Raw genomic sequence first — 72,089 nt, 5'->3', positions numbered from 1 at the left:
TCAATCATGCTCCTCAACACCTGGTAAATCTACCCTGAAAAAGGACACCATCAAAGACACCAGCTGAAGTTAAACTTACAGAATGAACTCCAGAAATTTAACTCTTTCACTCTTTTTTGCCTAACTTCAGATTATTTTACTCCACAAATTTGCTGTGCACCATTCAGGCTGCTTGGTGAAAGTTTGCGTTCTTTGAACACTTATTTGGATTATATTTAAGAAAAAGGACAAAATGATACTGGTACATCCACACTGTAGTCATAAATAGGATTAAATCTAAGATGAAAATACAAGCATTTGAGTGAACAACTAGTTTTTGTGGTGACCTGGTAAAAATGACCAACATGGACACATTCATTCATTCTTCAGTTATTGATTATTACCTGACAAATGCGTCCATTTTTCTTGTCAAATGTGGTGCAGATCGTAGTGGCTGAATTGAAACTTTACTGCCATTTGTGTTTGCATTCTTCGGTGAACTGCAGCTTCTCCGTGGCTTCCTTCGGAACATCAGAGGAAACGGCAGTGGCTCCAGTTTTACCCCAGCCACTCACAGAGCACTTAGTGTTGGCTGGGATCTTTCCATTTTTCCTCGGTAATGCAACTGTTTTAACAAACTTATTCAGTTTGGCGTTGATTTTTAGCTGCACAAGAAACAAAACAATAACAGTAATCTTATCCACAAAACATTAAATCATGTATCTATGTGCTCTTAACCCATAAAGACCCATAAAGTGATACTTCTTTGGCCATTCCCAGATGAATTTTTAACCTTTGGTGGACATAATGATGACAGAAGGACACGTATAGGGATAAGTGGTGTGGATTCTAATGTGAGACAGAACCATCTGAAGACTCTTCAAAACAGTGATACAATAAACACATGACAAACATCTGATGCATATTAATAAATATTCTTTCTTTAGTAAATCTTGCACATTGCGCTCTTTATGTCACACCCAAGTCCCTATTACAAATGGACGTTTATTCTCTGTAAAATCTTTATATTTAGAATTTCTGTACATTTATCAGAACAATGTTTACGACTACACTGAAGTATCACTGAAAGAAACTAAATAAAAAAGACAAAAATAAGACTCCTAAATATATCCCTAAAGTCACAGTTTGCAAAGCGCGATAACTGACTCCACCGTGGTTCTACCCATGAACCAACAGACGGCCGGAGGCGTGGTCCAACGGTTCCATGTGAGACACAAATAACATGGAAACGTGTTGTGTACAAGTGCAAAAGAGAAAAAAAAAAAAGACTGAAAAGTACAAATCACATTTACTGTTAGGAGAAATGATTCGAGACAGCGACTGTACTTAAGATTTGTCTTTTTTCTTTTCTTTTTCGTGTTTCCAGACGATGGCGTCGCTGTGCCTAGTTGACGCTGGCGGTAGAGAACCACTCGCTGCCGCGGACAGGCGCCCTCCGCTGGCCGCAGGTGGGTATGGTGGTCTCGGTGGCGTGGCAGTAGTTGGTGAACTTCTCCTTCAGGTGCTGTCGGTACTGGTGGTGGTTGTTGTAGAAGGACCAGTTCCGGTCTATAAGGGCTTGGATCTCATCCTGGGTCAAACAGTTCTCCTCGTCTGACGTCGGACTTCAGAATCATCCTGAAGGAAACAGACGGGTTAGGACACGGGTGGCAAACATATGGCCCACGGGCCAAACCAGGCCGCCGGATGGTCCAATCCGGCCCACGGGTCCAAAAATGACACTGAAGAAATGAACAAGAGATGATGTTCAAACCAGTTTAGTTCAGGTTCCACATTCAAACTGTTCTTTGTTTAGTGTAAAAAAGTAACATTGCATGAAAAATTTTCCAAACTATCCATTAAAATAAAATCTGACTTACCTCAACTGTCTGAATATAATCAGTGTAATAGTTCCAATATTCAGTCTGTTATTAAATGTTGTGTGTATTTGTAGACCCGCTGTATCTGTACTAGGGATGTAACGATTACCGGTAAAATGATTAACCGCGGTAAAATTTCCGATGGTTAGTATTACTGTTTGAATTCTTATTAGTATGATAACCGTGTTCGAGTACTGCACTTACAAAACTCATGGTGTAGCATAGCTCATTCAGTCACCATCAAACGAGTATGAAGACACCGTACAAGACTGTAGTACCCACAGCTTTTAATGCCTTTAAACAGTTAAGCGGAGCCATGTATTAGTGACACAACTCTGATACGGCTCTCAGCACACAGGCTGCTCAGCTTCAACTCGGAGGTACGAGGTTATAAAAGGCTTATTATATATAATAATACATGTATGAATGCTGCGGCGAGTTTAAGGCACCGCGAAGTGCTCCATTCCTGCCCCTCAGTGGGACGGCGAGTATTCACCTGCGAGTGCAGCGGAGCGCATGCACACTTGCGAGTGCTGGCAATCGCTCCGCTGTGAGCGAGCCTCCGCAGGTGAATAAGATCTGCGATCACACTGTGATCAGGTCGGTCGCCTGTGCATGTGTCGGGGGCAGACAGGGACAAACTTTTATGAGAAAAGCAAGTAAAGAAAAAGAAACAAAGAAACAGTACAAGGAAAAGGACTCCAGAATGACTGCCTGTGATTTTAATCTCCAGATGCTGATGAATCTTATTTTGTTTGCTGAATGGGTCACCTGTTTAATTTAATTTAATCAAACAATATTTATAATTTCTTTCTGTTAAAAAACAATCTGTGGCCAGTTATTGTAAGATCTTGTCAAGATTTGTGAATTACACTGTTAAAATATTTTAGTTAAAAATACTCACTTAAAAATGATGCACTGATGGAAAAAATCTGTTAAAATGATTTGTTAAAATGAGCTAATTTGTAGTTGATTTAAAAGTTATATATATGTATATAAATATATGTATGTATGTATGTATATATGTATGTATGTGTATACATATATGTCAGGGATTAAAGCAAACATTTTTCATCTGACTGAAAATTTTCTTCTGGTCAAAATCATTGGACACTGTTAAAAATGATGCCATACAATACTACTAAAGTGTACAAATTTATATTGTCAAATTTGGCAATACTGTAAAAAACACTGAATGGGAGAGTGTACAGGTGTAGAAGATTAGTAACCTGGATAGAAAAAATGTCATGAGTGGTATTGGTGGGGGGTCTGGGGGTCCTCCCCCAGAAAATTTTTAAAGCTTCAGGTCAGTTTTGGTGCTCTCTGGTTAATTTTAAAGGGTATGAAAACCTTTGAAGCAAGTGAAAATAATAACTAGAAGAAAACCTTACTGCAAAAAATGAGTGAAAAACTATTTAACAATTTAGGAACTCCTAAAACATAACTCCAACTCCAACAGCACATGAATTTTGGGGAAAATGTCTGTGTAAATGTAACCCTAACCAACTAATCTTTTATTTTTTCTGCTTTTTGGCACTGAAACCAAAAGTTTCAAGCTTGGTCATTCTGGATGTATGGTTCTGTTTTTTTCCAGAGACACATGGCACATTAGTAGAACTTTCACTTTAGCAGTAGAGGTGGAGGTTGTTGCAGGGACAGTGGAGCTTGGAGCAGAGGAGGTGGAGGCTCTGCCTGGAGCAGAGGCCATACCCACCTCCATCTATTTTCACGCATCTCTCAGTACTTACCACTTCAGCACCTTCCTCTACAAACGTGTCCATGATGTCATATATTCTATCCAAAATAATCTGTACGTCGTCAAACCTGCGTCCACAACCCTGTGCCCCGCCCCCCCGCCGATATCATGTTCTCTTTTGATTGGAAGAAATTACGTCAACTGAAACAGAAATTATATTCCGTTACAGATACTCTCTGAGGGTATTTAAAACACAGTGGCTTTGCAAATACCAAGGGTATTACTCATTCATTCAGTTTTATCTTCGTACTGTACCACACAGATAGAAATAAGATGCTAAACGGGTCCAAATAAAGCACTTATGCAGTCGGGCGCGTAACCGTGTAAGGCCGCGGTGCGCACAGCCGCACGCACGGGAAGGGCACATACACACAAACACACACACACACACACACTAGTCATATACCGGCAAGAGGAGATAAGCTATGAACCCAAACATGAAGGTACCTGTAGATCAGTTCTGTCTTCTTCCCTTTTCGCTGTGGTTCTTTCATAATGAAAGCTACTTGTTAGCACTAAACTAAATTAGTCTGGAGGCTGAACTTCGGTAAAGCTGAACTTGTCCATGTGTTTCCTTCCAAAGATAAATAGTCATCAATCTCTCCTCCCGACATAAAAATAAAGAAGTCATCTTATTATCATCACTGTTAAACCTATCAGTATGGGGCCATTATTGTAGCAATATTATTTGCAAATGCCTGTGGAGAGTTGAGTGTCCGTATTTCAATCTGTCTGTGCGCAGTCGGATTTGCACATGTGTAAATGAATCTGTAAATGCGTGATGAGATTTGTGTGTCTGTACAACAATCTGCAAATGTGTAAAACAACTTGTGTGTGTGTAATCAGATTTGAAAAGTCAAAGTATTTTCACTACAAGACCCAGAAATACAGACAAATCATTGGTTACAAGTCAAGCGGCTTCTCGATTGGCTCTCTTTACACACGTGAATTTTGCTACACTTCTGCCGTGAGAGATCCACAAATGTGTAGTGGGATTTGTCTGTAAAACCAGGGTTTGTGTGCCTGGGCTCAGACTGCCTCATTCCGGCTGCGTTCGGCTTTGCTCGTTCTTGTACCTGACGTGAGTTGTGCTTGCAAGGTTCACCAACTCCCACTAAAAATCGAAGAAGATTCACCTGGGCAAGGAAAGATGGCTGCAAACGACGAGACGGGTCAGACGTTTGGGGCTACGAATAATCCATGGGTAAGCGATGTTTAGCTTTAAAAACAAACTCAATGTAACAGATTTATAATGGAATACAAATGTGAAGTTATCATGGATAGATTAATATTAGGTAATTAGTGTCGCTAATGCACAGAGCTATTTGCTACTAGCTGTTAACTCCCTCACTCTTGGTCTTTTAAAAGGAGAAGGCACAAAAATGTATGACTGTATGACATCCTTTGTGAATTTGGTGTAATTATTAAGTGACCTAATGTTACTCGTGACACTCATATAGGCCTACATACGTTGCAACTTCAAATACGGCAAATGCAGCGTTTTCCAACGCTGGTCCTGGGCCCATCATACTGCATGTTTAGAAGTTTCCCTCCTCCAACACAACTGATGCAAACGAATGGGTCGTTTCTGCAGAGCTTGATGATGAGCTGATCATTTGAATCAGGTGTGTTGGAAGAGGGAAACATCTAAAACATGCAGGATAGTGGCCCTAGAGGCAGGGTTGCTGACTCCTGGTGTTGCATCTATGCTGACTTGAGTAAATTAGGCTTTACTTCACTGGCTCCAGCCATATTTACCTTTGTAAACACCTGTGTGCATGCGCTGTTGTTCGACTGTGATTGTGGGTCAGTTCAGGTGCGTGATCTATACACAAGGCAGGCTGCATTTAAAATATACTGTAAACAGTCAATCAAAAATCAGACCTGAGCATTAAATTGGATTTGAGCATTGAGACCTGCAGTATGAATGTAGCCTGAAACATGCAGGACAGTGGGCCCAGGACCAGCTTTGGAAAACACTGGGCTAATAAATCTACATCCTTCATTAGCTGTACAGTTAGTTGGTGGATAAATTCATTATAATGAAGTAACAATTTTTCTCTGCATTAGAGAGTGACTTCAGTGGGCTCTCATTAACAGTGTACCATGCCTTATTATGTTTGGGAGTTGTCAAAATTGTTTACATAAAGGTGTACTGTAAAAGATTTGTATGTTAACCTAATGTCAGATCTTTATCTTTGACAGGTTTTTCTACGCTGGAACATTCTTGAGAGGCTACATTCTCGACTGCTACACATTTTTGTTAGAACCAGAGACACAAGACTTGGACCCAAATGCACAACCAACAGACAGGAATAAAGTTAATGAGTGTTTATTAAACACTGACAGGATAAACAGTTCACAAAAAGGTTTCTTTAACGAATCCTCGTAGATTAGACTGTGTCAATTCGTCACAGCGTCCGAATCCAGCAAGGGGATCTCTCTGCCCGGGTCGGGAGCACACGAGGGGAACCCGACTAGGAATAAGCAGAGAAATGTCAGGGGACAGACCAGGTCATACACAGGGGATCCAAAAAACAGGCAACGGTACATGGGGGAAAAAGCAAAAGCACTAACCGTGAGTCCAGGTAGTAAGTCGAAAAAACCAGTGAGGCAGAATCAGGCAGAGGTACGAGGAACAATCCGGGTCAGGAACGAACAGGCAGGCAGACGAACAGGTTCAGAGAATCACTGGTAGGTAATCACAACACAAGGAAGGAATACGAACTGGCGACTAACTGGGGGAAACACAGGGTTTAAATACACAAGAGGGCGGGAAGACAATTGGACACAGGTGGAGACAATCAGGGATGAGTCAGGTAATCAGGTAAAAGGTGAACACAAAAAGGAAGTAAAGCCACCAGACAAGACACATGAGGGAAACTTAACAAAATAAAACAGGAAGTGACACACAAGACAGACAAAACATACAAGAGTCCGGTACTGATATGACAATTTTAAACCATAGACCATTAGATCTGGACCGCATGGAATTTGTGTGCACTCAAGACCTTGTGTTCTGCAGTGCCATTTCAAGTAACATTGACATTCCAGTGTGTATAATGGACACACTATCTGAACTGTGTCGGTTGGTCAGGGATGAAAAGGAATATGACCAGAATCTACAATCAAATCCTCTGGTCCAAATTGGCACAGGTCATGCTGGACGTCCCAAGATTAATTTTAGTCCAGAGTGCCTTCAGCATCTTCTTGGAATACCCTTATCCGTCACAACTATTGCAAGCTTGTTGGGAGTGTCAAGACATACAATCCACAGAAGACTGTCAGAAAACAACATGTCAGTGACTTCACTGTATAGTCAAATGACAGATGATGAGTTGGATTCCATGGTTGCAGACATAAAGTTGACATTGCCACACTGTGGTTACCGAATGATGAAAGGGGCCCTTAAATCCAGGGTTTGCTTGGTTCAGTGGGACCGTGTAAGGGCTGCAATGCACCTAGTGGACACCATAGGTGTGCTGACAAGACTGGCTTCAATGGAATGTGTTGTAAGACGCACATATTCTGTGCCCTGTCCACGGTCTCTGGTCCATATTGACACCAATCACAAACTGATTAGGTAAGAAAGATCTTGTGTGTATACAGTTATAATACAATGTAGGCAAAAAAGTTGTACATTTTAACCTTGGTTAATTTATGTTTTTTTTTTTCTCTCTCTCTCTCACAGCAGATATAACATTGTTATTTTTGGCGGCATAGATGGGTATTCCAGGAAGGTGGGTATGTGTATAAATCAAATATGGTTATTGTTGTAAACCTATGAATTTTTTTTGTTGGATCATTTATGATATTCTGATTCTGTAATATTAAATATGTATAGCTGTATAGCTTCTTCAAAATTGATCCTTTTATACTATATAGTGTACTGTTCCTGATATGCAGTCTATATAACGAGAACATTTGTGTCCAAAATCACTTACATTATCTATCAATTATTCAGTAGCAACTACATAATTAATATGCACTTAACAGTTTATTTGGTAGTAAACTATTGGTTACTGAGGAATGGTTTCGGACAAGGCCGTAGGGTATGTGGGAATGACACTGATATCTCCTCACAATCCCACAATGAAGTATACCACATTTTATTTCATGTATAACATTATATAAAAGCACAAATGTACATTGTTAAATACACACTGGTCAATGATCGCAAATAATGATTAGTTAGCAGTCATAATGTAATTATATATATATATATATATATATATATATATATATATATATATATATATATATACATAAACACACATAATCAAAAACTCTTTACACACAGACCGATGCATTTCAAGTATTTATTTCTTTTAATTTTGACCATTAAAACTTACAGCTAATGAAAACTCAAAAATCCATCAAATCTCAGAAAAGCTGAATATTACTTAAGACCAATTTTTTTTTAAAAAAACAACATTTTTAATACAGAAAGGATGGAGTGGCATGGAGGCAATCAGTCTGTGGCTCTGCTGAGGTGTTATGAAAGCCCAGGTTGCTCTGATAGCGGCCTTCAGCTCTCCTGCGTTGTTGGGTCTGGTGTTTTGCATCTTCCTATTCACAATACCCCACAGATCCTCTATGGGGTTTAGGTCCGGTGAGTTTGCTGGCCAGTCAATCACAGGAAGACCATGATCTTTAAACCAGGAATTGGTGTTTTTGGCAATGTGGGCAGGTGCCATGTCCTGCTGGAAGATGAAATCAGCATCTCCATGAAGCTGGTCAGCAAAGGGAAGCATGAAGTGCCCAAAAACTTCCTGACAGACAGCTGTGCTGACCTTTGGCCTGAGAAAACGCAGTGGACCATCATCAGCAGATGACATGGCTCCCCAAACCACAACTGACTGGGAAACTTTACACTGGACCTCAAGCAAGTCTGGATGAAGGGAGGAGAGGCACAGAGTCCGAGTACCAATTCCTGGTTTAAGGACCATGGTGTTCCTGGGATTGATTGGCCAGCAAACTCACTGGACCTAAACCCCATGGAGGATCTGTGGGGTATTGTGAAGAGCAGGATGTGAGACACCAGACCCAACAACGCAGAACAGCTGAAGGCCGCTATCAGAGCAACCTGGGCTTCCATAACACTTCAGCAGAGCCACACAATCTTCACTTTTTGAGATGAATTACTGAAACAAACTGAATTTTTGATGATATTTTAATTCATTGAGCTGCACATGTATACTCAAATGGCTCATATTTCCAACACTACATGGCACAACACTGCTGCTAACCAGAAATCTCGTTTTATTGCTCACTACTGTGTCTTTAGATGAAGAAGTAGTGAATACAGACATAATTTTAGACACAGCTAGAGATGTATTTTAAGATGTATTTATTTTTAAATTATGTTTTTCAGATAATGTACCTCGGGGCTGCCAATAACAACCTGTCATCTATACGCTGGCCTTTTTCAAAGAGTCTGTGGAAAAATATGGCTTCCCACTGAGGTACGATGGATTTGCTAATGTAACCAGCTATTTAACAGGTGACTGGTCTGTGTCAGTCTGTCAGTATTAATTTATTTATTACTGAGGCTCACTTTTAGCCAGGGTAATTCAGATGGTAACCTATGTTGCACATGAACTAGGTTTAGTTCAGACAGTCATATCAAAATGTGTATTAAACTGACTACTGACCAATTAACTCACTATATAAATTGACCAAAAATGTATCTACAAAATTTATTACGAGCTATGCCTTGAACTTTCCATAACATGAAATAGCCTTTGTTACTCAAAAGTCCCTGACAATTGACTTGTGTCCATCGTTTATATTTTTCAGAGTAAGAGCTGATCATAGAGTGGAGAATGCCGATGTGGCACGCCTCATGTTCTCAGTACGTGGTACTGGAATCGGGAGTTTCATTGCTGGGAAGAGTGTAAACAACCAAAGGTAGAATCCTATGTTTTATTTTGTTTTTTAACTCTTAAGCACTGTTTAAATTTTGTGCACACATCATGTGTTAAGGACGTCCACTCGTTAAAGAAATTAAAAATATATATAACAGATTAATATTTTTCTCCACTTTTTTCAATTAATCTCTCAATCAACCCAAACTGCCCTGATCAAAACGATTGAAAATAAATATTGAAAACTGAAAAATTTTAACCCTTTAGATTCCAATTTTAAACACACAAACGCACAGAGTTTTAATGAAAAAAAAAAATCATAATTTATAAACATTTTCCATATAACAAAAATGAGGTGGTTGGATTGTGTTTTTTTTTTTATTGCAGCCTTGGATGTGTCAAAGATTACCAACAACATTGATTTTCCTGCATTTTTACTTTTTTTCAGTTTGAGATGCCACCTTTTTGCCCCCATTCACTTCATTATAATCACATTTTTTGATACCACTGCAGTTACGGTAGCTGTTGTGGTACCTAATCTTACAATCTCTGATATGAGGGTTTTATTCTTCTGATGGAAAATAAAAGCAAATTGTTTGGCACCCTGGTGGCAGTAGCATGAAAATACAAGCACTCAATCCAGTATGAGCAGAGACATTTGATCCTACTGCTGTTGTGGTACCTAATCATGCAATCTTTGATGTTAGGATTGTATTTGGACAAAAATACTCAAATTTGACAATTTTACTGTTTTCCACTTTTTTACCATTATTTTTTTATTTTAAGCCTATATATAACATACAGTTTTATTCTTAGTTTGTTGCCAAGACCAGTATATTACACCTAGGCTTATAATGGGAAAATAATGGTTAAAAAAAGGGGAAAAAAAGTCAAATTTGAGTATTCTTGTCCAAATAAAATCCTAACATCAAAGATTGCATGATTAGGTACCACAACAGCAGTAGGATCAAAAAGTCTCTGCTCATACTGGATTGAGTGCTTGTATTTTCATGCTACTGCCACCAGGGTGCCAAACAATTTGCTTTTATTTTCCATCAGAAGAATAAAACCCTCATATCAGAGATTGTAAGATTAGGTACCCCAACAGCTACCATAACTGCAGTGGTATCAAAAAATGTGATTATAATGAAGTGAATGGGGGCAAAAGTGGCATCTCAAACTGAAAGAAAACTAATAATGCAGGAAAATTAATGTTGGTAATCACTGACACATCTAAGGCTGCCATTTAAAAAACACACACAAACCAAGTACCTCATCTTTTTTATATGGAAAATATTTATAAATTATGTTTTTGTTTTTGCATTAAAATCCTATGATATTTGTTCAAACTGGCATGTAAAGGGGTAAAATTCCAAATAAATTTAATAGTTTTGATCAGAGCAGTGGTGGATTAAGAGATTCAATCAAAAAAGTGACAAAATATTAATCTGTAATATTTTTATAACCATTTTTATGTGAGTGGGCCAACTGGTCCTCTAACACATTATTTATGAGTATTTGTAGTACACAGAGTAGATTGTAGGCTATTGCGATGAATTGTTTGGAATAAAAAAAAATGCATTTCTCAACCAAATTTCATGCCATTTGCATCAACTTATAACAGCATGGTGGCACAGTGGTTAGCACTAATGCCCCACAGCAAGAAGATTCTGGGTTGAATTGCCACCAGGAACAAGATCTTTCTGTATAGAGTTTGCACGTTCTCCCCATGTTTCCATGGGTTTCCTCTGGGTACTCTGGTTTCCCCCACCATCAAAACATGCATGCTAGGAAACAGGTCACCCCTGTAAAAGAGACTACTCAATGGGACTAACCTGTCAAAATAAAAAATATATTTTGAAAAATTAAAAACATTTTCATGTGTTATTGTAGGATGAAAATGAGAAGTGGACCAAAATGTCCAAAACAGTGCCTACAAACTTTCCACTGCAAATTATATCCAAACACTTACAAGGAACAGGGCAGCAATAATAATAGTAAATTTTATTTATAGTGTACCTTTCATTTGAAACAAATCTGCTGTAGCTAAAGTGCTACAGGATTAAAAGGGAAATTGCAGATATTATTTAAAGCTTTTTGAAGAGGAAGGTCTTCAAGCCCAAACCGGGCTTTGACAGTCATTTACAAAACCATAGCAATCCTTTCAGGCACAAGTAACCAGTAGCAACATACAATACATTTTGCATTTATCTAACATTTAATTTAATATTGATGTGTGTGTTTCATTGTTCATGACCTATTAATACTGCTTGTGGCTTCTGCCTTTTTTTCAGGATTGAAAGACTTTGGAGAGATGTCTACATGGCAGTGACACATGTCTTCTACACTGTTCTCCACACTTTGGAAGATGAAGGTCATCTTGATCTGTCAAATGAGCTCCACTTGTTCAGCTGCCATTATGTCTTCATCCCAAGACTGCAGTTCTCCCTTTATGTGTTCTGTGATGAATGGGACAACCATCCACTGAAATCAGAGCAGAACTTATCACCTAACCAAATGTGGGAAATGGGGCAAATGCAGTGTCCTGTTTCAGACCCTGATGTCCCTAATGTATGCAAGATGCCTAACTTTTTTTGTGTCAATAGTCAGTCTTGTTACTCAGTCTGTTATTTTTAATTTTTTTTATTTATTTAAATTTTCAAAAAACTCATACTTTTTGTCACACCTGTTGTGAAACTGTCAACCCTTAGCGTAAATAAATAGTGACCTGTCATGTAAATGTTCATTAGAGTAGGACTCAGAGGATTGTGCAGCCTAATGTTAACATTTTTTTTTCCCCTACAGTAAGTAAGTAAGTAAATTTTATAGAGCACTTTTCCCAGACAGAGTCACAAAGTGCTTTATCAATTCAAATCAGAATCAAATTAAGTTTACAGAGACCCAACAGAATCCTTCAGGAGCAAACACTTGTGATTGGTGACAGTGGCGAGGAAAAACTTCCCTTTAACGGGCAGAAACCTCGAGCAGACCCAGACTCCTGAAGGATGGCCGTCTGCCTTGACCAGTTGGGGTTAAAGAGAGAGTAAAGGAGGAGAAAAGAGAGAGCGATAGAGATATAGAGAGACTGGGGGGGGGGGGGGGGGAGAGACACATGGAGTATGTTATGGTGAATACATAGAGTGTAATCAGTTTGTGGTGGCCCTGGGTCAGGTGGGAGACTAAAAAGCCTTTTTGAACAGGAGGGTTTTGAGGTGTTTCTTAAAGCTCTTTACAGAGTCCATGGACCGTAGGTGTAGAGGCAGGTCATTCCATAGATGTGGTGCCACAGCTTTAAAAGACCTGTCACCGCGTGTGCTAAAACAGGTCCGTGGAACCATCAGCAGGTGCTGTCCTGAAGACCTCAAGCTACGAGTCGAGCTGTAGGGCTGGATCAGGGAAGCAATGTATGCAGGGGCCTGGCCATGTAGAGCCCGGAAAGTTAGCACAAGAATTTTGAAATGAAGACGATATAGAACAGGGAGCCAGTGGAGAGATTTAAGGATGGGAGTGATGTGGGTTCTCCTGTTTGTGCGGGTCAGAAGCCTGGCAGCAGAGTTCTGGACAAACTGTAGACGGGCCAGCTCCTTCTTGTTTGAGCATGTACAGAAGCTGCTCTTACCAGACATTGAGTGGGAGTCCAGTGGAATTCATGCTGACCAGAGCCCAGGTGTCCTTGTTCCAGTTCTCGAGACACCTCTGACTGAGCTGGAGATGGAGCACCTCAAAAGAACAATAGATCCCATTGCCTCCTCTGCATGTTATGGAATGGACATTTACATGGCCACAGTTGAATGTGTCCAAAGAATCTTTTACAACAGATGAAGTTGCTTGATTTCTGTATAATATAGTTCAACAGTCAGCCCTAAGAGCTTAGTTCTGGCTGTTATAACATGTTTTCCTGATTTGACCTTTAAAATCACAGGCAAGCTTTGCATTTGCACAAAATAAAATGTTAGAGACACACAGTCCTTGTAGTCACTTTGAAGTTGTTCTTTACAATTTACCAATGGCAAGAAAATGTCCCACTTCAGATTATTTGTTAGAAATGTATAGAGAAAAATAAAGCTTTTCAAATGCAACTGTATTTTGAAATGTCAATGTAATTGTCTGCCAACTAGTATTTCAGTAAAATGTGACAACCATTATATTTCTGTGGTGATTGGATCAGAATGCATTCCTCATTGGATTCTGAGATCTATTATGAGTGGCTCATTTTCAAAAGTTGTATATAGCTCAAATATACAGTATAAAGCTGTTTTTTGTGATATAGGTCCAATATCTCATACTCCAGAATCTTGCCCAATGTGTAACTGACCACCTTCTGTCTCAATAACAAAAGGTTGCCATAGGTAGTAAGAATATTAGTAATGTCATGTTACAAATCTAAACAAAGCATATGCTTGTTTATTGAAATGTTTATACAGAACATCTTAATTACCATTTGCAGACCTCCACCTATTTAAAGAAAAAAAACAGGGATGTGGCAAACTGGTATTAAACATGACCAGGGTGGTCAGGACAGCCACAGATACAACAATGCCCAACAAAGGTTTTTCTATTAAATTTTAACAATACAAAAGAAATAACCTCAAAACAGAGCATGGCCCTGAGTAGTACCATAAATGGATGTTCCTTTAAATGCAAGCTGTAAATCTTGAAGTACAAACTTGACACTGTACAATTGAAAATGTTAAAGCTATCTGAAGTTTGCACTGGCCATACCTATGTCGGAGCTACGACAGGAACTTAACTGTTTTACAAGTACTGACCTCAGGAGGTAAACAAGAACAGAATGGGAAATAACTAACTGCTTTAATCCTGTTTCAAAAGAATCCAAACTTGTCAGGAGAACCATTTTGTAAAAACATTACAACCACTGAGGATTTTGACCCGACACCAGTCTATGTCCAAAATGTCTTTTGCCTTTAAACAAGACCAAACCCTGTTTCGCAGGTAGTAATGGCACCCAACAAGTCGGACTCAAAATCTTTGTAGTTTGTGTGATGGTCAGGCAACTTGATGGTCTCAAAGCATGTCAAGGCCCTGGGGAGGTGGCCACTTGCCACCTTCACAATCAACTCCTCTGGAGGGACCTCCCAACCCACCCAGAACTGCAGCAGATTTTTCAAGTGCTCTGAAGATGCTGAAGTAAAGACAGTACAGACCTGTGAGACATGTCTTCTGTACACAGGCATCACACTTGTACTTTCAGTATAGCTGAATAATGAAGTGTTGCTTAATGGAGAAACAAAACAGCAATGAAGAAATTAAGGTAGGTGTTAGTTTTTTTCCCAGTTGCTAACAAGCATTGAGCAATACTGAAGCTATTACTTAAAAACAATCATATGGTCTGTTTTCCCAACAAAAAAGAGCATTACAAAAATCTATTTTTACCTTTAAAATTTAAATTAATTTTTCACATTTTACTTGACTGTCCTTAAGTATAACAGTAATGCAATATGGTATGCTCAGCCTTACTGGACAGTACTGTGGGGGTTATATTCTTCCTTCTCTCCTGCATTTGGCCAAAATGTCTTCTATGTATGAGAACTTTAATGGACATACATATACATATAGTGAGATTTAGATCTGACAAAGAGCAAACAAAATTTAATTACAGTTTGACTGATACAGACTTCTGTTTCACTGACCATGTCAAGAGTTTTGACAATGCGACTTCAGTTTAGCCCAATACATGTTAGTAATCTAAACAAACAGTAAAAGGATAAGTATTTGTAGGCATTAGTAAAAATGCAAAGCTTACAAAACATACCATGTTCAATAAAGGTCCTGAAGTAAGTTGTGACTTGAGTGACGGCCTCAACAGAGACATCATTTTCATAGTCATCAGAATCTGGATTTGGTGTGGGCCATTTTATGTGGGTAAGAATCATCTGTAACGACAGAAACTGGTCTGAAGTCTTTCAATTCATACTTGGGAATAAAAATACAGGTCAAGTATTCAAAAACAGGACTTAAAATTGCTGTAAGAGGTTATTTACTAAAACAAATCTCACACCTGGGGTGTGATCTCAGCTTCCTTCTCACAAGGGAAAAGCAGCTTCACCACATCTGATCTATTGGACAGAAGTGGCCAAATGCCTGTCTCCTTCAGTCCCTTTCTTAACTGCTTCACTTGTTTTGCTGATCGCCCCAGAACCTGTTTAAAACAGTGTTATGACTGAATAAACTAAAACACAAATGATTTAAGCAAGATCAATTTATGTAAAACACATGAATCTTAAATCTTAGACTTTCATTTTTAACCACTCAATGCACAGAATTTTTACCGCATGCAGGAGCAGCTTGTCATGGAGCCACTTCATGTTGCTTGGAGTTGAAAGTGGAAGGTCCCACGCCATGCAATGGCTGACAACTTGGTCCCGTTATTCACCTATTAGTTCAGAATTTTCTGCCAACTTAACATAAGGTAGGAAAGACAAAGAAGGAAATATGGGGAGAAAGAAAAAAAGTATCACCACTGCTCGGCTCAAAAAAGTCACACACCTGGATTTAACTTAGCAAATGGGTAAAGAGCCTTCCATCAGACAGTTACCTCTAAACAATGTGCAGTTAAAATGAAGGTTTCCAAACTTACCAATTGAATTGTTTCACGAATATCCAAATCAGGACAGTCTTCAATCATGACCGTGGCAGTGTCTAGGGAACCTCCAAACAGAACTTGTGTGATGGCTGGGCTGAGACCAGGGAAACCAGGACCCCCATACAAAAAGCAATGCCCCATCATTCGCCCAGCCATCAAGAACAGCTCACTCTCCATCACAGCAGAGTTGGCAGGTACCAAGTGGTCTGTTTGACCCTCAAAAACCTGTCATTGCGCCGTTTCCTGGTTCAAGAATATATTCAAAGCAGCTTATAATTATGACACTACATCTGTTTTGTTAAAGTAGTCCAAATAAATTGTAATAAAAACTTTGTGAGGAGTAACACTGACCAAGATTAAGGTGGAATCCCTTCTTAGCTTCAGCATCAGTGTTGACATAACATGTCGGTTAACACCTAGTCCTACAGCAGCATCACCTATGGGAAAGATGGAGATTGCTTAGCACATTGAAGTATTAAACAATACTGTCATTTAAAAAAAAAAAAATGCACACACCTTCAAGTCTGCATCTCAGTGGTGATGCCCACTCTACATTGCTGCGCTTGTAGAAGCTCACATAGGACATGTCCTGTTCTTTACTCAAGTCCACTGCAAAACAATTCTCTTCAGAACCCCTGTTATTTTGTGTGTGTGTGTGTGTATATATATATATATATATATATATATATATATATATATATATATATATATATATATATATATATATATATATATATATATATATATATATATCTTAGCATTATGACAAATTTAAAAAATAGAGACCAAAATAAATGCAAATGTAGGTGCATGATGAATGAACAAATAAGGTGGGACACTATACTAAGGGAGACATTTTTTGAGGGAAAAAGGGTGAGGGGAAACAAAGGAAGTTGCATCCTACCTCCTCCTGATGTACCTGCTGATGTGCTCGCTGCTGTACTTGGAGGAAGTGGTGTTACAGCATTATCTTGGTCATCAGGGATGCTGTAGGGGGAAAAAAAAGGGCATTGACAGATGTTATCACAGCTGATCTTGCAACCGCTAAAAACACTTGCAATAAGTCATCTTTAAAGTGCTGCTCTGGGGGTCTAGGTTCTCTTTCTTGATACATGAAGTACCTTGATGCAATTTTTTGTGATTTTTGCACTATACAAACAAAATTTAATTGAATCTTTAGACAACTACCTCATTCCACAGAGACTTGCATGGATCTCCACAGTTTGTGTAGGATACAGCTGGCTACAGATGGGGCAGGAAACCATGGAGGGCAATGCAGCTGTAGGACACGTGTTTGTCATATCAGTCCCCGGACTTTTACTTGTTTTGTCTGTCTTGTGTGTCATTTCCTGTTTTATTTTGTTAAGTTTCCCTCATGTGTCTTGTCTGGTGTCTTTACTTCCTCTTTGTGTTCACCTTTTCCCTGATTACCTGACTCCTCCCTGATTGTCTCCACCTGTGTCCAATTGTCTTCCCGCCCTCTTGTGTATTTAAACCCTGTGTTTTCCCCTGTTCGTTGCCAGTTCGTTTTCTCCCTTTGGTGTGATTACTTACCAGCGTTTTTTGGATCCTGCCTGTTGTGACCTGTTTTGCCCACCGACCACCGTCTCTGCCTGTTCGTCTGCCTTCGACCTGGTTTGTCCATCACACCCGAGTATACGTCTGACCCCTGTCTGTTCTTCCACCTCGGTGCCTTATCCTGGTTTTGACCCCTGCCTGGACTTTCGGTACGTGAGCCTGCCTTACCCTATGTACGTTTGCCTGTCTGATTGTCTGCCCGTGTATGACCTGGTCTGCCCTCTGACTCTCCTTTGCTCTCTCCTAGTCGGGTTCCCCTCGTGTGCTCCTGACCTGGGCTGTAACGTGGTTCACTTAAGATCCGAAGCCAAGACGATTCCCCCAACTCAGTCCAGCTGAAGACATATTTATTACTATCCCGTGTGAACCTGTTACTCTGTCAGTTTCTAATAAATCCCTTTTAACTGTATTCCTGTCTGAGGGTCTTGCATCTGGGTCCAGTACTTGTACTATCTGTCCTAACAGTGTTCATCTTCACAGAATATATAGAAAATACAGGTTGTCAGAGGCAGTGTCAGCACAAGTATTTTTATTTGACTTTCCTCCCAAAAAATACTTTTCAAGTCAATCTGTTGTAAATTCTCCAGCTTTGGACTGAAAGAAAGTAGTATACATATTGGAGCCAAATTATGCCTCAGTGACAGATTACATACCGTGATATACTGACACTTAAAATGGGCAAGAGCAGACCTCCATGAATGACATTACTAATGACAATATTACCTAATAATGACGACAATAATGGCAAAAACAAATAGGAAAAATATTTATATGATGAAATGTTTAATCTAGTTTAAATTAAAGATAGGCTTACATCATCATTGGATGTAGATTTGACAATGGTGTCTGTTTCATCAGTTGAAGAGTTACAGATGGAGACACACTCAACATCCAAGTTGTCAACCTAGTCATACCAAAAAAATAAATAAAACAAACATTCTCTTAATTCTATGCAAATGGATGAGTGAAAGATTAAGAGACCAACTTACTTCACAGTTTGTTGTCTTTGCAACCGTCAACATGGAGGGCCAAAAGATGAACTGGCATCGTCTCCTGACAGTTTTCACAGGTGGCCTTTGGCATTTTTGAAAATTCTGAGGCATTTCTGGGAAGGGGGGTAACATATTATTCACCCTGTAATGGGGCGATGTATAACACATTTTTCCCACTATTTGATGCCCTTATAAGTTGTGGGGTGGTGTAGCCTTCCACCTGAGAGCTTATGACTGTCAGTTGCCTTTGACCATTTCCCCCTGAAACACAAAAATCTCAGTCAACAGTGAACACATGTGTATCAACCAAAAACTTAACAGCCCAAAACCTAATACCGGCCAGTAATGTAATAAAATGTTTGATCCAGTAACGCAATAACATTTTGCCAGTAATGTAATAAGTTGTTGCGTTTTGGGCTCATCATTCCGTTATTGCCCCCCCCCCCCCCCCCAAAAAAAAAAAAACTTTCCAAATGCAACAACTGGAACCAATAATAACCAGCCCAAAACGTAGTAGCTTTTTACATTACTGGCAAAATATTATTACGTTACTGGGTCAAACATTTTATTATGTTACTGGGTGTTATTACGTTTTTGGTTGCTAATGACGTGACTAGTGTGAAGCAAAAATAAATACTGACAGTGTCATGTTAGCACAAAAAGCTATTGGAGTTACTCAAAAATAAAACTAGAAGCACTTGGAGAGCGCAGACCTCCGCCAAGGCTGATCAGTGGCCCCCCCCGTGGGCCCCCCCACGCCAAGGAGGTTATGTTTTTGCCAGGGTCTGTCTGTCTGTCTGTCTGTCAGTGTGCAACATAACTCAAAAAGTTATGGACAGATTTGGATGAAATTTTCTGGTCTGCACCCACCCCCATTTCCAACAAACCCTGAAAATTTCATCCAAATCTGTCCATAACTTTTTGAGTTATGTTGCACACTAACGGACAGACAAACAGACAGACAAACAAACAAACCCTGGCAAAAACATAACCTCCTTGGTGGAGGTAAATATTAATACCCATGATTAGTCACAAACATTACACAACAGCAAAGCACAGAGTGACAATAAATTAATGTTAAAGTCTAAATAAAAGAACAAAAACAAGCTAGTGTTATTATATTGTGTATATCATTAGTGTTGTTATGTGTATTATTTCTGTGTGTGTTTACCTGCAGCCTTGTAAAACAGCCAGGAGCCCTTCAGGCTCAGGAGTTTTGGGTACTCTTTGTTAAGTATTTCAGATATCTAGAGAAACACAGTAGCATGGCAAACATTGATTACCAATATACTGTTGATTATGCCAAACTTGTTTCATCTCACACTGGCAAGAATGTTTTTGTATTGTAATCCTACACTTCTTACTTAACATTATTTACTACAGCCAAATGAGTGCCACCTGTACCTGTATGTCCATGTACAGTGCAATGAAAAAAGTATTTACCTCAAATTCTTATTTTTTTGCATATTTTACCCACTTTAATGTTTCAGAACGTCAAACCAATGTAAATATCAGACAACGATAACACAAGTAAACACAAAATGCAGTTTTTAAATGATGATTTAAGGTTTGAAGGAGAAAAAGCTATCCAAACCTACCTGGCCCTGTGTGAAAAAGTAAACACACTGAACACAACATGATGCATAACTAAACTACAAGACTCACACTTCAAACAAAATACAAAACTTACTGAAGGACTGGAAATAACTCAGGAAAGCAGACAGAAGACTGAACAGGGAACAACGCAAGGAACCAGATTTGAAAAGCTTTATGGCCTGGCAGAAAGTGACTGAATGAACCAGGGTTTTTATTGAGGGAGGTGATTAGTCGCAGGTGAGTGGATCCTTGCAGCTGCCTCCAGTCTCAGCAATCAAGGAGAGGACAGAGCTGGGGTGAAGGTGAGGGAGAGAGTGAGGCAAGCAGGGCTGCACAAAGAGGGGGAGAGAGAGAGAGGGAAAAGGAAAAGGAGAAAGAAAGAAAGAAAGAAAGAAAGAAAGAAAGAAAGAAAGAAAGAAAGAAGGGGTGAAACAGGGATCATGACAGGTGAACCTTCCCAGGAGTGGCCGGCCTACCAAAATTACCCCAAAAACACTGCAACGACTCATCCAGGAGGTCAAAAAGGAACCCAGGACAACATCTAAAGAACTGCAGGCCTCCCTTGCCTCAGTTAAGGTCAGTGTTCATGACTCAACAATAAGGAAGAGACTGGGCAAAAATGGCCTCCATGGCAGGGTTTCAAAGTGAGAACCACTACTGACCAAAAAGAGCATAAAGGCTTGTCTTACTTTTACAAACAAACATCTGAATGATCCCCAAGACTTTAGGAGAATATTCTATGGACTGATCAGACCAAAGTTGAACTTTCTGGAAGGCGTGTGTCTCGTTACATCTGGCATAAAAGTAACACAGCAATTCAGAAAAAGAACATCATCCCAACAGTCAAACATGGTGGCAGTAGTGTGATGGTCTGGGGCTGCTTTGCTGCTTCAGGACCTGGACGACTTGCTGTGACTGATGGAACCATGCATTCTTCTCTCTACTAGAAAATCCTGAAGGAGAATGTTCGGCCATCAGTTCATGACCTCAAGCTAAAGCGCACTTGGGCTCTGCAGCAGAACAACGATCCAAAACACACCAGCAAGTCGACTTCTGAATGGGTTAGAAAAACAAAATGGAGATTTTGGAGTGGCCTAGTCAAAGTCCGGACTTGAATCCGATTGAAATGCTATGGCATGACCTTAAAAAGGCCGTTCATGCTCGAAAACCATCCATTGTTGATGAGTTAAAACAATTTTTTAAAGAAGAGTGGGCTAAAATGTCTCCAGAGAGATGTGAAACACTCAGTGCTAGTTACAGAAAATGCTTGATTTCAGTTGTTGCTGCTGAGGGTGGCCCAACCAGTTATTAGGTTAAGGGGGCGATTAGTTTTTCACACAGGGCCAGGTAGCTTTGAATAGTTTTTTTTTTTTTTTCCTTAATAAAAAAAAGTCATCATTTAAAAACTGCATTTTGGGTTTACTTGTGTTATCTTTGTCTGATATTTACATTTGTTTGATGATCTTAAACATTAAAGTTGGAAAAAATGCAAAAAATATAGTTTGAGAAGGGGGCAAATACTTTTTCATAGCACTGTATATGACAACCAGGGTCTGGTATCCCTCTGCTAAAGTTAGTTTATTTTCTGAGTTACATGTGAAATTACAGTATTTAATCAAGAAATAAAAAAGGTCTACCATCAGCACATTGATCATGCAAACACTTAATAACTTTGTTCATAAATACTGTAAGTGAATGTGGCCTACTGTGTTCTTTCTCTACATGTATAAAAAAGTACTGTCTGTTATGGTATTCCAAATGGCATCTGGACTTATAACTAATAAATAGCACAGTGATGGCTGGGCATAAAACACTAAAGCACCTGACCTCATCATGAGCTGCGTCCTCTGGAAATGAAACCATTCTCATGCCAAGTCCTGCCTGGCAAAACTTTAGCTGCTCATCTCCTTTTGGAGTCACAGTTGCAGGAGAGGGAAGGACAGAAAGCTGAAAACACTGCCATTTGCGAGTGACTGTACGTGGTGCATTTGAAAACCTACACTTTCCCCTGAAAAGACCTGGAAAAGATCTATGACAAACAATAAAGAATAATTACAACTACTGTGTGTCATATGTATGTATGCTATTCAGTTCTACTCATTGATAAAACTCTGCAAAGTGGCTCCAATGCAATACACTGTATTAACATTGCGAACTTTGGAGGGAATAGCATATTTATTTAACTATTAATCTACCTTTGCATTTCTGATGATACTGATGTTTGCATACTGGTGGCTGTTCTGGTTGGGGGACTGAAGACAGCAGCTGTGCTGGGTGGAGGATTGAAGACAGTAGCTGCTCTTGGTGAGAGGTTACCAGGTGCTCCTTCCTGACTACTGCCTCCATCAAGATGTTGTTGGATGAGTGTGATCAGGTTTCTGGCCACAGACTCCACATTCTTCTCTGAGCCGGCACTCTGACCCTACAGAAATATCACACACAAGATTTTTAACCTGTATAACAAATGCAAAGCCCAAAGACAATTACAGATTGCTACTGATTATTTACAATCACCGTCCCACTGACTTTTCAACAGTCTTAAGGAAAATGTGCACTTGCACACAGTTACACCAATTCAGAACTCGTGATTACTGGCCTTTAGTGCAATTTTAACACTGTGAGTAACCATGTACAATAACGTTGGGAAATGTTAGGTAAACTAATCCCTTGTTGTTGTCACAAGTTCACTCTGTTTTGTTGCTGTTATCTTGCCCCAGCTTTATGACAAACGCTGTAGGCTCCCAGCTTATTTATCTTGAATAATAACCAAATGTTTTGCCTTCATGTTAAGTCGCAATGATGTTACGCTGTGACTTTCAGCGGCGCCCATCTCTGTGACCGAGGACTGCTAATCTGCGGCGTTCATCTAAGCTAGGTCTGGTTACCTAGCTAACCCGATGAACGGTTTGCCCAGCAAACGCAACTTGTTCACAGATCTCGATAATGTTGTATTTTTAGAAAGCTCAACAATATTACTGATAAAAAACAACTGCAGAAAAAAAAAAAAAAAAAAAACAGAAACAAATATACTTACAGCAAGCAGCCGGGATTCCATCGCCCGCAACTTTGCAGGTACACGTATGTCTATGGGTACAACCACCACTAAGCCCAGTAATGTCATGTACCCTTAAAATACCGCCAACTGGTGGTATGTAGGCTGTATTACTACTGATGTAAAGAACGAGCAAAGCCGAATGCAGCCGTAATGTGGGAGCCTGTGAGCCTGAGCCCAGGCACACAAACCCTGGTTTTACAGACAAATCCCGCTACGCAGAAGTGTAGCAAAATTCACGTGCGTAAAGAGAGCCAATCGAGAAGCCGCTTGACTTGTAACCAGGGCCAGATTAACACTTCATTGTACCCTGGGCAACAATATTCAAGGTCCCCATCATCACAACCCCAGGATCCCTATAATCTGGCAAAATACAGAGTAAGTTCCAGGAATATATGTAAATACACCCCATACTTCAATATCTAACTATCATCAAATGCATTTTGACGTACAAATGTGTAAATGCTCGTAGAACTACAAGTGCACCACTATAGCCTGTTATCAAGGCCACTCACTTGCATATGATGATATGAAAACAAAACACATTAGCATCAGTATAATCTAAAATTGATCCACTACATTAGACAGAGAGGGAAGTGTCCTCCATTTTCACAAAAAATAAATAAGAAACCATTTCCAAAGTATCCAGTATTTATTTAAGAACACTTTTTGCCGACACAAATGCATTGAATCGTCAAAAAAAGCCCACAGACAAAACACAAACATCTGATAGAATCAGATATGAATTTTAAACAGAAATCCCCTTGTCACCTCAGAATTCAACAAGAGTTAAAGTAAGTGCAATGTAAACATCTCGAAATGTGCTTTCTCTCAACAATAAACATATCTCAACATTTTCATGGAGCCACCACAAGGAAAAAATAAATATAATACAGTATAATCTGCTAAAATAAACATTTTGGTCCCAGTTTAACTTTTAAACAGAAAACACATCGCAATTCAAGGCATGTCAAGGCAAGGGTTAAACATTTTAATACTAAATACTACATATACTAAATACTATAAACATCTGGAAAACCGACAATTTCTCTCAAAGAAATACTTATCTGACCAATACAAAATTTGTATTCTAAATGATGGGGAAGTGCATGTTTAAGTTTCACATTCCTGATTTAATTTGGCACATCTTACACTTAGCTGCTTCTCCATGTTTGCAATGTTTTGATTCGCGTACGTCGCGTATGCCGCGTAGTTCTTGACGTCTCGCATCCCGCTCAGTGCACGCACGTTGATTTGCGTCACCGCTGATTCGCTTTTTGGACTGACCAATGAGGAGAGGGTCTCAGCTCATGGTCACAGACAGCAGGAGCAGGGTTTCTGTGCAGTGCAATGGCTTCGGCCAGCGGACAGTTTCATTTATAAGCAAAAGATAACCAGATATTTTCGTTATGCCCGAGCTACCCAGGGCCCTTCAGAGGTCGCGAGCCCCTGGGCAATTGCCCAGTTGCCCATATGGTTAATCCGGGCTTGCTTGTAACCAATGATTTGTCTGTATTTCTGGGTCTTGTAGTGAAAATACTTTGACTTTTCAAATCTGATTACACACACACAAGTTGTTTTACACATTTGCAGATTGTTGTACAGACACACAAATCTCGTCACGCATTTACAGATTCATTTACACATTTGCAAATCCGACTGCGCACAGACAGATTGAAATACGGACACTCAACTCTCCACACGCATTTGCAAATAATATTGCTACAATAATGGCCCCATATATCAGCCCCCTGTGCATGGCGTGCCTGTGTTAAACACCTGCAGACCGAAGCGCTGCAGATTCAGGACAGCAGACCCAGGACAGGATCGCAGTGCCGACTGGACTCCGCGAAACACGTGAGGAAGTTACTTCAATATGACTTTTTTCCCCCCTCAATTTTTCCATTTGACATAAATCCGTCATGGTGACAGAGAACTTTAATCCCTGATATATGTATATGTGCGTATGTATGTTGTGTGTGTGTGTGTGTGTGTGTGTGTGTGTGTGTGTGTGTGTGTAAATCTCTGTACGACAAGTTTGCTAAATCTAAGTTTATTTAGGCCACTATTGAGATGGTTACATTTATGTTAACTGAAACCTTATTGATTTATTTTAGGTTTTGATATTCAACAATACTTGCTTGCTTGATTGTAAGACTGATCATTTTTCTAATTTGTTTGTCTTTTTTTTCTTTTTTTTTTTTTTTAATTTTGCAAGGTTTTTCACCTGTGCCTTTGTGAAATAAAGAAAGCATTAAGTGCATTAAGTGAAATCCTGACTGTTTGTGGAGTCCCTTCACTTTCAAGTGTGGGAAAGCTTGTACCTCAACAACACTTGACAAATAATATGCTAGAAAAGGTATGCATAATAATCATGAACAAATGTATAATTAATATAAAACAGCTGCTACTATAATATAACTTTATATGATTTAACATTTATCCAACAAAATAAAACACGTACAAAACAATGTTAGTACACTTAATTTTCAAGCAAACAAAACGACATAACAATAAAATCAGCATTAGAAGTGCAGTACTGTTTAATATATGATTTCATGAATAAAAGAAAAGAACATGTGCAGACAAACCTTTAAACAGATAAGCGGAGGCATGGATTAGTGACACAACTCTGATACAGCTCCCTATACGAGCAAAATGGGGGGAAACAGAAACAAAAACAGCCATTAATACGATTACACTACCATATTTTTACTTGTTAGAAGTTTATCTTAGTATTTTTTACTCTCATATGGAGCTAGCTTGATTGTAAAAACTGCTAGCTTATCTTATAGGGCGATCAAGTTTAACGGTGACTCACCAACACACAGGCTGCTCAGCTCCAACTCAGAGAGAGAGAGAGAGAGAGAGAGAGAGCTGCGCACATGGAGGAGGAGGTGTGTCTCACTAATTACTACCCCCGAGCATCAAGTGAAAAGTGGAACCAAACAACCGATGGTTTGAAAATATATTACAGATAAATAAAACATGTCATACTGAGCTGCTTTGAGAGTGTTCAAAATAAAATAATAATAATAATAAAATCATCCTGCTACAATGGCACTGTTCATTTCCTGGTGAAGCAGCGGCACTCCAGTGTGTTCCCCTTTTCATAATGTTTGGCCTCTGAAAACATGGTGGAAGGCTCCTGCATGGGCAGAGCTCTAGAGATTAGGGGATAGCGGGCTCCCGCACGGAACAGTTCTGTCCCAGCTAGCATGCGCACGGACCTAGGTCCGCGCTAGTGTTATCCCCTCCTCAGCCCCCACTGATTCAGGTGGTGTAGTGAGAAGTTGGGGACGCCTAACTTGGTAACGCACGGTATTTGACGATTTCATCATTTTAAAATTGGCACAGATCGTCATGTCTGGAAGATTAATATTCCAAGTGGGACATTTTAATAAGTGGTTTAGGAAATGTGCATCTTTGTGTTATTTAACATAAATTCAGCTGTGGTAACCCAGACTGAGGTCTCTCCCTGTAAAATGGGAAATACAAATTTAAGTCCCGCCACCGGATTGTGATGGACCAAGATTCAAATGCATGAGTAATAAATATGGACTAGATGTTTTAAAATGGGTCTCTGAATGGATTGAACATAATGGCTTTCCTTCTGAAGGTGCCCTTGTCTTTACAAAAATTGCTGAAATTTAAAGAAAGTGTAAACAGAAAAGGCTTGAAAAAGGTGAACAATCTAAAAAAATAAATAAAAAAAGGCAGAACTGAGAGACTTTGAGGACCAGTTGAAGGTTTTGGGGAAGTGGATAGAAGAAGCAGAGATTAGGGACAGAAAACAATATTCGAAAACTAAATTTGAAAACTTTGTCTAACGCAGACAGATTGTTCTTTGTCACACACAGGGAATTGCACCTAGTATGTCAATCTTCTGCTCCACCTCCCTACACTTCCTCTTCCTCTTCCCCCTCCCCTCTCCACGCTTCTCTATACCCCAACCTCGCAGCTCTGAAGCTACACCTCCCAGATGATGACACCTGCCTGCGTCGACCACAGCAAATGGCACACCCACAGCCAGACCGGCAGCAGCAGGAAGTTGGTGTCCTTCCTCATGAACCTGCAGCAACTCCTCCTCCTCCTCCTCTGTATCAACCTCAAAAGTGTCATGCCAGAGCGACTACCAACATCAGCCACAAACTCAAAGCCAAAGAAAAAAAAGCAGCTGGGGTGAGATTGTGACTGATTATAATTTGAGTAAGACTGTTAAATCTGAATCCCCACCAGACTTTGAATATGAAGACATCAGCGGTGTCTCATGTCTCATGGTGGAAGTCACTGGTCTGGATGGCCCAGTTTTGGTTCATCGTCCATGATCACCAAAAGACATCAAGGCAGAGGTGGCCGAGGCCAAGGCAGGAGATGTGGACGAGACAGAAACAACAGAGAACAGCATTTTGATCACCAGCAGCAACAGCCCAGAGGGTACCAGCAACAACAGTTCCCAAACCAACTAAGCTGTGAGACACCTACACCTACACCCCTCTAACTCCCTCTTTCCCTCCCCCTCCCCCTCCCCTGGAGCAGAGGTCATATACATGCTTACTAACCCATATCCTGCACCTGCACATCAGCTGTCTATACTGACATCACACACCTACGCCAAGTACATACTCGCATGTTATAAACAGTTGCCAATGATATCTTTTGGTTGTTAATGGTAAACAACTTCCTTTCATGGTAGATTCAGGAGCTACAAATTCAGTTTTATCAGGAACAGCAGGTTTCACTCCAACCAAATTATCTGATAAACCCATTCTTTCTACAGTAGCCAGTGGTGAAAGAGTCAAAGAGTATTTCACCAAACCAAAGTTCTGATCACTGTCTGATATTATTATTGTTATTATTATTGTTATTATTATTATGCATTGCTATATTCCTGGTGCTGCCTTTGTCCTCTCCACCCTTATCACTCTGCTTATCAGGGTTTTCTTTGGTCATATATTTGATGTTTTCATGAAAGACTTATGATGTGATTGATGTTTAATTCTGTGAAGGTCCAACCATATGTTATTGTTACTATATCTGACTTTTTTTTTTTTTTACTATTTTATACTAACATTGTTATAGTAGATGATATTATTTGTGTTTTTCTTTCTCTCTTTTGTCTCTCCAAAGGTTTTCTTCTCCTTCTAACAGGTCAGCCTGTAAAGCTGTCTGTGCCTGCCTCCATGATGACGGTGTATGGCGTTCCCCTGATGGCCTCCCCTACCTTCCCCACCATTTCTTTCCCCATTTTGTAAAACTGACCCATGGGCATGACCATGTGTCAAAAGGAGGGACGGTTAAAGCACTAAAACCACACTGGTGCACTGTAGGGTTCACTAATTTTGCTGATCCTTTTTGTCAAAAAATGCTTGATTTGTGCTACTAACAATGTCCACAAAACTAACAAACAGGTACAAGCTGCACATCCACCACCAGATGGCCCATTGCATCTCTATACTATATACTATAATATGCCTAATACTTACAACTAAATAATTTGATTTCTGGCTTTATATTATTATGAACAAATATAATGTGATTTACATAAACACATAATGCAATAACACATATATGTAAATACATATTCATACATATATATACATATGCATACATACATATACATACATATGTTTACACACATACACATCTATACATACATATATATACATATACACATACCACATACTTGTCCATCCTTCTAACCCCCAGTGATACCCAACACCTCCCTCATCCCTGTACCTCTGAAACATTGTTTCAAGAGCCATTTCTTATAATACTGTTTAGCATATTCCAAATATCTTTAATGTTATTTTTGTTATCATCTAATATCCATTCTATTATATAATGATGGATTTCATTTAACTTTCTCCCTCAGACAGAAAAAAGTACTGCTTAGTAATAGATGACATGGTCCAAATGGGTAGAAGTGTTTCTGACAAAACATGCTGACAGTTCAACTGTGGAAAAAGCCCTCATCTCAGGAAATTATAGGGAATTCCCTCCAAACTCTCCAGCAACAGTGGCCCCCATTTTGTGTATAAAACATTGACAGAATTCAGCACCTCCCTGGGTATAGATGTACACACTGTGCTTATCATCCAGCCTTAGGAGGAGCTGTAGAATGAGAAAATGGCACCCTTAAATAAAATTTGGCTAAAATCTGTGTAGAAATAGGTCTCCCATGGACTAAGTGTCTCCCCATTGCTTTGATGTGCATGTGCATGTGCATGTGCATGTGCATGTGCATGCGCATGCGAAACCGTGACAGACATAGTCTCAGCCCCTTTGAGATTCTGTTTGCCACACCTCCTTGTTTGGGGTTCTCCCTCCAAAGTTCTAAACCTCTTCCCACTTCTCATTTCGAACATGAAATGCTCTCTTGTTATGCTGCTTTCTCTCCCAACCTCAAATACTGTAGATCTCCCAACAGGTAGCTGTGGCCCTCCCCATTCCAGCCACAGGTCCCCTGTGTACCCTCCAGCCCAGTGGCTGGATCCTCGTCAAGAATGTCTGACATAAATCTTGGAGATCCAAGATTTATTAAGATCGCAGAACGGCCTACATGGATCTATGCCGCACATTGAAAGAAGGTTCCCAGTCCAGATGATCCAATAGAACATGTTCCATCACAGATACCCTCTCCAACTGACGACTAGTGGTGTGCCAAGCCACCATCCGACGTTGTAGACCCCGGAATTGATGACACCTTGCATTACACACCCACACCCTCAAGGCTCACTAGCTGAAACCTAACGGTGATAACGACCCCAGTGACGTCTCACACACACTATCCTTTGCCTGGTCACTGGTGAGTGACTGAAGATTCCCTGCCCCACATGTACACTGATTCCTTGGACAATGCCTGACTGACAGGAAGGATGCTGGTTCCCCTGTAAGATATGGTGACACACAGAAAAACCCCAACCAACGTGACAATCTTGAGCAAAGCAAAGACAGTCATTGCTATATTCCTGGTGCTGCCTTTGTCCTCTCCACCCTTATCACTCTGCTTATCTGGGTTTTCTTTGGTCATATATTTGATGCTTTCATGAAAGACTTATGATGTGATTGATGTTTAATTCTGTGAAGGTCCAACCATATGTTATTGTTACTATATCTGACTTTTTTTTTTTTACTATTGTATACTAACATTGTTATAGTAGATGATATTATTTGTGTGTTTTTCTTTCCCGTGTTGTTGATCCTGACGGATCAAAAGGAGGGAATGTTAATACTGATTTTAATACTGACCATAAGTCTTCTATTAGTTTATAAGACACCCATGCTAGCTCATCAGTTTTCATTCTCTTTCTAACCATAGGCCTAGATATGAATGTTTACTCTCAGTCAGTTTCTCAATTCTGCATGTTTTGTAAGCTACTTTGTCTCTAGCAATACCACAAGATACAGCACAACCCAACTCCCTAAAACTTCCCAGGACAACTCCAAGGTCTTGCATTCTGTCCGTTTGTATCTTATTTTCTTTCTTCTGCTTAGCGACAGCATCATACATCATATTAACCAAACACATTTAAGCTTAGCGCAGGCTAAGTTAGACTGACTTCCTGGACAGGTCAGAACTGACTTCTGAGAGAGAGCGAAGCTTCGTTTGTCAGTTTCTCACCTGTGCATAATAAAGGAAGGCCTGATTGACAACCAGTCCATTCTCCACAAATTTCTTTGTTGTTTACGCCTCCGCAACACTTTCTACCAGTGAAAATGCACTGGAATGTCAGTCAAACCTGGGACTTCCCACCCCTGAACTCATACTAGAATTATGTTCGCCAGTTCCGCACTCTGATGTCAAATAACCCGTCAAACAACAATAGTGGCCCCCCATGGGTGTGGTGTTTATGCAAATTATTTATTCAAACAAGGTATGACTCTAATGTTATTTATCCACAAATGTTCTGCATAATCAGCAGTTGTTCTAGCATTTGCTAGTTTTCAGTCCGTTGAAGACAAGAATAAATTAATACCAAATACAAATCCAAATAAATAACTTAACATAAAAGGTAGAACAGCTTCTCTTGCCTTATGCACCATTTTTCCTCCTCTGTTTCCCTCAAATAAGCAAAGAATAAACACCTCTGGGATAGAAATTACTATAAATGAGCATAAGCCACGTACGGTCCACCATGCTGGTTTATTTACCTCTAGCTCCCACAATTCCTTGCGCTCAGGCAGTTTGACATGACATGCCTGGAACGTCACAAAGTCATGAGTCGTGGCTTGAAGTCATGACTTACAGGCTCAAAAACCTGCCTTGAATGCAGCATCACACCCAGTTATGGGTTTGCTGTCCACGATTGGACAAGAGTTCCACAGCTGTATACAAAACAAACCCCCCAAAAAAGTGTCCACCGCAAAGGACATTCCATAAAAATATGAAAAAATGCATCTGAAAAAACTGTTGCATCATGATGTTTGCAATATCGACAATTATTGAATTTAAAAAAGTCCAAACTTGTCCGTTCCTGGGTCTGAGGAGCTTAAATATCTTCTGATTAAAACCATATTTTTAAAACATTCAAAGTGCATTTGAACTTTAGCCTAATTTTGAGAGATAAAATCAATGTAATTTTTTATTCACAGTTGATGCATGAAAGGGTTAAACTCAGTAACTGAACTGAATGTCGACCCAGAACCACAAATTCAAGTTGAGCTGGTTTTTATCATGATACACTTCCTGTCTCTCTGTTCACACAAGCATCATGAGACGCGATAACAGCATCAGCCAGTCAGGTATCTGCAAGTTCACATCTCTGACTGTGGTCACCATAGCAACCAGGAACCACAGGAACCACTGTGGGATGGGTTCAAGTCTTTGCATCCTGTGATATGGATCAGAGAAGTGATGAGTGTGGGTCAAACAGCACATCCATTTGGGAGGGTTGTTGTTGTTTGTTGTTTTGTTCCTGATCATCAGCTCAGAGGTCCAAAGGGAGGTTGAATCCAGACACAAGTTCAGCAGGTGAAAGTCCTATCGACTGCACCGACTCCTGGGACTGAGGTCCAACTCATACGGCCCAGGACAACGTGTCCCACAATGCACTGCAGGTAAAGCCCAGGAAACCACAGAAGCAGCAGTGGCGGCAGCGCCCTGTGGACGAGGCTGAAGTCACGTATGCAGTGAAAACAGTGAGAAACAGAAGTGATGAGTGAGATGGAGCGGCTGATTGTCCATTTGTGCATCAGTGGGGGTTTTCCAGAGGTCAAAGGTTCCCATTCTTCCAAAGACACTGATGATGGGAACAGGATCTGTGTCTGCGTTGACACTTTAGACCAGGGGTCTCAAACTCATTTTCTTTCAAGTTCCACATTCAGCCAATTTGATCTAAAGTGGGTCAGATCAGTGAAATAATAGAATAATCTATAAATAATGACAATTCCAAATTTTTGTCTTTGCTTTAGTGCAAAAAAAACACATCATTAAATTATGAAAATACTTACTTTTATAAACTATGTGAATAACCTGAAAAAACTGAAATTTCTTAAGTAAAATAAGTGTAATTATAACAATATTATGCCTCAACTTATCATTTCTACATGTGCATCATGGATCGGATCTACAAAGACACTAAACACTTAGTAACAGGCAGCACATCGGTAATAAAACCGGTGTGCTCAGAGATCTGGGGCTACTGCCAAAACATCCAGGGCTTGAGCCCCGAGTGCCCAGGTCTAAGGACGCCCATGATCTTGGTGATTGTTTAAAGCAAAGGTGTGAAAAATGCGGCCCGGGGGCCAAAACCGGCCCACCAAAGCCTCCAGTCCGGCCCGTGGGATGAATTTGTGAAATGCAAAAATTACACTGAAGAAATTAACAATCAAGGATGTTACATTTATTTTAGGTCAATTATATCTAAAGTGGATCAGACCACTAAAATACTTTCATAATAACCTATAAATAATGAAAACTGTTTTTTCCCCTTTGTTTTAGCGTAAAAACAGTAAAATTACACAAAAATGTCTGAAGTCTGTGGAATTTTACCAATATTCTGCCTGTTATTAAATGTTTTGTATTTGTAGATCCACTGTGATCTGTAAGTTGTGATGCACGTGTATAGATGATAAACTAAGGCGTAATATTGTTAAAATTGCAATTATTTTTCTTAAGAACTTTCAGGTTGTTCGTATTTGTTCATGCTATGTTGAAGTACAGTTCATACATGTAAACATTTTCATTAAGGAGTTTTACTTTTTTCACTCAAAAACAGAGAAAACATTGGAAATGACATTATTTATCAGTTCTTATCCTATTATTTATTTTATTTTACTGGTCCGGCCCACTTCAGATCACATTAGGCTGCATGTGGAACTGAACTAACATGAGTTTGACCCCCTGGTTTAAAGTGCCTGCTCATTGCTCCTTTGGTTTCATTAGTTTCCCTGGTGTCGAACACAGGTTGGTTGTCATTCACAGACTCCACATTTAGTGAATTAGACTGTGATTGGACAACAGAAGAGTTCAAAGCTGCTGCTGCAGTTGGTGCTTCATCCTGTTGCTGTATTCCTTTGGAAATCACTTTAAATCAGGGGTCTCAAACTCAGTTTCTTTCAGGTTCTACATTCAGCCTGATTTGCTCTCCAGTGGGCCGGACCAGTGAAATAATAACAGAATAACCGATAAATAATGACAACCCAAATTTTTGTCTTTGTTTTAGTGCAAACCCCCCCATTAAATTATGAAAATACTTACTTTTATAAACTATTCAAACAAGTAAGATGTGAATAACCTGAAAAAATGTACATTTCTTAAGAAAAATACGTACAATTTTAACAATATTGCCTGAACTGAATACTGCCTCAACTTATCATTTCTACATGTGCATTATGGATCGTATCTGCAAAGACACTAAACACTTAGTAACAGGCAGAATATAGTTAAAATATTGCTTAATTTTTGTAAAGGTTTTTCACATTTTAGTGTTAAAGGATAATTTGTAAATGTAAATATTTTCATAATTTAATGTTATTTTTGCACTAAAACAACGACAAATATTTGAAGTTATCAGTATTTATAGGCATAATGTAATGTAATTTTTTTCACATCAAACCGAGAAGAAAATATGGAGTCATTCTTTTTTGTCGGTTATTCTGCTGTTATTATTTGACTGTAGATCATATTGGTCTGTATGTGGAACCTGAGCTAAAATGAGTTCCACAGCCTTGACTGTGGAATTTTTGCACTTTGCAATTTCATCCCACGGGCCGGATTGGAACATTTGGCCCCCGGGCCGCATGTTTGACACCCCTGCTTTAAAGTGTTAGTGACTGGTAGTGGTGTTAGAGCTGCGTCACATTCATCAGGACAAGTTTTGGGTTGAACTCTGAACACGTCTGATGTGATGAAATGTTTGAGGTCGACTGTGACACTGAGCAGCAGAAGCATCGATGAGGAGATAAGAACGAAGGATGAGACAGGAGTACTGACAAAGGACAGACAGTGAAGAGGACGACTCCGACAAGAGAAGACCATCTGACTGGACATGGACCACAGCGTCTACATCCTGGTGTTTGTGTCCATGAACATTCCAGGTAGGAACAGGATGGATGAGACTGAAGTCTGGGACACAAACAGAGTGTGTGTGTGTGCTTTGATGGACGACAAGCTTTGAATCCACCACACTGTGGACACACTGATGCATTCCAGCGTCTACACTGGACACAGTGGGACTGCTGTTGGTCACCCCGTCTGTTTCATGTGTTTTTCACATTAGACCAGGGGGGTCAAACTCATTTTAGTTCAGTTCCACATTCACCCCAATTTGATCTCCAGTGGGCCGGACCAGTAAAATAACAACAGTGAAAAAAGTAAAATGAGATTATGATCAGGTTTAAATCTACAAAGTTTCCTTAAAAATCTGAATAACATGAACAACTTGAATTATCTTGAGAAAAACAAGTGCAATTTTAACAATATTATGCCTCAGTTTATCAGTTTATCATTTACGCATGTGCATTGCGATCACACAAAACATTTAGTAACAGTCAGAATATTGGTAAAATTGCATTTACTTTCCTTCAGACATTTCTGTTTGTTCATATTTTTTCAGGTTATTCATGTTTTTTGTAAAAGTATAGTTTGGTAATGTAAACATTTTCATGTAATTTTACTTTGTTACAGCAAAAACACAGAGAGAATTTGGGGTCTCCATTATTTATAAGTTATTATGATAATATTTTACTAGTTCTGACCCACTTCAAATCTAATTGGACTGTATGAGTCTGTATGTGGAACCTGAATTAAAATGATTTTGACACTATTGATTGTTAATATCTTCAGTGTAATTTTTGCATTTCACAAATTCATCCTGAGGGCCAGATTGGAGCCTTTGGCAGGCCAGATTTGGCCCCTGGGCCACATGTTTGACACCTGTGCATTAGACAGAATGATGATGGGATGTTGTTTTGAGCGGTGATGAACCACAGCAGCTCATGTTTGGATGTGGGATGTTTAACGGTGACTGTGCTTTATTGACGCCTGTTCAGCATTTGTCAGTGTTTGATTGGATGTTTGGTTTGTGTTTGTCTTCCAGTTACTGCTGCAGTTCTAATACAGTTGTGCTTGTTGGATGTAGACTCAGTGAAAAGTACCAGTGTTTGGTACCTGATCGCTGGTTCAGACCTGTTACATGCACCGTATGTACACTCCGGCTCCGTTCTCTCTCATTAACTACTGTGTCTCTTCAGGCTCTGATTGACTGTTTAGTTAATTTCCCCCTTGTGTTGCTGGGTCCCCGGACTGTATCCGTTCTATCCATCAGTTGCCTTTTTATGTTTTCGTCTCCTTAACCCCTAGACGGACCCTAACACACCATAAAAGGAGCTGTTTTTGACTCATGAACCGGATATGTTCATGTGAAAAGAGGCTTCAATCAAAAGGAAATCACATCTAGATTCTGTTTCTGAGAAATGATGTAAATGTGTAAACACAGGCTCATCTCCATGGTTACAGACACGTCATGTGTGCGTTTGATATAAATAGTAGCATGTGCTGATGGTCATGTGACTCCTGATGATAAATGAGTGTCAAACTCAGATCAGTGTGAATCCAGTCAAATATTGTTGGTTTGATGAATCCTGTCTGTTCCAACAGTGACATCAGACCTGATTTAGAAGGAGGAGCTGCTGACTGTGTCCATTATTGACTTCTGTCATAGATACCATGGGATAAACCAGTGGAAATGTGTGTTGTGGTTTCATCAGCCTCAGGTTCTGTCTTTAACTTGTCTGTGTTGGATTTATGGATCAGGATCAAACACGTAGACATTGACACAATCTAAAATTCCCCCCTTGGCCCCTCCCCCTTGGCCCTTGCACTTGGCGGTACCCCCTAGACCAAGGGTGTCAAACATGTGGCCCAGGGGCCAAATCTGGCCCCTCCAAAGGGTCTAATCCGGCCCCTTGGATGAATTTGTGAAATGCAAAATTTACACTGGAGATATTAACAATCAATGGTGTAAAAAATTATTCTAATTCAGGTTCCACATACAGACCAATTAGATCTCAGTCGGGTCAGACCAGTAAAATAGTATCATAATCTATAAATAATAACAACTGCAGATTTATCTTTGTTTTAGTGTGAAAAAGTAAAATTACATGAAAATGTTTACATTTACAAAATATCCTTCTACAAAAAATGTGAATAACCTGAACAAATATGAACAACCTGAAATGTCTTAAGAGAAGTTAATGCAATTTTACCACTATTATACCTGTTCCTAAATGTTTTGTGTATGTGTGATAGTAATGTAAGTTGTAATGCAGATGTGTAAATGATAAACTGAGGCAGAATATTGTTAAAATTGCACTTGTTTTCCTTAAGACATTTCAAGTTGTTCATGTTATTCAGATATTTAAGTAAATGTTGTAGATGTAAACATTTTCATAATCTAATTTTACTTTTTTCACTGTTATTATTTTACTGGTCCGGCCCACTTGAGATCATATTGGGGTGAATGTGGCCCCTGAACTAAAATAAGTTTGACATCCCTGCCCTAGACCTTACTTTATTTCGGCAGTAAATCTGTCCATTTGTGTGTTTCTTTACTCACTGCTGCTCTTTTCTGCTTTGTTTACCTCCATCTGATTCCAACAGAACTAGGGCAGATTTCTCAGACCCCTCCGTTCATAGTGTAGTCCTGGAAAATGTCCATTTGAAGGGTCAAACAGCCCTCCCCCTTAGCCCCTCCCCTCTGACTCATTGAGAATTGGGATACCCCTACCCCTTCACCTGAACATGCAAAATACAGGGGTAGCTGTAAGGGGGAGGGGCCAAGGGGTGAAATGGAATTGGGCCTTTGTGTTTCCTCTCAGCACACACCAGTACATGAAGAGTCTCCACCAGGGCCGATCCTATCCTGTCATATTAGGGTGGGCTGGTTGAAAGAACAGGTGGGCGCCTTAGCTGGTTTGTCCAGATAACAGCGAAGCCCAATAGTGTCCTGAAGGCTGACACTGTGAACTGTACTCCAGACACCACTGAAAAGAAGTGGTTTGGGTTTATTTAAGAATAAGATTCACTTTATTGATCCTGAAAGAGAAATTCTACTGTCAGGAAGCTCATCTGTGTTCATTTACTCTTTAATATAAAATAAAAATGATTTTAAAAGTTCTTCGTGCATATTTCTTTTCATTGGATCAGCTTGAAAAATAAAAGAATGAAAACTAAATGCTAATGAAATGAATTATTCTCACTGTGGCCAGAATTTATCCAAACAGAAGGCAGTCTGCTGTAGTTCAAACTCAGACTGAAAAGTGGCACAAATAGAACAACCACACAAACAACTGAAACTGGGACAAAAGGACAAATAAAAGAACAAAATCACATTTGTTCATATTTCACAAACCAAAAAAGTCTGAATCAAATTCAATCTGAAAAGTGACAAATGAAAAAGAAAACAACATATTTTTCTTTTTTCATCTAAAACCCTGAACTTTGGACTCAAATGTCAGTAGAACTATATCCATATAAACCAACAGGACTAAACTATTAGAATAATTAAAAGAATTTAGTGACAGATCATTTGCACCTCACTCGGATTTTGTCCCTTCACTGGACGACGATTGTGAGACTGTGTGTGTGTTTTATGGTGTTGCTTTAGTCAGTGTGTGCGTACATAAGGTGATGCTGCTGCAGTGGGCCGGCTGCTCTACAGGAGCCCAGAGCCCAAGAGCACATCAAAAAGTCACAGATACAGTGAAACTCTCATAGAGAGAATTGTGGTATTAAACAGAAACCTAGACAGGTGCAGCAGAGACCGAGGAGGGTGTGCCCCCCCCCCAGCTCAGAAACAGACCACAGACAGTGAGCTGCTGTATGACCGAATGAAATACAGGAAATACAAAACAATAATGATAACCAATCACTGATGGAATAGGGTGAGCTGTAGGCTGTAGCCCCGCCCATGCCTACCGCCAGCCTTAGTCTAAACCAATTTTACTGCTTCACTTCCTGTTTGTCACAGCCACTGCTGATTCCAGCTCTTTCATTGGTTCCACAGTCTGTCCATCAACTGCTGTTACACAATCCACTGACAAAACCTGTTCAACTCAACTTTTGGATTCAAATGATTAATATATGACTTTAATAACTACACATCAGCTCTCGATCAATGGGTTTTTAATTCAACCATCAATTATAAACTGAACAATAATCAGTTTAATTCAGTCTGGGTCGATTTCAGTCGATTCATTCATGATTCCTCCAGTTTGACTGATACTGCTCAACCTAAATGTGTCAGTTTCATCTTGTCGTTGTTCATTTACTGCTGTTCAATCATGTCATATATTTGTATGTGAACCTTCATCTGTGTCTCATGTGCTGCTTTGGTATTTAGACGACGTTTGTCAAAGTCAAAGCACAAACACAGTTCAGACAGATTTAGATCCAGCCTGATCAGCCTCAGTTTCCTGTTTGGTTCCTAATGTGGACATGTTTGATTTCTAATCCCAATATTGTCCTATTTTCATTTCTGTCCTTTGTGTTTTTTCCTGCAGGGCTCCTGTCTGAAAACAACACCACTTCAACAGGTACGAAATGCAGAAAGGAGGGATGTGAAATGGGTTGAAGCTGAACATCCTGGTTCAGGTGGTTTTCATCTGAACAAACTGGAGCCAATGCAGAGGATTCAGGAATGATGGGTTTACAGAAGCTCCACTGAGCACACTCAGCTCCTGTTCCTGACATTTGGACAAGTGTGGCTTTAAAGATCCACAAGTGAAGGAAACACTGACAAACAGGAGCAGACTGAGCCATTCAATTCACTGACTGAATGAATGAATGAGGGATGAACTGAGTCCGTTTGGACACAGAAAATCTGTCAGTGGGACTGAAAACACTGTTCACACATGGAAACCATATGTGGTCAAAAATCCAGTCCATGTGGTCTAGATGGTGTGTTGTGGTCCTGGACTGGACCCTGACTGGTCTGTCTTATTTCTACAGAGTCTGTCCACTTCAGGTTGGTGGGAGGAGCCAGTCGTTGTCATGGTGACCTGGAGATGAAACAACAGGATGGAAACTGGAAACCAGTGAATGGGTTATACTGGTACAGGAAGTTAGGAAACAGAGTTTGTGCAGAACTGGACTGTGGATCTGCAGTTTCAGTGAGAAGCAGACATGGGTATTCAGGTAAAGATAGTTGGTGGATCAGATTAGACTGTGATGAACCTGAACTGAGTGACTGTTTTACATCTGAAACATTTCTCTCTTCATCCCTGGAGTTGAATTGTGCAGGTAAGAGCATTAACACTGAACCCTAACCCTTCCACTGTCACTATGGGCTCCAGACTCTGTGGACTCTCAGATCCTGGTCGGTCCAAGACTTCAACTCAGATTTAATGTGAACTCACACAAACTGATCAATACAATCAATCAATAACATCCACGTCCACAAACAAACAGCTGATTGAACATTATGTCACACAGAAGAATCCAAATCAAACATATATGAATGTGAGTCCACTACAGTCCAGTAAAATCCACTATATAGTCCAAACCCCCAGACCCTGGTCTACTCCAGTCCACTAGAGTCCCTTAGAGTCCACTTCAGACTCTGGTTTTATTCCAGTCTTCTTCCATCTGTGTCCACAGACTCTGTCAGACTGGTCCATGGGTCCAGTGTGTGTTCAGGCAGACTGGAGGTCTGGTCTAACCAGTCCAGGTCCTGGTCCTCAGTGTGTGAAGGACACTTGGACCTTCATGGTGCCCAGGTGGTCTGTAGGGAGCTGGGCTGTGGGGCTCCAGGGCTCCTCCAGGGGGCGCTCTATGGAGAAGCAGAGGCTCCTGTGGTGCAGACGTTCCAGTGTGAAGGCCATGAGTCTTCTCTGCTGGACTGTGGAAGCTCATGGTCAGAGAACTGCTCATCTGGAACAGCTGTGGACCTTACCTGCACAGGTGGAGCTTTGACTGACACCAGCTTCTATCAGTTCACTCACTTTGATCTCATTTATTTTTCATTTGTATTTGATCAGATCCTGATGATGTCAGACTGGTGGGAGGAGCCAGTCACTGTAATGGTGAAGTAGAGATCAAACATCATGGAGAATGGAGATACCTGGAATATAGGTATGTTTTTGACCCCTGGACCCTAAAGGCAGCAGATGTCATATGTCGTCGACTGGACTGTGGATCTGCTGTTTCTTGGAGAGAATCTGATTCATCCAGTCCTTTGTGGCTCATCAGCTCCTCCTGTCTTCTCTCTACATCTGCACTGATGGACTGTGTGACAAGAGATGGGGACCCTGGCTCCCCCCTGTTCCTCACCTGTTCAGGTAAGTCTACTGATGATGGTCCTGATTCCGTCAGAGTTCTTCCATGAGTCCATTCAGGTGTGTTTTATCTGAGGGTGTACTTACACCAGGAAAGTCAGATAGTTCACTTGCTTTGGGCCAGACCAAAATTTTTTTTTATTTCTTTTTTTTTCCATTTTAGTGCGGTTCGCTTTCACACTGTACATTTTTGTAAGTGGACCAGACAGACAGAAATGAGCAGTGTAGATTAAAGCACGAAGTCCAAAGTGAAAGGAGAGAATCATGGAAATTTTGCGTGCTGTTTTTGTTGTCGTCATAGCGATACGGTTTTTACAGATGCAGATGTTTGGACAAATGTTTGAACAGCAAGAGTGTTTGATGCAACGTCAGGTTTACAATATTGTAGAATTCATTTCTCAACGATGAAGACACAGGGCAAGATGGCTCCACATTCAACACTAAAGGGCCTTTTATTGGTGTGTTCTTTGTTCTGCTGTTTTCTTTGAGGACATTGTGGCTCTGGTTGAACTGGTCCATGAGTCCTATTTAGTTCCTGTGTCACTAATGACTGACAGGAGGTTTTGAAAGATTAAAGATTGCCTTAATCTTTGATTTTAACATGGTGTTTCCTCCAAAGTTCAATGGTTTAGTTCATGTTCAACCCACATTTTGTCCACATTTCTGGAAGAAAAGCATTTGTTAAAATGCAAATTGACCTATTGTCAGTTTCTTTTCAGAAAATACGTGTTTCCTGCTTCTGTAAAAGTCCACTTTCCATCATTCGTCATATTTCCAAATGTTACGTGGTCAGTCGGGCCCATAAATTCAGATTTTCTGGTGAGAACTGAAAACCTTCTGCAGATGAATGTGAGAACACATCTGCACGGACATGGTTCTGCACAGGGAACGTGGAAGAAGATTTGAACATGCAGCTATTATTATTGTTAGTAGTATTGTGAAAAATTGCATATTTGATCCTTCTAATCATCTCTTTGGGTAACCAACCATTATTTATCTCTTATAATTGTAGTATTTATCACTGTGACAAGATACTGTATAGAACCGTCCTGTTACATATTATACTCTGTTCTTAAAAATGAACAGATGTGTTGTTAACTCTTTAAAACCTGTCGTGTATTCATTGGCACACCCTGTGCACATGCAGTTTGGATGGATGGAACTCTTTCACTTTTAAAACGACTGGAAAATTCCAACGGTTTCTGAAACCTGAGATGTTGCACTTTACAGGTTTTATTGGGTCATTACGGTCATTTCACTCAGGCCTGAACTAGAAGCTGGAAAAGAAGCCGTTTTAGCAGAATTAGAACATGCAGTAAATTGGAAATGACCAGATTTTGAATGTTTTAAGTGTTCTGGAAATGTGGGCAGTAAGACTAACTCGAAAGACATTTTCAAATTTTTTTCTAGTTGAAAATAATTTTAAAAATCCAAGTGGACCATTTTAGGCTGAGGGTTGAAAGGGTTAAAGAGTCCAACCTCACGTCTGTCCGGGGGCTTTTGTGTCTTTAAACATGTCTCTGTGTTGTTGTGGGTCCACAGACTCTGTCAGACTGGTCCATGGTTCCAGTCTGTGTTCAGGCAGACTGGAGGTCCGGTCCAACCAGTCCTGGTCCTCAGTGTGTGAAGAGGATTTAGACCTTAAAGATACCCAGGTGGTCTGTAGGGAGCTGGGCTGTGGGGCTCCTGGGCTCCTCCAGGGTATGCTCTATGGAGAGGGGGAGGCTCCAGTCTGGACCAGTGAGCTCCAGTGTGTAGGAAATGAGTCTGCTGTCCTGGACTGTAGAAGGTCCAGCTCTGCTGGGAAGACCTGCTCACCTGAAACAGCTGCTGGACTCACCTGTACAGGTACCAAGGGGGCATGGCTTTCATATGACAGTGTGTTTGTTGGACTCATGTCTTTGTGTCTCTGCTCAGATCCAGGTGGTGTGAGGTTGGTGGGACAGCCGAGCCGCTGTGCTGGCACTTTGGAGATCCAACAGCAGGGAAATTGGAGACCAGTAGAAAACGAGTATGAACGCTGGGACCTGAAGTCTGGATCTGTTGTGTGTCAACATCTGGACTGTGGATCAGCTGTTTCATTCAACAGAACAGATGATTCTAAAAACAGACCTGTGTGGTGGGTCTCAGTTCCCTGTGTAAAGCTGACATCTGGACTGAGGGACTGTGTTGGACCAGATGATCCCTTGGGTCTCTCATCTGGTGTGCACGTCGTGTGTTCAGGTACAAACGGGCACAAACTGTGTCTGAACTGAATTCTCAGTGACCAGATGGTTCTGATTCTGGCGTTTAAAGTTACATCTAATAGATCTTTTCATTTCATCAGTTGATTATTTTCTCAGTTCATTGTTTTTTCTGTCAAATGTGTCAAATATTGACCTTTGACCTTTCTAACGTCCAGATCCCAAATGAACGTCTTCATTTGGACCAGATGAGGCTGAGAACAGAAACATATTTCCCATTAGTCTCATTTAGGACAAAAGGACCAAATGTTGACATGACTCTAAAACCACCACGTTTGTCATTTTTTTACCCATAATGCCTTTGAAGGTCACCTGTGCTCTAAACGACACATTCCTCCATGTTTTCATTGGTCAGTGTTCATCACATCCCAAACTCATGTGGATCAGATCCATCTGTGTCTCTGAGGAGGATGGATTCTCTGACTGGTTGTTTGTGCTCATGTGTGCTGGTTGGTCCAATCATGTCTCTGTGTGTGGACAGATCTGCTGCCTCAGCCCAACATCTCCCTGTCTGACGGGGTCTTTGAGGTCTACCAGCAGGGGTTCCGGGTGCTCATGGGCTCCGACTTCACCATCACATGCTCCATCCAACCACAGTACCCAGGAGGCTCCTTCCAGCTGATCTCCAACACCAAGAAGCCACTGAACCTCACCCTGCCAGCTGCCAATCACTCCGCCCACTTCCTGTTGTCTGCCATGGGCTACGCCCACCGAGGGGACTACACATGTGTTTATCATGTGGATGTTTATAACCACAGCTTCTCGTCGTCTCAGAGCCCCGCCCTCTATCTCACTGTTGGAGGTAATGTCAGGACAATCACACACAAAACACCCACAATGCATCAGTAACAGTCACATGACCATGTTCCACAACATTCCCAGTGAGCAGAGTGAACAGGTGTGAGCAGAACCACATTGGTTGAAGTGAGATCAGGTAAACCCGGTCCAGTTGAACCTGTCAGAGACTGGGCTGAACCAACAAACACTCCTTTAATCTGAGCTCAGTTCAAACCACAGTTGAGTTTAAACCCAGGTTTAAAACCAGTCCATCCAGTTGAATGTGAAGCCCAGTTAGTGTCCACAGTTCAAGGTGCATCTGTACATGTGTCTGTGTGGTCCACATGTCCAGGGTCTAGAGGGGTTCACTGGTATCACTCAGTCTATGAGCTGCAACAGATGGAGGTCTGGACCAACACAGTTGGACACATGCACTGGAGTCCAATCTGTCCAGTAGGACGAGTCCACTTCAACAACATCAACCAACACTTTGAAGTCAACTTCAGCTCAGAACTCAACTCTGGTATCTACAAACCAGTCCGACTAAAACCTGTGTGTCTGAGTCTGAAGGTCCACAATGTCCACAGATTAAAGTCCAACCCAAACTGGTCTGTATCTGACCAGTTGGAGACATTGGTCCTGTTTTGTCATTCTGTCTCGTGTGTCCACAGAGACACATTCTGTCTGAAAAACACAAACATCTGAACCAGGATTTTATTCGTACTAGTTCAGATCTGTCCATTGGATAATTACTGCACTGACCCATGGCTTTGAGCGGCAACAAGCAATTTAAGACCAACTGAGGCAACCAGCAACTTCTCATTTCTTAAACAACTGTGAGATAAAACATGTCCTGTGGTTGTGGAACAGATGAAACTGTTTCAGAGGCGTCCAATCATTGGCCTGAAACAAGAAGGAAAAGAAGGACAAGCTGAAATATATAAAACCGGGATAAACTGTCCATCATGCCTAGTGCCTCTAGTACAGGCCTGTGGGGTCAGTGTTCTGATGTGGACTTGGTTCAGTGGGTCAGGTCTTGGTTCCATATACTGGTTTCATTAGATGAGGTCATCACCATTGCCTTCCACCCCTGGTAGGGTATAGGCCACGTACAAGTGAACTCCACCTTTATCCTTGTGAACTCCTTCCATGATAACTTCATTGTGCGTATGTGGTTTTCTACACACTGGTTCCAGGTTTGGCGTGGTCTTCCCCTGCCTCCTGTTCCCTGTAGGTTCCACTCTAGTGCTTGTCTTGTGATGTCATTGCCCGGGTTTCTGAGGGTCTGTTCAGTCCTTGTCTATTTCCACAGTCCGATTTCTTCTTCAACTGGATTCTGTTCACTTCTGTCCCACAGTTCTTCATTTGACACCTTGTCTTGCCATTTCATCTTAAGGATTGTTCTCATGCATCCGTTGTTGTGAGTCTGGACTTTGTCCAGGACTGTCTTTGTGTCTTCCATGTTTCACAGCGACGTAACAGAACTGATTTCACATTTGAATTTAAAGCTGTATCTGTGTGTGTTGTGAGGTCTTTGTGTCTTTCCAAACTTGTGTCCAGTGGGTGAATGCTGTTCTTGCTTTACTGATTCTTGCTCTTATATGAGCTTCTGCTCTGCCTTGTTTGTCGATGATACTCCAAAGGTTCGAGTCTTCCAGGTATCTTTTATCCACTGTGACAGAATTACTTGATATTTTGTCCAACTGAAGAACTCTGGACTTTCCTGGATGTATGTGTGGGCTGTAGGTTCAGTTCATCTGTCTTTGTTTGCATCTGTACATGTGTATGAGACAGTCAGGCAAGACCGTCCACAAAGTCTAGGTCATCCAGTTGTTACCAGAGTGTCCATTGGAGACCATTTTGTCTTCCTTTGGTCGGTTCCTTCACGATCCAATCAACTGCCAGGATGAAAAGAATTCTTGTGGTCCTCCTGTCTGTACGTGGACAGGTTGTGACAGTTGTCCTTTCTGTGCAGTTGGTTCCCTGGTCCATGGTCTTCACAACATTGACTAGTTTCTCTGGTATTCCGTAGTGTCTCATGAGTTTCCAGAGTGTGTTTCCAGAGGACTGGTTTATGCTATCAAATGCGTTTTGACAGTGGTTGAAGTTGACTAATACAGGCAGGTTCCACTCTACAGACTGTTCAACGATGATCCACTGGGTGCTCTTTGATCAACACCTGACCTGTTCTGGTCAAATCCAGCCTGGTTGTCATAGAGCTTGTCCTCTGCCACTTGTTTGATCCTCTCTGATAAAGTTCTATTGAAAATCTTTCCAGGTGTGGACTAGAGTGTTCTGCCTCTGTAGTCGTTCCCTTTGCTTTGGTCTTCCTTCTTTGGTAACTTGTCCAGGTGTCCTTCCTTCCGTCCTTCCTTTGGTATTTCTTCGTTGTCTTCAAACACATGTTCCATGGGCATTGTTTTAAAGGTTGTTTCTATTGTGTTTCAGACTCGGTGACAAATCTGATCATCAGGGTTGTGGTCCTCATCCCGGCTCTGCTCATATTTGATATTTGCCTCTTCTTCTTCTATAAGGTACGTTCACATCTTTCCCCAGTGGATCCATTGGACTTCAGACTGAGTCACACACACAGGAGTCTGAACTGGACATGTGTGCTGCCATGTTTTTTCCAGGTCTCCGTGAAGCGGATCTGAATGAAGGCGGAGACAAACACAATGAGAGTTCTGGAAGAAACATCCCATTTGTAGAGTCCCAGTTGTTCAGTGTGAGTCCAGCTGATATTTGGATCGGCTCAACAGTTTCACAGCTGAACCAATAAACGCCTTCATTCTGTTCTGATGCTTCACCATCCATCAACGTCTCAGCTTCTATTCAGAGTTTATACGCATGTAAATACGACTTCATTCTGATCATATTCTGACTTGTTTTTGAAAATAGTTTTTGCTCAGAATAGTCCAAAGAGTTCTTCACTCTGTGTATGATGCTTTTATTAAAACAGCAGAACAACATTTATCCTGTAATATGACTTTTTATGTGTAAAATAAATAAATAAAGACTTTGATTCCCTGGGCATGATCCTAAATCTCCATCCATGGTTGACTGAAGAATTGAATTGTGGGTAAATCTGGAAGATCACCAAAGCCACATCCAGATGAGGTTCCATTTCATCAGGTCCAACATGAACCAGAGTTTTTGGTGCTTTGAGTGGACCACCGTTTTCTGTCCTACATTCATTGTTCAGTCTTAATGTTTATTGTGTTTTGTTTGTGCGTTACATATTTACTCTGCCGTCTGTGAAGAAGCTCCTGATTTTGACTTTAGATTGATGCTTCCTGTGTAAATTCCACCATTTCTCCAACTTTGGACTGAATGGAAACACCATTGTTTGTCCACCGACGGACCAACCTTCTGAGATTGGATCTGATCAATCTATCACCACTTGGAAATGGAAACGGAGAAAAGCTTCTGTTTGTGTTTTATTGGAGTTTTATTTGATCTGTGAGTCAATAAAAGTCTGTAATAAATGAATCTGATCATTTCAATAAAAACAGGATTTGATTGGACGGTTGTTGTTTGATTGACACAGTTTTGACATTGATTTGATTGATGGTCCTGATAACAGACATCTAAGTCTAAATAATACAGACTGAAAAGGTCAATGAAATCCAATTCCTTGGAGTAACTTGACAAAAGAAGTGAAGTTGGAAGACATAGAACCCACATTAAAGTTCAAATATCAGAATATTAGGAATTATTGGTAAAGTCATAGAATTACTGAACCCAAGTCCCTTCTATCTGTGTTTTTTCTATCTGTTGCATTTCTATCTGTTGTATCTCTATATGTTGCATGTCTGTTGTATTTCTGTGTGTTGTATTTCTATCTGCTGTATGTCTTTCTGTTGTATTTCTCTGCTGTTTTTGTATGTATTGAGTTCAGATGCAAAAACTGATAAACACCATTTCTGATGAAACTGACCTACGTGTACTGCAAGACAGCTGACGCTGCCTTTGTTTTGGATCTGAAATCAGACTGCTCGCAAAAGCTGATAACGACCCTGTATTTCCACCGTCAAAATGACGTGTCGTCGCAGAAACCAACGGAAAAATGCCGTCAGCGTAATTTCACGTACGCCGACAAATCCATTCAGCCAATCCGTGTGCGCAATGCCCACAACGTAATCAAACATGGTCCATTTACTTAGTTATAGTATTTCGGGTCGTGGAGCGAATATTCACCTACGTAAAGCTTAAAATCACGAAAAATAATGGATGAAGTTGATGAAATGGATGAGCCAGTAATGCGGTCGCCAACTGGACGCAAGAGGAAGCGTCGTCCAGAAGATTCTGCATGCTCTGTGGCGAAGAAAGGACGACACAGTGGACTCGGTAAAACTCCTAGCATAGCATGTGTACATAACAAGCATGATTTATGCATGGCATCAACACTAACAGAGGCTGAAGTGATTCACCTACATGAACGGCTGTATTCTAGCCAGGACAAGGTGAAGCAGGATGCTATACTGCTGTCGTATATGACGATCCAGAAAGTTAAGCGACGTAGGTGAAAGGTGCATGATCCAGCAAAGCAGAAGAACCGGGAAATTGATGTTAAGTACAGTGTGCTCAGGGAAAACAAAGACAAGGTTCCAGTGTGCAAGGCATCTTTCCTGAGTATTTTTTGTGAGTATTATTGTACTATTGTATTCTCTGAGTCCTGAGAAATGTTTGCATCAACTTTGTCATATTTTTGTCAGCAGTTAATAAGGTTATGGTTAGGGTTATGGTTAGGGTTCTGTTTGTTTGTCCCTCATAATGACCTCCCGATTGCCATACAACTTTTGCTCTCTGGGGTCTAAAAAGACCCCAGCTGGTTTGAGTGTTATTTATTAAATATGGTATAAACTTGAAACCAGGCTGTGTTACACCTGTGGGAATTCAGTCCAATCCAATCCATTACCACAACTTTTTCCTTTTTTTTTTTTTTTTTTTTTTTTTTTAATTTAGGGCCAATAGGCCTTGTTTACATAAAAATACACCATTAAAAAATAAAATTTAAAGAAAGTTTTTTTGTTTGTTTTTTTATTTAAATGTTTCATTTATTACAGAGTGGCATATGTTACATTCTAGTGAAGTTGCTGTTTTTGAATTTAAATTTTTTTAATGGCAGCAAATAATCACACTCTTTGTCCTCTAGGGTTGAAAAACACCCCAGCTGGTTTCAGTGGTATTTGAAACCTATGCTCTAATTTTCAGATAACTCTGTTACACCATTATTCAGTCAAACTACTTTAAATTTATTTTAATAAGAGTATAGTATGGAACAACCTAAATTATTTTCAGACCATTTGAAGAATAAAAACCTTATTTTCACTGCAAAAGATTTCAGTGGGTTCTAAAAACATCCCGGGACATTATGAGGGTTATAAGAAATCAGCATTTTATTCATGATCTCTTCTTTTGTAATTTCAGGTGTTGGTAAAGATCGTGTAGCTAATATTGCTAAGTACTGGTACCAGAAAGGAATAGCCCGTCCTGAGAACCGTGGAGGTGCACGGAAGGTAGTGGAAAATAATGAAAAGAGAGCAGCTGTGCAGAAGCATACTGAAACATTCAAATGCCGTGCAAGCCATTATGCATGTCGTGGTGCTCCTGGCCGGAAGTACCTCCCATCAGATCTGAGCGTCGCCAAGATGCACCAGTTGTTCTGCGAGCATAATGATGCTCAGATATCGTATGCCCTCTACTACAGTGTGTTTTCATACGACTTCAACCTGGGGTTTGGTCACCCAGCTAAAGACATCTGCAGTGCCTGCATGAAGTTCTCCCTGCAGCTTAAGGATCCAGAACTGTCAGATGAAGAGGAATGTACTGCTTCTGCAATGTACCTGCTTCATCGTTGCAGGCCACGCAAGTTCTATGACCTTCTCAACGCAGTTGGTGACACCTGTACTGTGTGTTTTGATATTATGGAGAACCTCGTACTCCCCAAGTCTCCAATTGGGCAAACTTACTACTCAAGGCAGCTTTACATGTATGTTTTTGGTGTTGTTCGTCACCGTGGGCGAGGCCAGCCACAAGGGAAGGAGGACATTCATCTGTTTGTGTGGCTGGAAAATCAGAACAGAAAGGACAGCAACATGGTGGCATCTGCCCTCCAGCATTATCTTGGTACTATCATGCAGGATGCACTTTCTCAGTTTGAAACACTGCGGTTGTTTTCTGATTCCTGCTATGGGCAAAACAAAAACATCAACGTTTTGACCATGCTGTTTTCATTAAGGAAGAAGAAATTTAGAAACCTGAAAATTGAGTATTACTTCCCCATACGTGGCCATAGCTTCCTCCCTGCTGACCGTGTTTTTGGAGGATTGGACGGGACATTCGCAAGCAAGAAACTATTCTGCTTCCGTCAGAGTACATTGATATTTTACAGAAGCATGGAAATGTTCATGTCTATGGAACTGATTGGACTTGCTATGATTTCAAGTCTGCCGTCACAGTCCACTGTTTATCTTCCCAATCATTCAAGATCAGTGATGCTAGGGTGCTTATGATTGATGGGGACAAACTTGGATTCAAGCCAGTCTACAGCCTTAATAATAATAATAATAATAATAATAATAATAATAATAATACATTTTATTTATAAGCGCCTTTCAAGACACCCAAGGACACTGTACAACAAGATAAAACAAACAATCCATAAAATACAAAGAAATAAACAGATTAAAACAAATAATTACTATATATAGAAATGAAGTAGTAGAATGGAGATTAGAGCTTATGGGGGGTAGGCTATTCTGAAAAGGTGAGTTTTGAGTCTGGATTTGAATGTGGGGAGAGAGTCACAGTTACGGATGGATGGTGGGAGGGAGTTCCAGAGCTGAGGAGCAGAGTGGCTGAAGGCTCGGCCTCCCATGGTGCTGAGACGGACAAGGGGCACGGTGAGATGGGTAGAGGAGGAGGACCTGAGGGAACGGACTGGAGTGGCGACATGGAGGAGGTCTGACAGGTACTGAGGGGCGAGATTGTGGATGGATTTAAATGTGTACAGGAGGAGTTTGAATTCAATTCTCTGTTTGATTGGGAGCCAGTGTAGTTCCTGGAGGATGGGGGTGATGTGGTGGTAGGAGGGGGTTTTGGTGATAATGCGGGCGGCAGAGTTGTGGACCAGTTGGAGCTTATGGAGGGACTTTTGGGGAGACCAAATAGGAGGGAGTTACAGTAGTCAAGGCAGGAGGTTACGAGACTGTGCACAAGAATAGAGGTGGTATGGGGGGTGAGGGAGGGGTGAAGACGGTTGATGTTGCGCAGGTGGAAATATGCAGACCGGGCGACGTTATTGATGTGGGATTTGAAAGACAGTAGGCCATCGAGGATGACACCCAGACTCTTAACCTGAGGTGAGGGGCAGACTGAGGAGCTGTCGATAATGAGGGAAAAGGTGTTGGTTTTGGAGAGAGTGGATTTTGTGCCAATGAGGAGCATTTCTGTTTTATCACTATTGAGTTTCAAGAAGTTGGAGGTGAACCAGAGTTTAATTTCAGAGAGGCAGGAGGTGAGGGAGGAGGGTGGGAGTGTGGAGCAAGGTTTGGTGGTGAGGTAGAGCTGGGTGTCATCCGCGAAACAGTGAAAATGGATATTAAATTTTCTGAAAATATTGCCAAGGGGGAGAAGGTAAATGATGAAAAGAAGGGGCCCCAGGACTGAGCCCTGGGGCACACCTGAGGTAACTGGGGTGGGATTTGACCTGAAGGATTTGAGCTGAACGAACTGAGTGCGGCCGGACAGATAAGAATGAAACCAGCGGAGGGGGGTATGGGTGACGCCAATAGATGAGAGTCTACTGAGGAGGATGGGGTGTGAGATGGTGTCGAAGGCTGCACTCAGATCAAGAAGAATAAGGATGGATAGTGAACCGGAGTCAGCTGCAAGGAGGAGATCATTAGTGATTTTTTGAAGGGCAGTTTCTGTACTTTGGTGTGGCCGGAAACCGGACTGGAAGGGCTCGTAGAGACTATTGGTGATTAAGTGTGTGTGGAGTTGAGCGGTGACTATTTTTTCGACAATTTTGGAAATGAAGGGCAGGTTGGATATGGGGCAGAGGTTATTGAAATTGTTGGGGTCTAGACCAGGTTTTTTGAGGATGGGGGTGACGGCTGCAGTTTTGAATTGTGGAGGAACAGTTCCAGTGATCAGGGAAGAGTGAGTGATGGCAGATATGAGGGGAAGGAACGAGGGAAGGCAGGATTTGATCAGAGGTGTGGGGAGAGGATCAAGGTGACAGGTGGAGGGCTTGGAGTTTTTGATAAGGCTGGTGATTACAGAGGTGTCAGGAAGTTGGAAACTGGAAAATGACTGTTGGAGTGTGAGTGGTTCAGGTGGAGAGGCAGGCGGTGAGTTTGGACAGAGGTGCTGGTGGATGTTGTGGATTTTGTCATTAAAGAATTGCAGTAGAGACTGGCAGGTGCCTGGTGAGTACATGTGGGGGGCAGGGAGTCAGGTGGCTGGAAAGTTTTATTGAGTAGGGTGAACAGTGTTTTGGTGTTTCCTTCTGCAGAGATGATTAGACCAGAGTAATAGTTAGATTTGGTTATAGTGATTAAGTCCTTATAGTGCTGTATATGTGTTTTGAGCATGTCCATGTGGATAGTGAGACCAGTTCTTTTGAAGAGTCGCTCAAGCTGTCAACCTTTGGCCTTCATTTGACGGAGTTCGGGGGTGTACCAGGGGGCAGTTGAGGAGAAGGAAACAGGCCGTGTTTTCAGTGGGGCAAGAGAATTGAGGATGTGGGTTAGATTGTTATTGTATAATGCAGCAAGTTCATCAGGAGTTGAGGGGGAGTCCGGGAGTAGAATGTTGTTAATGTTGGAGGAGAGTGTGTGTAGATTGATGTCCTTGATATTTCGAAATGAGATGAGACGTGATGGCTTGAGAGCGGTGAGGCAGAGTGTGATGTTGAAGGAGAGAAGGAAGTGGTCAGAGATATGAACTTCATCTGCTGAACAGTTGGAGGGGGTGAGACCTGAGCAGCAGACTAGATCCAGAGTATGTCGTTTTTTGTGTGTAGGAAAGTCAATGGATTGATAGAATCCAAAACTGTCCAAACAGGAGGAGAAGTCTTTGGAGAGGGGTAAGTTACTGTTGTCCATGTGGATATTGAAGTCCCCCAGCAGTATTATTTTGGGTGAGAGTGCAGATAAGTGGGTGAGTAAGGTGTTAAAATCATTTAAAAAGTCACTGTGATACTTGAGAGGGCGATAAACAGTTGCAACAATTGATGGAATGGGGCCAGGGAGCATAGACACAGTGCACAAAGGAGCTGAAGGCAGGTAAAAACACAGGGAGGACCTTCCACTTCTCGCGGTGAATTACCACGAGACCTCCGCCCCGACCGCTGCCACGGGGACGGCAGATGTAAACATAGCCGGGAGGAGTGGATTCGTTAAGTTGAGAGAAATCGTTGGCTTGTTGCCAAGTTTCAGTGAGACACAGGAAGTCAAACTTACGGTCGGTGAGGAGCTCCTGGATCAGAGGACCCTTACTCGTGAGTGAGCGGATGTTGAGGAGACCGAAGTTGACAGCGGTGTTGTTGTGCTTAGCGGGAGCGTTAGCTGACCTGGCTAGGCTGGCTAACGCTCGGTGGTCAACATTCCGGTCGGGGTTTCTGGGATGGCGGCGAGAAGCGGACCAGAAGGACCTGACCGGGTTTGAGCTGCCGTATTGATAATTCCTGCGGGACCCACGATGGATGTATTTCTTGCGTGGGAGAAGAGCGACGTCCGGGTGGTGGTGCAGCACTGGAGGAGGAGGGGTTAGCGGTTGACGGCGAAGCCAGAGGAGCTCAGCGGCGGTGTATTGACAGAGACCCAAGGCAGGATGATGAAATGTCCTCAGCAACAGCCAGACAATTGCAGAACAAACATAAAACTTGCAGGCCCACATAGCGGCAGCAACGACAGGTGATAGAGCCAGGTGAAGTGATCCAGCAGGTAGGCTATGGAGTTAGCCCTTGTACAAAGTGCAAGGCGCTAGTGCGAGGAGATATGTCTCCCACAGCCATACAATTGTCCAAAATGTTGCAATGTATTGCAAGCATAAAACAATTTAGAACGTTTTAAAAATACCTTAAAAATACCTTAAAAATGCCGGTGAGCAGCGGCAGCAAGTCGCGCCAGCGTCCACTCAACCGGAACCACACTGTTCTAAAAAGGGGCAAGAAATGGGGGACATTCAAGCCTGCTCTCAGTCCTATGGTCCACTGTGTGAAAGAGGCAAAGAAAAAAGATGTCCTGAAGCTGATCAGTGAACTTGGTGCTGGTGAAGCGGTCAGACAGTTTTATGAGGATGCCTTGGCTCATGTTGGGCAGCATCCTGTTGGGAGACAGGATTTAGATGAAAGCAGAGATGAAGAATAGACTGGCTGTGTGTAATGAACCTAGTGAACGAAATCTTCCCACCGACATGCTCTTTGATTGTAATCTAGTTACTTTTATAGTATCATTCATTTTTATACTACAATAAGGGAGGGGGCTGTCTGTGATGTCATACTGTTAAGTGTTTCAGAATCCCTGAAATTTCCACACATTTGCAAGCAATACAATAGTACCAACACTGATTTTGATGCACTGCTGATTGTAATGTGACTTTGGATACTTCTGATTCTGGACACTATTGTTTTGTGAAGTTACTTCAGTTACAGCTGACTTTGGACACTATAATTTTTGTGTCCTGAACTACAAAGGGTTTAAATTTCACTCCCCACCTCGTTTTTAGGTGCTTATTTTATTAATATTTCACAAGATAATTGCCAGTGGAATGATATTCTTGTCAATTATTTGCATTCCTCTTTCTTTGAAAGTTACATTTGGGTCTATCTGTTTTTGACAAAAAAAAAAAACGCCATGGATTTATCTGTTTTTGCGGAAAAACATGTTCAAAATGATCCAGAATTTAGATTTCTAATAAATGTATATTTTTAAGATTTTGTCCTTTTATCATTTCATATTTACTGGTTAAAATAAAACTCATGTCATGTTGATGGGTTTCAACTGTCATGCACATCAGAAAATCTGGATTTTCTCAGTTCAGCAAAAATGGATTCATCGGTTTTTGCATTTAAACTCTTCATTTCTTTCTACTGTTTTTCTTTCTGCTGTATTTCTGTGTCGTATTTCTCACATGTTCTGTCCAGATGACCATGGTGCTTGTAACCCATATCATATAATATGATATAATATAATATGATATGACATAATATGATCAGAACTTATGCACTAAATTGTCATTCAGTTCTGTTTATGACTGTTATATTTTCCTATTAGTAGTAAACAGATTTTTTTTTTCAGGAGCCAAAGAGTTAACTTCCTGGAAAAATGACTGACACACAGCTCCTGACCTGTGAGCTGTTGTAAATCGGCACATTGTCCCGCCCCTTTCCTCTGGAACCTTCCGTTCTTGTCAGTTCCTCTTCCTTTCACCGGGAGCTCTTGAACTCAGCAGTACGGACCCAGACAGAGAAAAGAGCGTGAAATAAAGTGAGAGAAGAGTCCAAAAGGTCAAATCTACCAGTCAGCTCCACCTGTAAAATGGGCGTTCGAGTGCTTTGCTGGATTTTCCTCCATCGTAAAGCCCAAACTTCACTGTGACCCGTGGGAAGGTAAATTCAGAAATCTGCTCAGAGTTAACTCCAAGAGGTTTCACTCTCAATATTATTAGATTCATTTATGGTCTGAAATGAAGCCAAAGGTTCAGAAATTCTTTTTTTTTTCGTCCTCTTCGTGTACTTTTCTTAGTTGTAGAAATCCGAGGCTTTGAAGTGCCGCCATTTTGTGCCTCCGCTTTATCCCTCGTGTGAATTGGTGAGTGAACTGTTACTCAGACTGAATGGTTACACCTGTTTTTCATGGAAAACACATGTTCTCATACAAGTGATTGAAATATGAATGTATGTTATTATTTTTACTGTGTTTTCTAGTGAATTGTTACTTGTGCTTAACATTCTCACATATTGTGAACATAATTTGAAATATTTACACTGTAAAATATCTTTTCATATAAGTAATTGATATGTGATGTTGTTTTATTTTTCTGCTGCATTTTCTAGCAGTGCCTTAAAGAAAAAAAAAAAATCAAGATGTGAATGTAATGTTATTCAAAGTAATGTTGCTGAAGAAGTGCATTAGACAGTAATAGTACATAACTGTTTTTCATTATTTCGCTTTCATCTGTTATGTAATATGTTACAACATGTAAAGTTAGTCAGATAGATTGTGAAAATTGAATGTTAGATAACTTATGTTTTATGACACTGTCTTTCAACAGGTCAGGTTTTTTTTTTTTAATTTATATACATCTTTGAACTTCCATGGTTACTTCATTGGATCATTCGACAGTTGATGGCGAGCCAAACCCGGCAGACGATCTCTGATCCTGCTACTGCACGGTGCTGTGTGGTAGGCCCACTGCAACCAAAACCCTTTTACATCATCTTCCACCAACTGCCTCTTCCCAACACACACACACACACACACACCCCTTGAACTTTGCGACATTCAACTGGACTCTTCGGACTTTCTACATATACACGTTCAAACACATAGGAATTGGACTTGGTGTGGGTTTTGTGTCTTTTTGGTAGCCATTCCCTTAAGAATAAGGTTTTGTGTTGAAAGTGAATAATTTTCTATGATCCATGAAATGTTTAATGAATTTACATGTGAATTGTGATTTCAGTAATGAGTCACCTTGTGTATGTTTAGATTTAGATCGGGTGCACCTGTAAAGGTCTGAGTACAGAAATTGAACCCAGCTGCAAGGCCCGGAGACAGACATAAAAGTTCCCAGTGTTTATTAAACACAATAATAACTGACAAATCACTGAGAATATTAATAAGCGGATCATTGAAGGCAATGAGTCCCAGACTCTTCACAGGATCCAGAGACAGGACTTCACAGTCCAGACCAATAACACGCGTCGGTAACCCGGCTAGGGGAAAGCAGAGGATAGTCAGTATCCAAACCAGGTCATACACAGAGAAGCAAATGGAAAGGCAACAGGACATTAGGAAAAGGCAGGCTCATGTACCAGAAATACAGGCGAAAGGCCGAACACACGTGGAATCAGTTGGAGCCAGAGGCACAGACAAGGGTCGGGCAAAAAGGCAGGAGTCAAAAAGGCAATCTGGGTCAAAAACAGGCAAACAGACAGACAGGATCCAAAAACGCTGTAGTATCGCACAGAGGAGAATACGAACTGGCACAGGACAAAGGGAAACACAGGGCTTAAATACACAAGAGGGAGGGGAGAAAATGAGACACAGGTGTAACAAATCAGGGCGGGGAAAGGTAATCACACAGGTGGGAGTAATGGGGAACAGGACGCAAAGACACCAGACATGACACATGAGGAGGACTTAACAAAATAAAACAGGAAATGACAGACAAGACAGACAAAACCAGACTAACGTCTGGAGGCTGATGTGACAGCACCCAGGTAAGAGAACTGTAACCACTGTGATTGTGAAAACGGTTGTTACTGAGAACTGTTGGTACCAAAAGAGAGAGAACTTTTATTTAAGATTTGTTTTATTTTTGTTTTTTTTTTTTACATTTTTTTCTAAAAATACAAGCCGGCATTTATGAAGTTCAGCCTTTGTCTGAGTCTCATTCAACTTCCACCTCCTGTGAAGCAGCCGTTCCTTCTGGTCCAAAATCCTATAATTCTATACTAATCTGTAAGTGTATATCAGCCCTAATCTGACATCCTCATAACATTGTGTGTGCTACACGCTCTTTACAGTAGACCCTGATTTCAGTGTAATTGTGATTGATGGATAGACCTTGGCTCTGTTATAAATAAATGTGACAGGACTTTTAACTGCTTTCCAAATCTGCTCATTTATGACATGAGTCCAGGTGCCAGGCTTCAAAGGGTATATTCTTTTTTTTTAGTTTTAGAAAATTTGTCGTACTTTCTGGAATAAATTCTCACCATTTGTTAAAACGGTTACTTTAATACATTAGCAATATTTTGAGAGCAGTTTTTGAGTCAATACTGTGCTCACTTAGTTTGAAAACATATCACTTACATTGGCCAGAAATCAGATTTGGCAGAGGGTTGTAAATCCTCTGCTGAGAAGCTCCAACTTGTAAAAACGTGCAATATTAGATGTGAATTTCCTGCAGCACTAACTTTTCTTCCACAGGTGGACTACAGGTTCAAACCTGTCCAGCTCCCACTAGTGGGACAATGGTGAAGTCTCATGATGCTCCATTTACATAAATCGGGAACCAAACGACTGAACAAAACACTTGTTTTGCTTTTTTATTGACATTTTAAACATTGTTGACAGGACAACTTTACCAGGTAAAGAAGGAAGAGGCATCAAGAAGTTCTGATCAGGTCAGACCATTGTAACAGCTGTGATGAACAGAGTTAGAAAAATGGAGAATCCAGTGCAAATGGAGCTCCTGTAAAAATACATTAAAGACCATTTTGGGTGAATTTGTATGTGTGTGGGGGGGTTGACTAATGTCATCGGCTGAAAAATAAATGTCATATCTACAAAACAATAACAGCACAAACAAAACTTTAAACGGCACAAACGAAGCACAAACAAATGCAACCATTTCTACTCAATTTAGAGGAAGTGGGGGGCTGTGTGACGTCATCGGCTGAAAATAAATCTTGTAATATCTATAAAACCATAACAGCACAAAATTTTAACGGCACAAACCAGCACAAATGAAGCACAAACAAACACCACCATTTTAGTTAAATTTGGAGCAAGTGGAGGGGCTGGCTGACCTCAGAATGAGGTATAAAATAATTGTTAATAACTCGAAAATCGTAACAGCACAAACAAAAATTTTAACGGCACAAACCAGCAAAAAAGAATGAGACTGTTTATCCAGAGATTTTCATTGGGTGGGGGGCCAACTTCACAGAGGTGTTTGACCCCAGTATCAGGTCAGCATGAATTGTGTTTCAACCATTTTTCATTTCACTATGACAACAACAGCACTTGAACACAACACACCGGTAAATTTGAATTCACTTGTGAAAAGGTTCCTCCTCCTGGCAGCACCTGAAGGCATCATTAATTCATATTAACCCTTTGATGCCTGACGTCCACATTAGTGGACCCATAGCTGAACTGACGTTCCAAAGGGTTCTAAAGGTACTATAGTCCAGACCACATGGGTTCAGTCTGTACAGACCCTCAGACATACAATGAACTAAAGGACCATCTGAGTTGGACAATGTGGACTGATCTGGGATCTGCTACAGTGAACCTCCTAATGCTGCATTCCAGTCCACCTGGAACCTGTGTTTTTCAGACCTTCTACCAGTGAAAATGCACTGGAATGTCAGTCAAACCTGGGACTTCCCACCCTTGAACTTGTACTAGAACCATGTTCTCCCAGTTCCGCTCTCTGACGTCACATAACCTGTCAAACAACAATGGCGGTCCCCCATGGGTGTGGTGTTTATGCAAATTATTTATTAAAACAAGGTATGACTCTAATGTTATTTATCCACAAATGTTCTGCATAATCAGCAGCTGTTCTAGCGTTAGCTAGTTTTAAGTCCATTGACAACAAGAATAAATTAATACCAAATACAAATCCAAATAAATAACTTAACATAAAAGGTAGAACAGCTTCTCTTGCCTTATGCACTGTTTTTCCTCCTCTGTTTCCCTCAAATAAGCAAAGAACAAACACCTCTGGGATAGAAATGACTATAAATGAGCATAAGCCACGTACAGTCCACCATGCTGTTTGTTTACATCTAGCTCCCACAATTCCTTGCGCTCAGGCAGTTTGACGTGACTTGCCTGGAACGTTGCAAAGTCGTGAGTCGTGGCTTGAAGTCGTGACTTACAGGCTCAAAAACCTGCCTTGAACGCAGCATCACACCCAGTTATGGGTTTACTGTCCACGATTGGACAAGAGTTCCACAGCTGTATACAAAACAAACCCCCAAAAAAGTGTCCACCTCAAAGGACATTCCATAAAAATATGAAAAAATGCATCTGAAAAAACTGTTACATAATGATGTTTCCAATATCGGCAAGTACTGAATTAAAAAAAGTCCAAACTTGTCCTTTCCTGGGTCTGAGGAGCTTAAATATCTTCTCATTAAAACCATATTTTTAAAACATTCAAAGTGCATTTGAACTTCAGCCTAATTTTGAGAGATAAAATCAATGTAATTTTTTATTCGCAGTTGATGCATGAAAGGGTTAAACTCAGTAACTGAACTGAATCTAGACCCAGAACCACAAATTCAAGTTGAGCTGATTTTTATCATGACACACTTCCTGTCTCTCTGTTCATACAAGCATCATGAGGCACAATAACAGCATCAGCCGATCAGGTATCTGCAAGTTCACATCTCTGACTGTGGTCACCATAGCAACCAGGAACCACAGGAACCCACTGTGGGATGGGTTCAAGTCTTTGCATCCTGTGATATGGATCAGAGAAGTGATGAGTGTGGGTCAAACAGCACAGCCATTTGGGAGGGTTGTTGTTGTTTGTTGTTTTGTTCCTGTTCATCAGCTCAGAGGTCAAAGGGAGGTTGAATCCAGACACAAGTTCAGCAGGTGAAAGTCCTATTGACTGCACCGACTCCTGGGACTGAGGTCCAACTCATACGGCCCAGGACAACGTGTCCCACAATGCACTGCAGCTAAAGCACAGGAAACCACAGAAGCAGCAGCAGCAGTGGCGGCGGCCTGTGGACGAGGCTGAAGTCACATATGCAGTGAAAACGGTGAGAAACAGAAGTGATGAGTGAGATGGAGCGGCTGATTGTCCATTTGTGCATCAGTGGGGGTTTTCCAGAGGTCAAAGGTTCCCATTCTTTCAAAGACACTGATGATGGGAACAGGATCTGTGTCTGCGTTGACACTTTAGACCAGGGGTCTCAAACTCATTTTCTTTCAGGTTCCACATTCAGCCAATTTGATCTCCAGTCGGCCGGACCAGAGAAATAATAACATAGTAACCTGTACATAATGACAACTCCAAATTTTTGTCTTTGTTTTAGTGCAAAAAAACACACCATTAAATTATGAAAATACTTACTTTTATAAACTGTGTGAATAAACTGTAAAAACAAAAAATACTTAGTAACAGGCAGAATATAGTTAAAATATTGCTTAATTTTTGTTCAGGTTATTCACATTTTATTGTTAAAGGATAATTTGTAAATGTAAGTATTTTCATAATTAATGTTATTTTTTGCACTAAAACAAAGACAAATATTTGAAGTTTTCAGTATTTATAGGCATAATGTAATATAATTTTTTTCACATCAAACCGAGAAGAAAATATGGAGTCATTCTTTTTTGTCGGTTATTCTGCTGTTATTATTTGACTGTAGATCATATTGGTCTGTATGTGGAACCTGAGCTAAAATGAGTTCCACAGCCTTGACTGTGGAATTTTTGCACTTTGCAAATTCATCCCACGGGCCGGATTGGAACATTTGGCCCCCGGGCCGCATGTTTGACACCCCTGCTTTAAAGTGTTAGTGACTGGTAGTGGTGTTAGAGCTGCGTCACATTCATCAGGACAAGTTTTGGGTTGAACTCTGAACACGTCTGATGTGATGAAATGTTTGAGGTCGACTGTGACACTGAGCAGCAGAAGCATTGATGAGGAGATAAGAACGAACGAGGCTGAGACTGTAGTCCTGATAAAAGACAGAGACAGTGAAGAAGACGTTCTGAGAAGAGAAGACCATCTGACTGGACATGGACCACAGCGTCTACATCCTGGTGTTTGTGTCCATGAACATTCCAGGTAGGAACAGGATGGATGAGACTGAAGTCTGGGACACAAACAGAGTGTGTGTGTGTGCTTTGATGGACGACAAGCTTTGAATCCACCACACTGTGGACACACTGATGCATTCCAGCGTCTACACTGGACACAGTGGGACTGCTGTTGGTCACCCCGTCTGTTTCATGTGTTTGTCACATTAGACCAGGGGGGTCAAACTCATTTTAGTTCAGTTCCACATTCACCCCAATTTGATCTCAAGTGGGCCGGACCAGTAAAATAACAACAGCGAAAAAAGTAAAATTAGATTATGATCAGGTTTAAATCTACAAAGTTTCCTTAAAAATCTGAATAACATGAACAACTTGAATTGTCTTGAGAAAAACAAGTGCAATTTTATCAATATTATGCCTCGGTTTATCAGCTTATCATTTACACGTGTGCATTGCGATCACACAAAACATTTAGTAACAGGCAGAATATTGGTAAAATTGCATTTACTTTCCTTAAGACATTTCTGTTTGTTCATATTTTTTCAGGTTATTCACATTTTTTGTAAAAGTATAGTTTGGTAATGTAAACATTTTCATGTAATTTTACTTTTTTACAGCAAAAACCCAAAGAGAGAATTTGGGGTCTCCATAATTTATAAGTTATTATGATAATATTTTACTAGTTCTGACCCACTTCAAATCTAATTGGACTGTATGAGTCTGTATGTGGAACCTGAATTAAAATGATTTTGACACTATTGATTGCTAATATCTTCAGTGTAATTTTTGCATTTCACAAATTCATCCTGAGGGCCAGATTGGAGCCTTTGGCAGGCCAGATTTGGCCCCTGGGCCACATGTTTGACACCTGTGCATTAGACAGAATGATGATGGGATGTTGTTTTGAGCGGTGATGAACCACAGCAGCTCATGTTTGGATGTGGGATGTTTAACGGTGACTGTGCTTTATTGACGCCTGTTCAGCATTTGTCAGTGTTTGATTGGATGTTTGGTTTGTGTTTGTCTTCCAGTTACTGCTGCAGTTCTAATACAGTTGTGTTTGTTGGATGTAGACTCAGTGAAAAGTACTGGTGTTTGGTACCTGATCGCTGGTTCAGACCTGTTACGTTAGGGGTGTCAAACTCATTTTAGTTCAGGGGCCACATTCAGTCCAATTCAATCTCAAGTGGGCTAAACCATTAAAATAATAGCATAAAAACCTATAAATAATGACAACTCCCAGTTTTTCTCTTGATTTTAGTGCAATAAAAAACATTAAATTATGAAAATATTTACATTTACAAACTATCTTTTCACCAAAAAGATGTGAATAACCAGAAAAAAAAAGTAATTTTTTTAGAAAAATAAACTACATTTTAACAATATAATGCCTCAACTTTTCACTTGTACATGCACATTACACACAACGTTACACAAGCATAATATTTTTGAAATTTTTAAGTTTGGATTGTGTAACTAAAATAAGAATGTCTACAATATTATATGTCAACTTATTAACACAACTTACAAATTGGATCTGCAAGTCTCCAGAATATTTAGTAACAGACAGAATATTGTTAAAATTGAAATTAATTTTCAGGTTGTTCACATTTTATTGTAAGGGTTATTAGACTATTATTTTACTTTAGATCACATTAGGCTAAAACCAGTTCAACACCCTTAACTGTTAATATCTTAAGTGTAATTTTTACACTCCATAAAATCATGCCGCGGGCCGGATTGGAACCTCTGGAGGGCTGGTTTTAGCCCACAGGCCACATGTTTGACACCTGTGTGTTACGTTCACGGCGCATACACTCCGGCCCCGTTCTCTCTCATGAACTATTGCAGGGGTGTCAAACTCATTTTAGTTCAGGGGCCACATTCAGTTAATTTGGATCTGAAGTGGGCCAAACCAGTAAAATAATAACATACTAATATATAAATAATGTTAACTCCATACTTTTCTCTATGTTTTACAGTGAAAAAAGTACAATTTCATTGTAAAAATCTTAAATCTGCAAACCTTTAAAACAATATGAATAACATGAACAAACTGAAAAAAAAAAAAAAAAATTAACACTATTATGCTTTAGTTTATCACTTCCACATGTACATTATAACGTACAGATCACAGTGGATCTACAGATACACAAAATATTTAGTAATAGGTGGAATATTATTAAAATTGCACGTCTCTTAAGACTTTTCAGATTGTTCATATTTGTTCAGGTTATTCAGAATTTTCAAAATTATACTTTGTTTTAGTCTAAATACATGAAAATATTTATATTTACAAAGAGAAAAATTTGGAGTTGTGAGTATTTATACTGTAGGTTATTATGAGACTGAATTGGTCTGAATAGGAAACCTGATCTAAAGTGATTGTTAATATCTTAGTGTAATATTTATATTTCACAAATTCATCCAAAGGGGCCGGACTGGACCCTTCGGTGGGCCGGATTTGGCCCCCAGGCCGCATGTTTGACACCTGTGAACTATTGTGTCTGTTCAGGCTCTGATTGGCTGGACCCGATGGAACGAGTTCTTAAAAGCTGGAGGCGGGTCCCTGGCTCTCGTCTGCTCGCTCTCTCTCTTGCTCTCTCTCTCAGTCTCTTGGTGTCTCTCTCTTTTGCTTGCTCTAGTCTCCTCGCTCTCTCTTGCTCTCTCTCTCTCTTGCTCTCTCTCTCTTACTCTTTCTCTCTCTCTTGCTCTCTCTCTCTTGCTCTCTCTCTCTTACTCTCTCTCTCTCACTTGCTCGCTCTCTGTCTTGCTCGCTCTAGTCTCCTCGCTCTCTCTCTTGCTCTCTCACTCTCTCTCTCTCTCTCTCTCTCTCTTGCTCTCTCTCTCTTGCTCGCTCTGGTCTGCTCTCTCTCTCTCTCTCTCTCTCTCTCCCCCCTGCCTTCCTGTCACAGCTCGGTTCAGTTGACACTTGGACATGTCACCGTCTGTTTAGTGTCATTTCTAGTTTAGTTTGGGGTGACCCAGCTGGTCTGGTTGTAGTTTAGTTCTTGTCCCCCTTGTGTTGCTGGGCACCCTGACTCTGTTGGTGTTATTTTGGGAGTTCTATCCATTGGTTGCCTTTTTATGTTTCAGTCTCCTTAACCCCTAGACCAGGGGTGTCAAACTCATTTTCTTCTGGGGGCCACATTCAGCCCAATTTAATCTGAAGTGGGCCGGACCAGTAAAATAATAGCACGATAACCAATAAATAATGACAACTACAAATTGTTTTAGTGCAAAAAATAATGTTCAATTATGCCAATATTTACATTTACAAACTATCCAAACAAAAAGGATGTGAATAATCTGAAAAAAATGGAATTTGTTAAGAAATATTAGTACAATTTTATCAATATTATGCCTCGACTTATAATTTATACATATACACAAAACATTTAGTAACAGGCAGCAAATTGTTAAAATTGCACTTAAAGCTATACCTACCGATGTGGCATTTCTCACAGCACTTAGTAAATGTTTGAACATGAACAACCCGCCTCCCTCCAAAGCCCCGCCCCCTTCCCTCTGCCTGAGCTCTGAGGCTCCTCTTACCTGATGCGCGATGCAAACGGAGGAGGAAGCAGAGGTGGAGGTCCGGTCAGTTTTGGCGTGTCCGCGGACCCCTCCCTCAGTAATCAGATGCATCATTCACCTGCCGCGGGCCCGCGGCTCCTGTTCCATCAGTAGACCTGGTCTGTGCAGTACTGGGTCAGTGTCTTCACTGCAGTGCCCAGGGGATGGGCACGCGCACTGTGAACGCGCGGCCTCCGCGAATTTTCCGTGTACATTTGAAGTTTCATAGTCCATACAATTATCATCCTACATCATCTTACATGTGTGACACCATGTACATGTACCTGTATGAGTCCCACCGTCATAAAAGCTGAGCTTTATGCAGACCTGTTCAGTCCAGTACAGCTGACTTCCGGACTTTTATCTCCATCCTTCATTCATCAGACTCCCGTTTGTGCCCCTCAGTTGTCGTTTCTGTTCATAAATCCATTTTTTCCCTTCCACATGTGCATGTCAGTTCTATCCAAACACATCCTAGACAGTAGACTGTGGTCAGTGACAGGAGGAGCAGCGCCAGTGAAGCGTCAGATTCACAGGTACACATTTCGGATGTGAGGCGGCGATAATGGATCGGATGCTGGACGGCCGTAATGGATGATTGACAGGAGGCTCAGTCAGGTTCGGCCAATTATTTTATTCGGACCGACTAAAATGATTGGTCAGACTTTTATTAGAAATATATGAAAATTAAACATTTTTGAGTTTCAATACCTGGTGGATTTCTTTTACATTTTAGTTTGACACACACTTATTAGGAGCATTTTAAGATGACAAAAGAAAAGTGTAAAAATGCCACATCATACGGTATAGCTTTAATTTTCTTCATTTCTTCATTTTGTTCAAGTTATTCACATGTTATTGTTAAAGGATAGTTTGTTAATGTAAACACTTTCATAAATAAATTTTTAAAAAAAAACCAAAGAAAAAATTGGTGTTGTCATTATTTATAGGTTATTATGATATTATTTTTGAGTTTGATGCCCTAACTTGCACTTTGCAAATTCATTTCATGGGCCAGATTGGAACCTTTGGCATGCCGGTTTTGGCACCCAGGCCACATGTTTGACACCTGTGCCCTAGACAGACCATAAAAGGAGCTGTTTTTGGCTGATGAACCGGATAAGTTCATGTGAAAAGAGGCTTCAGTCAACAGGAAATCACACCTAAACTCTGTTTCTGAGAAATGATATAAATGTACAAACACATGCTCATCTCCATGGTCACAGACACGTCATGTGTGCGTTTGATATAAATCATAGTGTGTGCTGATGGTCATGTGACTCCTGATGATAAATGAGTGTCAAACTCAGATCAGTGTGAATCCAGTCAAATATTGTTGGTTTGATGAATCCTGTCTGTTCCAACAGTGACATCAGACCTGGTTTAGAAGGAGGAGCTGCTGACTGTGTCCATTATTGACTTCTGTCCTTGATACCATGGGATAAACCAGTGGAAATGTGTGTTGTGGTTTCATCAGCTTCAGGTTCTGTCTTCAACTTGTCTGTGTTGGATTTATGGATCAGGATCAAACACATGGATGTTGGCCCAATCTAAAATTCCCCCCTTGGCCCTTGCACTTGGCAGTACCCCCTAGACCAGGGGTGTCAAACATGCGGCCCAGGGGCCAAATGCAGTGCACCAAAGGTTCCAATCCGGCCCGTGGGATGAATTTGCAAAGTGCAAAAATTCCACAGTCAAGGCTGTTGAAGTCATTTTAGTTCAGGTTCCACATACAGACCAATATGATCTACAGTCAAATAATAATGGCAGAGTAACTTACAAAAAAGAATGACTCCATATTTTCTTCTTGGTTTGATGTGAAAAAAATATTATAGGGATGCACCGATTCTGATACCAGTGTAGGGCATTGGCTCCGATACTCAGTGTGTATACTTGTATTCGTACTTGTAAAAGATATCCAATACAAATGCACCGATACCACTTACGGCCGTGTGACATTCAAAGTTCAGTGCAGCAGGTACGAGGAAGAGGAATAATGTGTGTGGAGTGTGAAGAGTGTGGAGATTTTTCAAAATAAATGACAGTGGTAAAAGTAACGCTGACTGCAAGTAACGTTACAGACACAGACGGATACGGACGCAGCGTTCTGTCCGTCCTCTGCATACATTCCATCCGTTTTCCAGGTGCTGGTGGATGAGTACCCAGACAGAGAATACCACCGGGAACTGCTGGGGGTACGGAGCGGTGTGGACTGCCGCCAGAGGAAGTGAAAACCAAACTTATCGCTCATTTCTCTTTTCTCTTCCTGCCGAAGTTTTGCCTTTGAACCTTACCAGAGAAAATGCTGCAACATTAGTATCACATTAGTGTTGCCTCTGTCGTCTCCATGTTTGTTATTACTGACTTTCTTCTTCTCATAAAACTTTCCTTTTCTCCGTGGTATTTGTCCAGTATGGTTAATTCAGAGCGGCTACCGCTGGTGGATTAATTGACAAACATTCATTCCAACGCATTAAATGTCAGTAGCAGCACTTTGTTCCAGTCAGACTAATGACAACGACAATAAAGGACATTTACTAAAGGAACTAAGAACTGGAATGGGACTATTAAGTACTCTTATCGGTACTTGGTATCGGCAAGTACTCAAATGTAAGTACTCGTACTTAGTCTGGAAAAAAGTGGTATTGGTGCTTCCCTAAAATATTACATTATGCCTATAAATAATGAAAACTTCAAATATTTGTCTTTGTTTTAGTGCAAAAAAATAACATAAAATTATGAACATACTTACATTCACAAACTATCCTGTAACAATAAAATGTGAATAACCTGAACAAAAATTAGGCATAATTTTAATTATTTTCTGCCTTTTACTCAGTGTTTAGTGTCTTTGTAGATCCGATCCATAATGCACATGTAGAAATGATAAGTTGAGGCATAATATTGTTAAAATTGTATGTATTTTTCTTACGACATTTCATTTTTTTTCAGGTTATTCACATCTTTTTTGTTTGAATAGTTTATGAAAATAAGTATTTTCATAATTTAATGGGGGTATTTTGCACTAAAACATTGACAAAAATTTGGAGTTGTCATCATTTCTAGGTTATTATGCTATTATTTTACTGGTCCGGCCCACTGGAGATCAAATCAGGCTGAATGTGGCCCCTGAAAGAAACTGAGTTTGAGACCCCTGCCCTAGACCTTACCTTATTTCGGCAGTAAATCTGTCCATTTGTGTGTTTCTTTACTCACTGCTGCTCTTTTTTGCTGTGTTTACCTCCGTCTGTCACAACGGGGAAATGAGAGGACTCAAATGCGCAGTACTGAAGGGAAAAAAATACAAGTTTATTTAACAAAAAATGAAAACAACACAACGGGAAAACAAAACCTAACACAAAACCTGGGTAAGAGTCCGTAGAAAAGATGAACAAATGTCCAGGTTATGGAGAGGAATGGAGAGAAATGGACCAGCGCTGCATGGCTGCAAACCTAATCCTTAAATAGGCCAGAGGTAATTGGCTGCAGCCACGCAGCGCCAGCAGGTGAGTCTGATGATGATAATGATGATTATGAGAAGGAGGAGCTGAGGGTCACACAGGCACAGACCATGACCAAAAGGGAGGAGCAAAGAGTCACACAGGCACAGATCCATAACCAAGAGGGAGGAGCTGAGAGTCACACAGGCACATATCCTGACACCGTCTGATTCCAACAGAATTATGGCAGATTTCTCAGACCCCTCTGTTCATAGTGTGGTCCTGGAAAATCTCTGTTTGGAGGGTCAAACAGCCCTCCCCCTTAGCCCCTCCTCTCTGACTCACTGAGAAATGGGACACCCCTGCCCCTTCACCTGAACATGCAAAATACAGGGGTAGCGCTAAGGGGGAGGGGCCAAGGGGTGAAATGGAATTGGGCCTTTGTGTTTCCTCTCAACACACACCAGTACATGAAGAGTCTCCACCAGGGCCGGTCCTATCCTGTCATATTAGGGTGGGCTGGTTGAAAGAACAGGTGGGCACCTTGGCTGGTTTGTACAGATAACAGTGAAGCCCAATAGTGTCCTGAAGGCTGACACTGTGAACTGTACTCCAGACACCACTGAAAAGAAGTGGTTTGGGTTTATTTAAGAATATGATTCATTTTATTGGTCCTGAAAGAGAAATTCAATGGTCAGGAAGCTCATCTGTGTTCATTTACTCTTTAAAATGAAATAAAAATGATTTTAAAAGTCCTTTGTGCATATTTCTTTTCATTGGCTGAGCTTGAGAAATAAAAGAATGAAAACTACATACTAATAAAATGAATTATTACCTCCACCAGGAGGTATTGTGATCACTTTGCTTTGCGTGTTTGTTTGTTTGCGTGCTTGTTTGTTAGCAAGATAACTCAAAAAGTTATGGACGGATTTTCAAGAAATTTTCAGGAAATGTTGATACTGGCACAAGGAAGAAATAATTAAATTTTGGTGGTGAATGGGGGGGGGCTCTGTCTTGGTGGAGGGCTGTGCTCTCCGAGTGCTTTTCTTGTTCTCACTGTACCCAGAATTTATCCAAACAGAAGGAAGTCTGCTGTAGTTCAAACTCAGACTGAAAAGTGGCACAAATAGAACAACCACACAAACAACTGAAGCTGGGCCAAAAGGACAAAAAAAAGAACAAAATCACATTTGTTCATATTTCACAAACCAAAAAAGTCTGATTCAAATTCAATCTGAAAAGTGACAAATGCCAGAGAAAACAACACATTGTACTTTTTTCATCTAAAACCCTGAACTTTGGACTCAAATGTCAGTAGAACTATATCCATATAAACCAACAGGACTAAACTATTAGAATAATTAATAGAATTTAGTGACAGATCATTTGCACCTCACTCAGTTTTTGTCCATTCGTTGGAAAACGATTGAGAGACTGTGTGTGTGTGTGTTTTATGGTGTTACTTTAGTCAGTGTGTGCGTACATAAGGTGATGCTGCTGCAGTGGGCCAGCTGCTCTACAGGAGCCCAGAGCCCAAGAGCACATCAAAAAGTCACAGATACAGTGAAACTCGAATGAAGTGCTCAGGAAATACAAAATATAACCAATCACTGATGGAATAGGGCGGGCTGTAGGCTGTCCACCCAATCACAAATAAGACCCAATAGGAGTGTAGTCTGTTGAACAAATGTTTTCCCTGACCTTTGGATTGGGGGGCAAGACGGACAATTAGGTGGTCTGTAGGCTGTAGCCCCACCCATGCCTACCGCCGGCCTCAGTCTCAACCAACTTTAGTGCTTCACTTCCTGTTTGTCACAGCAACTGCTGATTCCAGCTCTCTGACTGGTTCCACAGTCTGTCCGTCAGCTGCTGTTACACAATCCACTGACAGAACCTGTTCAACTCAACTTTTGGATTCAAATGAGTAATATATGAGTTTATTAACTACACATCAGCTCTCGATCAATGGGTTTTTAATTCAACCATCAAACATAAACTGAACAATAATCAGTTTAATTCAGTCTGGGTCGATTTCAGTCGATTCATTCGTGATTCCTCCAGTTTGACTGATACTGCTCAACCTAAATGTGTCAGTTTCATCTTGTCGTTGTTCATCTCCTGCTGTTCAATCATGTCATATTGTCATACCTGCAGCCAGACGTTAGTCTGGTTTTGTCTGTCTTTTATGTTTGTTTGTCACTTCCTGTTTTATTTTGTTAAGTTTCCCCTCATGTGTCTTGTCTGTTGTCTTTACTTCCTGTTCCCTGATCGTTCTCACCTTTTACCTGATTACCTGTCTCCGCCCTGATTTGCTCCACCTGTGTCTAGTTGTCTTCCCTCCCTTTTGTGTATTTAAACCCTGTCTCTTCCCCCTGTCAGTTGCCAGTTTGTAACTCTCGCAGTTCTTACCAGCGTTTTGACCTCGTCTGTTCGTTTGTCTGCCTGTTGTGACCCGTTTTTGGATTCCTCGGTTTTTTGCCTTCTGCCTGCTCCCTGTCAGTTTTGTCTGCCTCATCTGATTTCCTGGTTCTGATCTTCTCGCCCTGACTATCGGTACGTGAGTATTTGTCTAGCCCTTATGTCCTGTTGCCTGAGTGATAGCCTACCTGTGCATGACCTGTTTCCGTCCCTGACCTCCCTTTGCTTTTCCCTAGTCGGGAAAAATACCCCAAACGCCGCTCGGGGAGACGGGTCGTCGCCCTCGATCCGGAGGACGAATCAGAGGAGGATATCTCCAACCTTTATCCTCAAGATTCTGTCACTAATATTATTTTTACACCTGTGTGTAAATAATAAATCTTTTGAACCTTATTTTTGTGTCCGAGTTTCTGCATTTGGATTCAGAGTTTGTACTAGCGTTATCACACATATATTTGTATTTGAACCTTCATCTGTGTCTCATGTGCTACTTTGGTATTTAGACGACGTTTGTCAAAGTCAAAGCACAAACACAGTTCAGACAGATTTTGATCCAACCTGATCAGCCTCAGTTTCCTGTTTGGTTCCTAATGTGGACATGTTTGATTTCTAATCCCAATATTGTCCTATTTTCATGGCTGTCCTTTGTGTTTTTCCTGCAGGGCTCCTGTCTGAAAACAACACCACTTCAACAGGTAAGAAATGCATAAAGGAGGGATGTGAAATGGGTTGAAGCTGAACATCCTGGTTCAGGTGGTTTTCATCTGAACAAACTGGAGCCAATGCAGAGGATTCAGGAATGA

The 72,089-nt window shown here is 40.8% G+C and overlaps 1 long non-coding RNA gene across 1 annotated transcript; it reads left to right on the top strand.

Annotated features, from left to right (window-relative positions):
• Nucleotides 1-28,467: 28,467 nt before the first annotated feature.
• On the top strand, nucleotides 28,468-35,881 carry LOC115411836 (uncharacterized). The gene is made up of 3 exons (XR_003934271.1): nucleotides 28,468-28,715; nucleotides 29,479-29,521; nucleotides 35,870-35,881. It is a non-coding gene; the product is annotated as an uncharacterized LOC115411836 (long non-coding RNA).
• Nucleotides 35,882-72,089: the final 36,208 nt, after the last annotated feature.

This window comes from Sphaeramia orbicularis, chromosome 21 (genome assembly GCF_902148855.1).
Source record: "Sphaeramia orbicularis chromosome 21, fSphaOr1.1, whole genome shotgun sequence".
Classification (NCBI taxonomy): domain Eukaryota; kingdom Metazoa; phylum Chordata; class Actinopteri; order Kurtiformes; family Apogonidae; genus Sphaeramia; species Sphaeramia orbicularis.
This window is presented reverse-complemented; position numbering and strand designations above follow the sequence as displayed.